Raw genomic sequence first — 72,089 nt, forward strand, 5'->3', positions numbered from 1 at the left:
TAGATCTAATCTTTTTGGCTTACGTTAAACACGCTAATACCGATATTGACTCATAAGCCAATACCATACGACCAGTGCTTAGTGCTACTGCTGATCTTGACTGATAAGTCACAGCTTCAAAATCAATACTGACACTAATCTGATCCCTGACTAATAAGTCAATGCTTCCTCAATGAGGTAATGCAAATAGACATATATCATATGTTAAATATTCAGATATAAGCATTTAGCATGCTTAATCAATAATCAGAAGCATAATTATAATCATGCACAAAGACAGAGACTCAAGCTATGATCAATCTCATATTCAACATTCATGCCATGCCCTAATCTCATGTATCTTATGCATCGCATGCATCACATACTGGGTGCAGTTTTCTTACCTTTGGTCCAAGCACAGGTTACTAATGAACGACCCCAAGCACGATCCTGATTCCAAGCCCCTAGGGATAACCTAGTCACAACCATAAATGGTGTTTCAATGAGTTCAAGTTCCAAAACCCAATCCCGGGACCAATCCTGCGCTCTCGGGACCTCCAATTCCACCAAACAAGGTGGTGGAATCATCCCCCGAGCCCTCGGGTCAAAACCCCAAAAAGTACCAAAAAACCACATTCTGAAGACTATGTAGCACTACAGCGCTACCTTTGGGCGGTACAATGCTACAAATAGAATCAAAATCCCCCAAGACAGAGCACCTAGCGTTGTAGCGCTACCACCCTAGCGTTACAACGCCCAAACCAGAAATTCTGGGTTCCAGCTTCGTGTTCTTCGAGCTTCAAAGCTCCAAATCCGACCCCAACGGGTCCTTAGCCCCTCAAATCAACATTTTGATCCCCCAAACATTCACCCAATAGCTTAGAAACATTATTACAACATCAAATACTCAAAATCGCCATAAGAACTCATAAACCAAGTCTTGAGTTTGTAAAACTCAAGAACACCAAGAACATCGAATAAACTCGAAATTCAAAGCTTAAATTACCTATGATTATGTCGTTCCTCGCTAAATCCTCCGGCTAATAAGCTTGTAATCTTCCCTAGAATCTCTATGCCTCATCCTTGCTTGAATCCGAGTCCTAAAACTCAAGTTTCCTTCGAAAATGCAATTGGTGTCAAAAATGGAACTTTGAGGGAGAGAGAACGTTCTAAACGTTCTTTTATAATTTTAACAGGTTACTTCAAGCTTAAGTAACCTCAAGCAAATCCTAATGCTCGGGAGCCCGAAAACGCCCCCGGGGGTAAAATAGTCAAAATTTCCATAATTTCCCCCTGATCTCACTAACTCCCAATTTATCATCAAATATGTATTCCCATTACCCAATAACCCGGTATTGTACTAAATACCCAAAATGCCCCTTGACTCACTCTGAGTCAAGTATAAATCCCGTTGTGACTTTCCCACTAGATTGCCTCCAAGGATCATCTCGTGCTGAGTAACCCTAGCATAACCAAATAATAATGAAGCACCACACACATGCCACATATATGCCAAATATACTCGAATTGGCCAAAATATGAAAATCACCCAATTAATCATAAATGGGTTCACATGCATATTTAATACACCTAAACATGTATATCAAGTCATATTATGATATAACTCAGATAATCACGTAATGATATACATAAATATCACATAATTCCAAGATTTGCCATCCTGGCCCCCTAATCAAGGCCTTAAGCCTTATTAGGAAATTTAGGTCATTACATGGCTGGTCTAGCTTCCCTTTCCCCTTACCTACACCACATAACACCCATGGGCCAAGGCCCAGCAAGAAAACTTAAACACGCTCATAAGCAGTTAATAACACATTACCAAATCATAATAAGCATGCCAAGCAGTAATAACCCTACTCATGGATGCATACCATTTATATAAATGACTACAGTGTCATATGGGGCCAGCTACCTAATTAAATGATTAATGAATCATACCAGGGTCCATTGCCCAAAATACATAATTAATGAATCATATTAAGGCTCAGCGCCCTAGGATATGGGACTAATAATTCACCCCGGGGCCCATTCCCCTATCCTCTGTGTAACCAGCCTTGGAGCTGGCCCAGCGTACCTGGTGCTGAATTTTCTATGACCATTGGGTCGGACAAGCATATGATGCGCTTCTGATTAGGTCTAACCATATCGACCAGTGCTCAGCGCGCTATTTCCGCCCTTGGCTTATAAGTCAATGTTTTTCAACCAACGATCAGCGCTATTACCATCCTTAACTCTTAAGTCAATGCTTTTCGGCCAACGCTCAGCATTATTTCCGTCCTTGACTCATAAGTCAATGCTTTTCGACCAGCGCTTAGCACTATTGTTGTCCTTGACTTATAAGTCAATCCTTTTCTCAATCAGACAAAACGAACAGGCATTCATTATATAACAAATGTCCAGATACAGAAAATTTACCATACTTAGTCAATCAATCACAACCATAATCATAATCATGTGCATTTACGGGGGCCGAAGCCCTAATCAATTCTATATTAGACATCGGGCCACACCCTAATCATGTATATCACGTATTGGGTGTAGTTTTCTAACCTCAAGTCCGAGTGCAATTTAAAATAAGAACGACCCTCAAGCACGATCTTGATTTTGAAACCCTAGTGATAACCTAGTCACAACCAAGTATAGAATCCTGACAATAACAAGTAAATAGAGGCTTTTGGACTGAGTCCTAGCCTCCGAGACATCAAATTCTACTAAACAGGGTAGTGGGATCGATCCCGAGCCCTTAGGTTTGAGTTCCCGCACTCAAAACCTCCCCAAGGCCCAAAACTCTATAAATTTCTGCGGCCCTAAGCATTTGAGCTGCGGCCTGCCCAAGTCAGAGGCCCATCCTCACCTTTCACTAAACACGGGCTGTGACGCAGCCTAACAGGCGCCATGGCACAACCCTGCTTCAGGGAAATCGTCCAGTCTTCTGGGTTCAGGAAGGTCGTGGTGCCCCAAGAACAGGGCGCCGGTGCGACCCCACGAACCCAGATTTCTCATATCTAAAACCTCTAGAAACTCACCCCAAATCTATACCAAACCCCCAATTTAATGTCACAACATCTCTAGAATGTCCTAGGCAACAAAACCCACCATTCAAATGGATCAAAAACTCATCGAACCATAAAATCCCAATCAAAACTCAAGAAACTTAAGGAAACAGAAACTCAAAAATTCAAAGCTTAAATACCTCTGATTAAGTTGCTTTCCAGTTAAATCCTCTGACTATCAAGTTCTCAATCTTCCCTAGAATCGTTATGACTCTAACCTTGCTTGAATCTGAGCCCTAAAACTTGAGTTTCCTTCGAAAATGGTAACGAACGTCAAGTGAGAGAACGAGAGAGTTTCAATGTGTTTTCTATTTCTGTCAGGTTACTTCGAGCTCAAGTAACCTTAAGCATATCCCAAGGCTCAGGGTACCCAAAAATGCCCCTGAGGGTAAAATAGCCAAAATCCCCAGAACTCCCTCCTAATCTTACTAACTTCAAATATATCCTTGATTATTCATTCTCATTACCCAATTTCCCGGTAATGTACTAAATATCCAAAATGCCTATTGACTCACCCCGAGCCAAGTATCGTTGTGACTTTCCCGCTAACTTGCTCTCTAAGATCACCTCGTGCCGAGTAACCCAAATATATCCACATAATAATGTGTTCCTACACATATATCACATATATGCCAAATATACCCATAACGGGCCAAATTACAAAAATTTCCCTTCTGATAAGAAATAGGCCCACCTGCATATTTAATAAACCTAAACATGCATACTAAGTCATATTATAATATAACTCACATAATCATATAACGATACACATATATATCACATAAACACATAATTTTCCATCCGGGCCTCCTAATCAAGGCCCTAAGCCTTATTAGGTACATTTGAGACGTTACAACATTGGTTCACGAAGCTACGCATTCTCGAAACGGAATGGTTTGTGGTATTGTATAGAAACCTTCTCTCTTGGCTCCAACCAAATAGGATAATGATCTGAAGTAGACACTTCCAAATTAGTTAAAGTAGCAGAAGGTGTTGAGGTTGGTTAAATATAATGGTTAAGATGTTTACACGTTGAGGTGCAAAACACTTAATGGTTTTCACTTAAAGAGAAGTGAAAACATGATATTGTGTAGAAGGCATCTAAAAGTGACTTTTATGGGTCTAAAGTGATACAAGGAGGTATCCAAACATTCCCAAAAATTTTGGTAGCATTTGGAGCAATTTTAGGACCATTGGAGAGGTCCAAAGTTAGAGAGGGTGGCAATACGTCGCCCCCTAAGTGGCGTAGCATCGCCAAAATACGAAGGGCTTCAAAAACCATAGCAAGTGATGCATCATCTGCTTGTAGGCGAAGTATCGCCTGATACGTACGTCAGGCGATCCATCGCCTGAATGTAGGCGATGCATCGCCCGGGCAGTCTTTTAGGGTCGTATAGTTTACGTAAAATGCTCCAAATAATGTGTTTTAAATGCTCTAATCCTATTGGTTAGACTAATGATGATGCCTACACTATATATATGGGTTATTAGAGTTGAAAAGCCTTGATCACACTTTCCAACTCTCTCTCTAGCTCTCTAAGACCAAAGTTTTCTCTAAGAAACTCATCAAGCTTGCTTGACTTGCATGAGTTTCAAGACTTGTTCAATCCCAAATCTCATTCTACTTAGTTGAAGCTTCAAGCAATTGGGAAGACTTGGAATAGAGATTTTGGACAACAATATTCATATTGTGTATAAGTCTTAGAAGTTCTCCAAGTTTGAAGATTCAAGTTGCTCAATACAAATGTTGTATCTCTCTAACCCTAATCTTGTATTTTGTTATTCTATTATGTTTTTTTTATTGTTGGTATAGATGATTAAATGTATCTAAGTTTATCTTATCATCATTTAATCGTTTAGTTTCTTATATACAAGTTTAACATTCATATCATGAACATGTTTCTTTGATTATCAAGAATTGCACTTATACTTTAAATTTGAATCTTGATTAACATCTAGGGTTTGGAATATTGCATAATTATCATTATTCATTGTTGATTTGCAAAAAGTAAAGCCATATATTCCCAACAAAAAGGAATAAAGATAGCCAAGAATTAGTCACCAATGCTCTATCTAGTATGATTTCTATCCACCAAACCTACCATCTACCTCTTTCCCAAGTGAACAGGTGCCCAATGATATCCAAATAAATCAGATTGCAGTCGAACACCAATTTTTGAAATCCTTCAATCAGCCTATTAGGATAAGGCTTCCCTCCTTTTTGTCATCTTGACTGAGAACATTGTTAATGTCTCCAACAAGACACCACGGTAAAGGGGAATTAGTAACAAGAGTCTTCAAAAGGCACCAATTATTCTCCCTCAAAGCTCTATTATACTTTCCATGCACTCCTATGAGCCTCCATTCCCCCATACCTTCCACCTTATTAGCTAAATCAATATGGTTCTTAGAGAAACTCAGCATATTAGCATCCTCTTGATTACTCGAAAGCTTGGCTAGACCACCACTTTTTCCAATGGGTTCCACTACAAACAAACCTTCAAACCCAATTGAACATCTAACACACTCCATATGCTCCTTACAGCTGAATATTTCACACAAGAACACAAAAGTGGGTTTCTTTTGAGCAATAAGCTCTTTAAGGAATTGAATACTCCAAGGGTTCCCAAGCCCTTGGCAATTCCAGCTCAACGTACTCATAGCTCTAGGCGGGTCTGGAACCCCAAACCCGCCCCTTGCACATTTTTTGACTACTCATTTTCCTTTATAGCATCGTCATGCTCATCCTCCTTTGTCTCTTCCAAGACACCTTTGCTACTAGTGCACCTTCTCTTGCTGTCAACTATGATCATATGAGCTTCACTTTTGTCTAACTCGGTTCCCATCACAGATTGATTTTGGAAACTCACTCCAAAACTTGGAGATCTTAAGACATCACTATGGTAATTATGACCTCCAAACAGTCCTCTGTTCAAATCTACATGTGAAGAATATGGGTCCCTTTGGTTTATGTTTCTACAGTCCGAGAATTGAGCTGATGGCCAAGAAATAGACTCCTCAGCACTCCTACTTGTAAACTGGTGAGAGCTTTCCATTTCTCCTAGTTACTCGGATCTTAACCATTTTTCCCCAATGAACACATTGTCCTTCTCAGAGGTGCCCGAATCCAATCTCCATAAGGTTTCCCAATCAATTCCACCGGCTGATCAAACAATTTATCACAAAATTTCTCTGAATGACCTATTATTCCACAGACGAAACAAAAAATAAAGACACATTCATACTTAAAGTAAACCCAACACCAATCTCCATCAGTCTTGTGAATCTGCATCGTTTGCTTCAGAGGTACTTCGGTATCTATAGATACCCGGGCTCTCAAGAAATCCCTTCAAACACCATTAAAATTGAGCGAATCATATTCTATAAAATTTCCGACATAGTTTCCAATGTCTCGGACCACCTTCTTGTTGGTAACTAGTTTACCATGTGCGCAACAGAAAGCACGGGGTGTTGGGCCAATAGATTTCAAATTTTTTTATTTAAACAAACTTTAAATAACCAGTTCCATTAACATGCAATACATTATTCATAGAGAAATAAAAGATGAGGATTTACCAATTTAAGAACTATCAAGAATCCTCGCTATCTTTTTGTATCTCCAACAAACATCCAATCCAAAGCAGTTCTTCAAATACTCAGACCAAGAGCTTCCACGATGTATCTCTACACCTCAAGACGTGTGTGGGCACGTAGAGTAATGGTAGGGAAAATTTTCGGATTCACAAGATATTCTCAACACGTGAGATCTTAGAATATTAGGTCTGAGATAGTTTTCAGGGATAGAGAAAAATAATACGATCTATTTTTCTCTCTATGAAGAGTTTATTATGAATTATTATGAAATTGTTCTCATTTGATAGATTTATAAAAGAATGAATTAAATTTTTGAAATTCAAAATATAAATCAATTATTAAATAATTAAATAAATAAATGAAATATCAAAGACCCATTCTTGGACCTTGTTACACGCCAACTACAGTGCATGCACTGTAGTTGGCGTGTAACACATCCCTGATTTCAGGGATGTGTTCAAACTATTTTCTTTTAATTATTATTTAACAATTATTTATTCAAAAATATATATACCTGATAACATTAATTAAAGAATAAATATAATTTCAAATTCAACTCCAATTTGAATTATCATAAATATATTTTTCATATTATTTGAATAAATAAAGCTAATTAATTCAATTTAAATATCCTAATTATTTAGATGCTGTTTTTGAAAATACCAAAATAATTTTCGAACAATATAATTAATTAATTTATTAATTTCGAAAATTAATTTGTCTCAATTACATATTTGACCGTGAAGAACAAATTTCTTCCAAATATGCATTTTTTTTATTTTTCCCAATTTCAACTCTTACCTTGAATAGTGTCGATAAAGTCATCTTGGGGACCTATGGACCTATAATTTCCAGCTCCAATAAATTTAGATTATTAATTAAAACTCTTTAATATAATAACCTTAATTAATTAATCTCAATATTATTCCACTAAAAATATGAGATTGCACTCTTGTAATTATAGACATTTATTAATTGAGTACTTTTAAACAAATAAAAAATGTCCATCGATTTAATCACTACATACAATTCATCCTCTATTAATGGTTCATAATTAAAATAGGAATTAATCATCGTTTAACCTCTTTAATTATATCTTGTTTCCTTAAGTACCATTAACTTTACTAGTGAAGGTTAATTCATAAACTGATTTATTAATTTGAGCTCAATAACCTTTCAGTTCCTAAAGTCGACCCTTAAGAGAACCATTATTCAATTCCTCTCGGAAAGGTATACATTTTTAGGTAAACTTATACAGGATCTTTATTTATTTTCATGTAGATCTAATATTAAACAAGTTAATATGAGACAACCTAGAACATGTTTCTAAAATTGAATTCAAAGAGAAATAATGATAAGAATACTTACATTATACGCAGCAGAATGAATGAGTCATTCCTTCACTTTCTCTAACCCTTGTATCCTTTCTATCGCTGAGTATTATCAAGAAACTGAACCGATCTTCAATTTTCTTCACAGCCTTCCAAAGTATCTTTAGGATCACCTAGACTAGAGTGGGCAATTCTCAACACATGAGATAGATACAGAGAGTAGAAGAGAAAAAACAAACCATGAGGCTTAGAAAAGGACTTATGTTTAGAGAGAATCTAAACCCTATTAGAAAACCAGTGTCTATCATCTTTTTTCAACTCTCACTTAACATTCATTTTATAGACTTATTTAGGTCATTTATTTAATTAAAAAATCAATAAAATAATAGCCAATTAACAGCCCTAGGTCAAAATTATCATGGGTTTTAGGCCCGTGAAATTTCTCATTTGATTATAAGCTTGTTGGACTTAAACTCAAGGCCTGTATTATTTTCTATTGATTTAATTATTAAATAATTATTTAAATGTTTTATCAAATTAATTATTTGTAATTTGAACCTTGATTTAAACTTATTTATTAATTTAGATATCAATTTATCTTAATTAATAAATCTGCCCTAATTTCTCTTTTATTCTCAAAATTACATAACTCTGTGAAACTATTCAAAATTGACCTGGTCAACTTTGATAATTCTATTTGATAATTAAATCAATTAATTGAGACTATCTAGATGATTTTATCCAAGGTACAGTGGGGACCATGGGCCTATGAAATCAAGCTCCAATAAGTTATCATAAATCTAACAAATAAATTTACTAACTTATTAATTCCTCATGACTCTACTAAAGACTCAGAATTGCACTCTTTAATTCATAGAATGCTCTATAACAAATATAGATGTGTTATTAATTATCCATTTTTACAACCATAATTGTCACTCAATCCTCTATAGACTGTCTACAATGAGATGGGACTAAAATATTGTTTTACCCATCGTTGTATTTTATCCTTAAAACACTTAGTTCCTTGTAAATGATATTTTAGTAAACTAATATTAATTACTGAAATGAGATCTCTATCATTTAACACCTTGAACCAAACTAAAAGAAAACCATCATTTCACTTCTTCATTAGAAGCTATAGATGTTCATATCTATGATTAACACTCCCACTCAATTATACTACCGAGTTCCCAAGATGTAAGTATGGGCTAGTCCGTAGGGTAAGCTGGTAACGAACAAGTCAAAGAACTCATATAGTACAATCAGTTAGACTACTAACCACTCAGAATTAAGATTGAATTGACCTATGGTCAACTATATGATATGACTAGAATAGATAATAAGGGTATGTTTACTTATCCTATCAACTGTCAATATCGGTCCAGTTCGATGTAGCAAATACATCCGATCTTATCTACTTTTCTATTGTTCTAGAAAGAACATAACACTACAATGTGTAAGTAGATCATATCGTAGATTGGCAAGTCAGTGTAAATCATTTTGCACCTTACTAATCTTGGGACTAACTTATTTTTGAACATATAATCATATTTATATTCCACTGTGATTACGTCACTATAAATACGATTAGCTATATGCTTGGGATTTAATAGAAGTTTATATTAAACAAATAATCATGAAAATAAAACATGTGAGCAAAGTGATTGACCAAGTCAAAAAAATTATTTGTATTCTTTTATTGATAATAAATGAGATTACAAATATATTAGGTTTTAATTAGGATATAAAACCCTAGCATAGATTCCATATCTGTATATTATGTCATTAACCATTTACATCAATAAGTTTCCAAACACAAAAGTTTTCTTCCTGATCATTCTGACAAACCATAATGAGTGAATCCAAGAACTCGTATGACATAAACATGAGTTCATAATAACTTCATGATTAAGATCAATTTGTATATGATCATCTTATTGATATGTTTAATTAATACTTATAAAGTAAATGATATTAATGAGTATTAATAACATATTGAATCTCGTTCATATATAACCACTTTATACAAAGTACCCCCACTATGATGTCCTACTACATCAGTTTTCTGGGTCTAAATTACATGTATTCATAATACTAGTGAACCGTTACTACAACAATTTTGACATTCAATGACTCCCTACAATATCTTACACCATTGGCGTAAGACATTAAAAATTAGGAGGGATTTTAAAAGTCTTATGTTGGGAGACATTGAAATTTTTATTAATTACTAAAATTTTAAGATATTAAAAGTCTAGGAAGACGTTGAAAATTTTGGATCTAAACATGTGTCCGGGGGGACATCCAACGTCTCCCACTGGGAAACGTTGGAAATCATGGACATCCAACGTCTCTCACTGGGAGACATGCCACGTCTCCCACTGGTAGACACGGGACACGTGGCACGTCTCCCACTGGGAGACGTTGGATGTCCCCACTGATATAATTTACTCCTTCCTCATCCTTCCCTCTCAAACGCACAAACTGAGGCCTATTCAGCTGTGAATTGGAGTTATTTTCTGTGATTTCTAGGGCTAAAAAAGGTAAGGTTTCTCTCCATTTTCATGGTTTTAGTTCATTGTTTTTTGGAAAAAAAAAATCATAGGTTATGCATAAAGATGAATAGTAAATGCAATTTTGTGTTTGTTTTACATTATTATGAGTTTTTTTCCATAGATTGTGGGATTTTCCATAGTGGGTTTCTAAGAAATTTTTTACTTTGTTGATAATGTAGAAATTTTTTTAATTTTACATATCACATTGTGTAGATTTCATTAAATATACATATTTATGATTTTTTTAAAATTTTATTATTATTTATTTCAAAATTTAGCTATATTTATATATATTTAAAAAAATTATTAAAATTCTAGCTATTTTTATTATATATAGTTATGTTAAAATAAATTTATTAAATAATTTTAAAAATATAAATTTATGAAAAGTTTTATGTTTTTGTTGATTATTTAGTTTTTAGATTATGAAAATTTTTATTGATTTTGTGTTTAGGTTAATTAGTGGCTCATTGGAATTTATTTATTTTTTTAGCATTCATTTATTTATTAGATATTTAGTGATATTTGTTTAGTAATCTTTTATATATTAATTAATTTAATTTTGCAGGTTGTGATTTTGTTTGTGAGATTTTAGGGTATTTTTTTATATCAAAATTTCTATTTCAATCACACATTTGAGGTAATTAAGTTTCTAAAATTACAATAATAAGTTATATATTGCTAGATTTTTAGTGATATTTATTTATTAATTATTAATGGATTTAATAGCAAATTCGATTGCTATGTGAAGTAATTTTGCTAGCTTTTGGATTATTAATTGCAAGAGGTACATATACATTCTCTTACTTCTACTTTTAATAATATTAAACAAATGTTAGAGAAGTTTGGATATCTTAAATATTCATCCATAGTGAAGTAGGTTCTGAGATTAAAATTGTGTGCTGCGGTGATAATGAAAGGTTGAGAACTTGTGTGTTTTAGTGAAATAGATTATGAGAAATTTGATTGTGTGCTGCGGAGCTATAAGGAAGAAATTTATTGTATGTTGTTTGAATTGTTTGTTTTGCTATTCACATGCAGATGGTTGGGTCACTATTATAGGGGAGATGCTGCCCGATTTTATCTAGGATTATAAACAATTAGCTTTATATAGACATCCAACTATATCATGTGCTTATTTAGTGTCGTTTCTTTTATTTTTCATAGACATATGAGAAGATATGGATAGAAAGTGGATGTCAACAAATAGGTTATTTGTGGAATATAGGAACATGATCGATTTGTTCTTAAGGTTTTGTTCGGAATATGTGAAAGACCCAAATTTTACTTATTGTTCATGTCTTAAGTGTGGAAATGTTAAAAAGATGAATCTTAAAAAGATTAAAGAGCACTTATATTTCAATGGGATCGACAAGAGTTACACAATTTGGTATTACCATGGGGAGAAAGCTCTTATTGCTCCAACTCTGCCAAGTAGACAAAAAAGGAGTGAGGAGATATATAGTAGAGGAGAACTGTGATCTATTAGATGAAATGATTGACGACGCGCATTATGGATCAGGAATAGACCCAAATAAGTTTGAGACACTCCTTAGTGATGCTGAGAAACCGATTTACCCAAATAGCCGATTTACAAAATTATTTGCACTTCTTATGTTGTACAATCTAAAAGCTAAACATGGCTGGAGTGATAAAAGTATTACTGATTTATTTAGTTTTTTGAAGGAGTTATTGCCCGAAGATAATGAAATACCGATTTCATTTTATGAGGCAAAGAATGCATTATGCTCATTAGGCATGCAGTATGAAAAAATTCATGCATGCCTAATGATTGCCCAGCCCATATCAATACTTTCTTTGTTTGACATTTGAGTTATAGTTTTTTTGTTTTTCTTATGCAGTGAGCATTGGATGATGCTTATTTTGGCACCATATGCATATCATGCTTATTGTTGTGATCCGGTGAACTCCGATCTGAATAACCGTGAGGAGATTGTATCAGTGATCGTCAACGCTTTCAATATTTTTTTCTCTATGAATCGTCCTGATGTCGAGATCCCAGATAATCTACGCATTAAGCAACCTCACGTAAATAATTGCAACTTAAAATTTTGAACTTTTATAATTATTAAGTAGAATAATATGTATGCATTTTTAACAAGTGTCAATTTAATAATGAATTGCTCATACTTTTAAATAATTAGTGTCCACACCAATCGGACAATGTGGCATGTGGATACTACATAATGAGGATATTGAAGGATTTGATTGAACATGCGAGTCCAGCACATTACTTGAGAACGATATTATTAATTAAAATTTAAAAATTATTTTTGAAACCATATATATAAATGTAATAAAATAATTAATTAATATATTTTACTTTATATTTTTTGCAGCTAACAAGTAAGCTATATACAGAGGCACAAATTGATGAGTTGTGACAAGAATGAACGACATATGTGTTACCGATAATCCAAAGTTACCGACCCCGTTGTTATATTTTCTTACTTTTTACTGCTTTCTTCATATACAGTGCAATATTTGTTAATTTTGCATATGTCTAACAAATATTTCTTATCTTGACAAACAATCTATAAATTTTCATTAATGAAGATTTACAATTTCATTTTATTAATTATATCAATTTAAATTTATTAATTATATCAATTTCAATTTAATTAATTATTAAATCAATTTAAATTTATTTACTAAATCAATTTTATTTTAATCAATTATTAAATCAAATTAAAATAATATCAATTATAAATTATTTTAATTTTTTTTAAATGAGGGACTTTTCAATGTCTCTCACTGGGAGACGTGGGATGTCTCTCACGTCTCCCAGTGGGAGACAATGAAAAGTCTCTCAGGGACTTTCAATGTCTTCTACTAGAAGAGGTGAGAGACATCCCACATCTCCTAGTGAGAGACATTGAAAGTCCACGTTTTTTGACACCTTTCCCATTGGAAGACGTGGGATGTCTCTCACCTCTTCCATTGAGAGACGTGAGATGTGCACTTACAACTTTTAATGTCTCCCAAATAAAGTCATAAAACTTTTAGATTATTGTAGTGCGTACTTACAATATTTAATCCAAAGATTCCACATAACCTTGTTTTACTGTGAACTGTTTAAATTCGTTCCCTACAATCTTAATCTTCTCATACCAATACAAGATTGTAGTCACAATAACGAATTTTAGAATTTTATGATATTCATATAATAACAATAATAATAATAATAATAATAATAAACAAACAATATATGCAAAAATCCATTTCAATTCTTTATTTCATAAAACACTGTTCAAAGCATATGTTTTCAAGGGCACTAATCCCAACACTTCTCTACCATAAACTCAGGTTGCATTTCATGTAGTTGAACCCAAATGTCTAACCGATTGAGCATCGCCAATCTTGGATTCTCCTCTGGCAACAATCTTTTGAAAATTAGTTGGGCTCTATTGCAAGTCCACAGACTCTCTTCAATCACTCTTTTAATGTCTATTTCATGGTAGAATTGAAAGAGATACAAGTTAGTTTCCAATTATTTAACATATAAACCCCTACTTGGTCTCCAAAGAGCAGCCATCATATGCCTCATAACTTGAAAATATAGAAGCTTATCTACCAAGAAATGTCCCACAAGGCACCAGCGTGCATCGATTCTAGAAATTGCTTCATCCCTAATATCGAACGACAACCCTCCCTGTTCTTCCTCTTCCAAGCAGAGTCGTGCGCAATGTTCTTCGAGAGAAGACATGTTCGCGTTTTCCATGGCCATCGCACCAGGATCACCCATAGAGATAATCGAGAAGAAACCCTAAACCAGAACCCTCACAAGGAACCCACACATGAAAACCACACATGAACCAAACCCCTTACGAAACCCTCGCACAAACAACAAACCCTCTTACGAAACCCTCTCACGAACCAACCAGGTTAACAGACCAGAGTTTTTTTTTCTAGTTAATATTTATACGGTGCCATATCAGTTGGTGTAATATTTTGATGCATAATTTTAGTGCACATATCATTATTGATAATAATAACAAAAAGTAGTTAAAAATAACATAAACTTTGCTCCATTAATATACGTTTAGATACCGTCAATTTTCTCTAAAAATAAGGGGTTCTAACTTTTTCTCCAATATTGTCAAGTCCATCGCTACACGGGCCTGATATAGAAACGATCAAGTTCTTTGCAAGAAATTAAGGTAAAATCAGTTTTAGAAAATTGGCATATCAATAATACAGTTCCAATTAGTAAGCTGTTTTAAGAAGAGAAAGAGAAGCATAGCAGCGGAGCCCAAATTCTGCCAATTTGCAGTGGCCTGTTTTCTGTTCATGTCGCCCACTAGAGTTCTTTCCCTTTGGGCTGCAAATAAAATTAAAAGCCAAGCCCAAGAAATTCTAACATGATTTGTTTTGGAGAAATTAGATTCAAGTCAATAGTAGCAACACATTTCTAAAAGAAACCACGTTATTCCCTATAATACTAATAACAAGTATCACTTTCAGGAGATCAGTGATTTTTGGCTACAGTATTGTGCCACTACAATTTTGAGTACAACCTCTTCGTTATCTTCCCTTATTATTTCTTGTCCCCCCAAAATTCCAATAGCATGCTGATAGGCCACCGATCACCTATGTTTACTCTAGGAAGTATAAGGGTAAACGTGAGGGTGAGCAGTAGAGAATAACTGTGAGCGGAGTTAGTTATGAGGGAAAGGTTATTGTAAGGGAGGGTGTACCTACTGTGATGGGGTAGGGATATAAAAGGGGGACTTGTCTTAGTTAAAGGGTGAAAAAGTGTATTCAGGAAGTGGGAGGGACTAGGCTCTCGGACACCTAGATTTCAATTGATATCATTCCATTTTTCTCTGTTCTGTGTTGCATTTCTCTGGTTTGTTTGTTGTTTGGTTATCTGAAATTGCAGGGAAGTCTATCAAAGTGGTATCAGAGCAATCCGACTTCCATGGGACCTAAGAGGGATTCACAGTTTGACAATTTGGAGGAGAGGCTGGAAGAAATTCAGACGGGAGTTCAAAGGGAACTGCACGACGTCAGAACTGAATTTCAGCAATTCCCTAAGGAATTGGAGTCGTTGAAGCAAGAAGTGCAGAGGTTGTCGGCTATGGAGAAGAAGATGGATTATCTGGTTGCACATCTGACTATGTTGTTGCAAGCTCAGGGGAATCAGCAAGCCGATCTCACAGGGGGAAGTCGAGATCGATCGTCTCGGGCAGGGGATGAAGGGCCCTTGCGAGATCCTGTTCCGCGTCCTACGGGACTGCACAGCCCACCACCGCATCTGGAATCATCGCCGCCGCCGCCACCAGTGACCACCATGGACGCCGGCCAATCCGAGGTGAATATGGGCCCAGATTTTCGCCCCCTTCGCATGGAGTTGCCCTTATTTTCGGGGGAGAATCCGAATGGGTGGGTTTATCGCATTGAGCGTTATTTTTTACTCACTCGCATGACTGAAGCTATGATGTTGGAGACGGCCATAGTCAGTTTAGATGGAGATGCACTGACTTGGTGTCAGTGGGAGAATCAGAGGCGTCCTATTACTTCTTGGGCAACTCTGCGGAGGTTGCTCATCCTTCGATTTAGAGCTGCTCCGATCGGGTCTCTGTCGGAAGAGTTCCTTTCTGTGACCCAGCAGTCGACGGTGAAGGAGTACCGTACGAAGTGGGAGATCCTAGCTTCACGTGTTCCTGACGTTCTAGAACACATCTTGGAGGGAAGCTTCATGCGAGGGCTGAAGGATGACATCAAGGCTGTTCTCCATATTTTACAGCCTATAGGCCTGGCCCAAATAATGGAAACAGCCCAGAGAGTTGAGGAGGGGCAACAATTGTTTATGGCAGGCCCACAACCGAAGCCCAGTTTGCAAAAATCAGGCCCAAATTTTAATCAGAATTTTCGACAAACCCTAACTGGTTTGTCTACACGATCTATGCCGCCATCCACTCAGGGAGGACATCACCAATCGTTTCCAGCAGCCACCAACACCAGGTCGACCACCACGCCGCCGTCGAGATCGCCGCCACCATTCCGCCGTCTCACGGAGGCCGAGTATCAAGAGAAGAAAGCTAGAGGAATCTGTTTCAAGTGTGACAAGAAATTCTATAGGGGGCATGAGTGTGACCAATGAGCATTACAGATATTGTTGATTACAGACGAGGAAGATGGCGTGGGCACAGAAGAGTCACTGCCACAATCACTGGATTCCGGCGAAACAGAGGTGGTGGAGGAGACTTTGGCAACGCTATCTCTTAATTCTTTGGTGGGCATTTCATCCGCCCATACCTTAAAATTGGCGGGCCACATTGGGCAGCGACCAGTGACGGTGTTAGTCGACAGCGGCGCCACTCACAACTTCATCTCCATGGATGTGGTGTCTCAAGTGGGCATTCCGATTATAGCTACAACCTGCTATGGTGTATTGCTGGGTATTGGGGGAAAGGTGCGAACCGAAGGTGTGTGTGCTCAGGTGGAATTGGATTTGGGCGCAGTACGGGTGGTGACTGATTTCTTGCCTTTGGAGTTGGGAGGGGCAGACGTGATCTTGGGCATCAAGTGGCTGGAAACCTTGGGAAATATGCAGGTTAATTGGAAAACAATGGTTATTCGTTTTGAAATGGCAGGAGTGTGGGTGACGCTACAAGGAGATCCGAGTTTGTGCAAATCCCCTATTTCCCTTAAGGCGATGATACTGTCGGCAGAGAAGGAAACTCATGGGTTCTGGGTTCATTTTAGGCACGTGGCCGTGGGACAGGAGGTGGAAACTCAGCAGTTGCCACCGATGATTACAGATTTGTTGGATCAGTTTCGTCAAGTTTTTTGCACACCAGTAGGGTTGCCTCCTAGCCGTGGGCGTGAGCACACTATCACCCTTAAGGCAGGGTCGGGACCGATTTCCGTTAGACCCTATCGTTATGCACAAATTCAGAAGGATGAAATTGAGAAGTTAGTGCGCGAAATGCTCAATGTCGGCATCATACGCCCAAGTACCATCCCATTTTCTAGCCCGGTTTTGTTAGTGAAAAAGAAGGACGGGAGTTGGCGTTTCTGCGTTGATTATCGGGCCTTGAACAGAGAAACGGTGGCTGATAAATTCCCTATTCCGGTGATCGATGAGCTCTTGGATGAGCTTTATGGTGCCACGGTCTTTACCAAGTTAGATCTCAAGTCGGGCTATCACCAAATTCGAGTCACCTCCAAGGACGTGGAGAAGACAGCTTTTTGAACTCATGAAGGTCACTATGAGTTCTTAGTTATGCCTTTTGGGTTGACAAACGCGCCGGCCACGTTTCAAGCCCTCATGAATGACGTTTTTCGGGAGTACTTAAGGAAATTTGTTCTTGTGTTCTTTGATGATATTTTGATCTATAGTACGTCCTTGGAAGAGCATACCCACCATCTTCACTTGGTCCTAGCACGCCTACAACAACATCAACTCTATGCCAATCAAAAGAAATGCCTATTTGCTTAAGAAAAGGTGGAGTACTTAGGCCATATTATCTCAGCCCAAGGAGTTTCAGCGGATCCCAGCAAGATTTCAGCCATGGAAACGTGGCCAACACCCAAGAATATACGAGCATTGAGAGGATTCTTGGGCTTGACGGGGTACTACCGCAAGTTTGTGAAGGGTTATGGTGGGATAGCAAGACCTTTGACGGACCAATTGAGAAAGGATGCCTTTGGATGGACACAAGAGGCAGAGGAAGCATTTGGTTGTTTGAAGGCAGCGATGTGTTCGGCACCGGTTTTGGCACTTCCCAACTTTTCCGCACCATTTGTAGTAGAGGCGGATGCCTCGGGAGGAGGTTTAGGGGCGGTTCTTATGCAAGACAGCCGCCCTATAGCTTATTTCAGCCATGCTTTATCACCAAGAGCTAAGGCCAAATCGGCCTATGAACGGGAGTTGATGGCGATTGTGCTTGCTATTAAAAAATAGAGGCCTTATTTGTTGGGTCGGAAATTTTTAGTGCGCACGGATCAAAAGAGTTTGAAGTTCTTGTTGGAACAAAGGTTGGTGGCAATGGAACATCAAAGGTGGCTTACTAAGCTCTTGGGTTATGATTTTGACATTCAATACCAGCCCGGCTTGGAAAACAAAGCTACTGATGCTTTGTCTAGAGTGTGCAATGACGCTGCCTTCGCTGTCATTTCAGCACCTAACTTGATCTCCATTCCCGATTTGCAAGCACATGTGGCGATGGACCCTTCCTTAGCGAAGATACTTCAAGAACTGTCCCTAGGGAGGCCGTGTGGGGGTTTTTCACTGGTGCAAGGGTGTTTGAAGTTTAAAGGCAGATTGGTTCTTCCTTCATCATCTCCTTTCATCCCTCTCCTTTTACAAGAGTATCATGGCAGCAAGATAGGGGTCATTCGGGGGTTTTTAAAACGTTTCAGCGGACTTATATTGGAAAGGAATGCGTCGGGATGTTCAGAAATTTGTCACAGAATGTTCGATTTGTCAACAACACAAGTACCTTGCTCAGTCCCCAGCGGGTTTGCTACAACCGCTGCCTATTCCGGAACAAATTTGGGAGGATGTTTCTATGGATTTTATAGAAGGATTACCGCTATCCAACGGGTTTGATTCAATCTTAGTAGTGGTGGACCGTTTAAGCAAGTATGCCCATTTTATTTCCTTGCGTCACCCATATTTCGCAACTACTATAGCCGCTGTTTTTGTTAGAGAGGTGGTGAAATTACATGGGATTCCAAGATCTATTGTCTCCGATAGAGACAAAATATTCCTCAGTCTTTTTTGGAAGGAATTTTTCAGGTTGCAGGGCACGGCTTATCATCCTCAATCGGATGGGCAAACGGAAGTGGTTAATCGCTGCCTAGAGACGTATTTGCGCTGTACAATACATCTTTTCACTCCTCCGCTGGCATGACTCCCTTCAAGGCGGTATACCACAAAGATCCACCTCCTTTGCTGCGATTTGAGCCTGCTAGTACGCGTGTTTCAGAGGTAGAACAGACTTTGCAAGCACGGGATGATATTCTGTCTTTGCTGAAACAAAACCTCCAGCGAGCTCAGCAGAAAATGAAGCATTAGGCAAATAAGAAACGGCGGGATCTTCAATTTGCAGTTGGCGACATGGTTTATGTGAAGCTCAGACCGTTTAGGCAGCGAAGTTTAGCGAAGCGTAAGAATGAGAAGCTGGCGCCCAAGTATTTTGGTCCGTACCCAGTAATTTCCAAGGTTGGGGCAGCAGCGTATAAATTGCAACTTCCTCCAGTAGCAACTATCCATCCCGTTTTTCATGTTTCTCTTCTTCGCCCAGCCTTGGGACCAAACCAGACAGCAACACCAATGCCCGCTGCAATGACTGAAGAGCTCGAATGGCTGTTGGAACCAGCGGCTGTTTTGGAGGTCAGACCCGGCACCAACAAGGAACAGCCACAAGCTCTCATTCAATGGCGTAACCTCCTAGTTTTTGAAGCAACATGGGAAGACTTTGACGTCATCCAACACCAGTTTCCTCATTTTCACCTTGAGGACAAGGTGAAGCTTTTAGGGGGCGGTATTGATAGGCCACCGATCACCTATGTTTACTCTAGGAAGTATAAGGGTAAACGTGAGGGTGAGCAGTAGAGAATAACTGTGAGCGGAGTTAGTTATGAGGGAAAGGTTATTGTAAGGGAGGGTGTACCTACTGTGATGGGGTAGGGATATAAAAGGGGGACTTGTCTTAGTTAAAGGGTGAAAAGTGGGAGGGACTAGGCTCTCGGACACCTAGATTTCAATTGATATCATTCCATTTTTCTCTGTTCTGTGTTGCATTTCTCTGGTTTGTTTGTTGTTTGGTTATCTGAAATTGCAGGGAAGTCTATCACATGCATTTGTTATTTGTGCTGCATTCATGTAAGAAAATACTAAAAACTGAAAGCCCATCACTTAATAGAAAAGCAAAACAGCTTATTTATTAACATAAGTATTCTCACCATTCTTGTGATTATTTGTTTTAGAGAGAAAGAGTAAATATAACTCACCAACAAATACTTTAACTAGAGACTACAAGTCTGAACAAGCTATATAGATGATGATACTAGCACACAGCCAAATAGTTGTGACAGCTTGCTAGAGACACTGATCCGGGACTCTTCTTCTATTCCAGGGCTACCATATTCATCTGGCTCATCCATGATGCCAATGCTGATCTTACTCTTCCCCACAACGCAGGCCCTTTCTCTTGCTCTTTGTAGCTCACAAGATGGCTTGGCTTTGCTTCTTCCACATCCAAAGTTTTTAGCGATAACTCACTGCAAGACATCGGCAACGCTGGGCCCTTATAGGCCTTGCAGATGTAGCTCAGGAAGTTTTCATAGTCCTACAGCAATGGTAGTAGTAGTAGTACTGTTATTTTATGAAGGTTCAATCAATGAGTCTTTTGAGAACCTATGAATCTTTAGAGAATTACAAATTAATTAGACTATGGCATTTAAAAATCATACTGAGACAACTATGTGTAGCACATCAAAATGTTTGATTTATTTAAATTGTTATGGCCTGTTGGCAAGATAAAGATAGGAATAACAAGAAGAATGTGACAAACAAACCTCATAGAGTGGCTGACCATCAATGACTACCCAAGGCACATATCTATGAGGAGGTTGAAGGGCATCTGTTTCAGTTCCGTATTGCAATTCAAGCTGCATGAAGATAATAGAACCAAATTATTTATTTCAGAAACAAAATCCTTAACTTCACTTTTAGGCAGCAGAAATAACCAAAAGCAGAACACACACACCATGGTGCCTAGCATTGTGTAAGTCAACAGAGAAAAAACATCCTGGTAAAATGATTTTCAGGATAATATCATGACAAATGATCCATAAAGATGTCAAACATGGTGTTCCATAGTTGCCAAACAGTTGCCGCATATCATTCCAAAAAATTATCTTATGAAGCATGCTTTTACAAGGTAAGAATACATTAACCAGATGCTAAGCTATATAAAAAGGATTAAAAAAACTAACCTCTTGTCCAGCCTCGCTCTTGTAGCAATCATCTACAGGTTTTGGATCCAGGCCCAATTTCTCATAACAAGTTTCCCACTGAAGGTACTTGCGCTCTTGCACCAAAGCCTCAATGCAATAGATAAAAGGAAAATGCTTGTTCTGTATAAATGTAAGATTCCAAATAAAGGGTGAGCATTCTTGTTTAAAGAGCTACTACTTCCCATTAGACCAATCAAAAGAACATCACAAAATGAAGGTCCTATAGTTGTTTTAGCAGCATTGTTGAATTACTGATAGTGTGAAAATGAATATGTATATATGTAGGGTTTACTCAACTCACCAACTCAGGCCAGGCATCAATTGCACAGGCTTCCACGGTGTTTAATAAGCATTCATAGGGACCGTGCTGCAAGAATAAAAGAACCACTTAGTTTTTTTACACTTAAAAATTCTGAAGTCTCAAATATTAATGCAATTACAAAAGACATTTTGAAGAACATAGCTATTTTTTGCAATGAAATGAAAACTTCCAAAAATTTATTGAGAAACAAATAGGAGAATAGAAAAGTAGAGGTGAAACAACTAATCTTTGAAGACATCTATAACCCAGTTGCTAATTACCATAAATTTCAAACTGAATTATAACCATTTCTTGTAAATAATATGAGCATGAGCTTTGATTCCCACAAACCATATAATTTTTGCAAATACAAACAAGGATTAATGGAATGAAAACATGGGGATGATCAGACCTGACAAACGACGGTACTGTTGCCTCTGATCTTGGCGTTACCCCAAGGAACGAGTTTAAGATCAACGATAGAGAGAAGGTCATCTTCAAAGATCTTGACCAGGTAATTCACTATGAAATTAGCACTATAAGGACAAAGTGACTCGTAGTACAATCCCAACGAAACTTTCTCAGAATCTGAAGGCAAAACTCTAGCTTTGGAAGCCAAAGTCGAAGTGGGATAGAGCGAAACGAACAAGAAGAGGTAAACAGAGATAAGAGGCAGAAGAGCAATTGTTCTTCGAGAAAACGCCATGGAAGAAACAAAAAAAGCTGGGAAAGTAATCTCTCTCACTCTCTTATGGGTGAATTATGAATGTACCCTTTATTCTGATCAAGGTGAAGAAGAAGCTCTGTGGACCAAAAAGCAAAAAGAAATTCTGAATCTTTAAAAGCTACAAGTGTTAGCATCCATATCTCAACACAAAGTCAAGACTATCCCTTTATATAAATATACATTATAATATAGTGGTTGAATTGAATAATACCTGGCAAGAGATGGTGTGGTTGGATCCGAGCCTGGCGTTGCCGTAAGGGACTAAATTGAGATGAACCAGAGAGATGAGCTGGGTGTGGAAGAGTTTAACCAGATGGTTGAGTATGAAATCTACACTGTCAGGACAAAGGGTCTCATAGTATAGGTCCACTGACTGTTAGTGAGACCCAAGAGGTTGGCCCAATAACTTTAGAACCCAAAATGATGCAAGACCAGATGAGGAGCTGGGAGATAGAATCGGCCCAAGATGTTGAGGTGCCTTTGGTCTGTGAAAAGGAGAACAACACCGAAAATGCAGAAGGAATGACCAGCAGCAAAGCAGGGGAGAATCAAGCGTGTACCAAGAGGGAACGTGTGAAGCCACGCTGGATGAGGGACTACATGATGATGCTGGAACGTTGAGAATGAATGAGGTCATGTAACTAATTTCGGTTAGCTTGTATTTGGCTAATGAGTATAAATTGTTTTCTGTAAAAACAAACTGGGGTTATGTCTGGAATGAAATAGCAAATTCAATTTGCCTTGGAGATTTGCTCTGTCTCAAAGAGAGCTATATACTAACATTGGTGCTTTCATTGATTTCTTCCTCCTTCATCATGAAGAACGAAGAGATTGCAGCACTTTTGCAGGCATTGGACCTCAAATGGGAGCAGCGTGCGGAGTCCCAACTGGAGCATCTCAAATCATTGTTGGATGAACGTCTGGCCCAGGTATCGCCGCCACCGTCTCCGAGCACGGGGGGTGAGGCCAGTGCCATCCGTGAGCAGGTTCGAGAGAAGGGACGGAGATCTGATGCGGAGACCGATTTCCGTGACTTGAATTTCATTCTCAAGACTTTGCGAGTTAAGGTTCCACGTTTTGATGGTTTGAACGTTGATGACTGGATTTACAAGATTCAGAAGTTTTTTGATCTACATAGAGTTGATCCAGCTATGCGACTTGCTGTCGTCGCCTTTCACTTGGATGGAGCTCCATCTACTTGGTTTCAATGGATGGAAAAAGGAGGCTCCATTACCGATTGGGACTCTTTTCTTACGGCGTTGCAACAACGTTTTGGGACATCAATCTATGATGATCCACTGGGAAGAATTTCGAAGCTCACTCAGACGGGTCGTGTATCTCAGTATCGTGAGGAATTCGAATCTCTCATGCCTCGCATCACCGGTGTGGCGGAATCGATGTTCTTGAATTTTTTTATTTGGGGACTCAAATTGGAAATTCGACGGGAATTGTTGCTGGCTAAACCCATGGACTTGGCTGATGCTATGGCCAAGGCACAGTTGTTTGAAGACAGGAATGAGGATTTAGTGGCTCGGCAGAAACAGGAATTCACCCGCTCAAGTTGGTCGCCGCGGACAGCGAGCCCGACTCAGGTTATCGCACCATCGTCCTTTACTGCGTATAACCCAGTCAGGTATCCCAATTCTAATGTCCCTTCCAACCAGTCCACTATAACCCAGTCAGGTATCACCCATCTTCCTGTGAAGAAACTGACTCCTACTGAAATGAAAGACCGTAGAGATAGAGGCCTTTGTTATACCTGTGATGAAAAATTCAATTATGGTCATAAATGCAAGAACAAGATGCTTATTATGTGTGTACAAGGGGACGAAGATGTTGAGTCAGGGACCGAAAATGGGGTACCGGAGTTCGAAACCACAGAGGAGGAAGTGAGTCTCAACTCCCTTTCCAATTCGATGAACCCTCGAATTTTTCGTATTATGGCCAAACACGGAAAAGAGTCTCTGGAGGTGCTAGTGGACACGGGCAGCAACAACAACTTTATCCAGGAATCCTTGGTTTATCAGCTGCAACTTTCTTCCGAGGAGACCAAGAGGTTTAAAGTCTATATGGGTAATGGAAATTTCCTCTTATGTTCAAAAATTTGCAAAGGTGTTGAACTGGTTTTACAAGGACACAAGTTTGTTGTTGATCTCTATGTGCTTCCGATTTCTGGTCTAGAGGTGGTACTCGGGATGCAATGGTTACAAACTTTAGGCCCTTGTGTGCATGACCATAAGGAACTTACTATGGAGTTTTCGTGGCAAGGTAGTGTGGTGAAACTGAAGGGGTCTACTGACATTTCGGCACATCAGCTCTCTTACACTCAATTTAATACGCTGTTACAAGAGGGGGAAGTGAAATCTTTGTACCGCTTGTCAGCTATCATGGAAGAACGAAGCAATACAGTGGCTGCACTACCTGATTTAGAAGCTAATCTTCCAGCTCATAGTAGGGACATTCTTACTCAATATGCCGATGTTTTTAAGGAGCCCAAGGAGCTGCCCCCTCACAGAAATGTGGACCATCGAATCTTCTTGCAACCAGGTTCACCGCCTGTAAACGTGAGACCTTATCGGTACCCCTACTTTCAGAAGGACGTCATTGAGAAGTTGGTACAAGAAATGACGGCAATGGGATTTATCCGACCAAGCACCAGCCCTTATTCTTCTCCAGTTTTGCTTGTTAAAAAAAAGGACGGAACGTGGCGCTTTTGTGTGGACTATCGGGCTCTTAATGGGATTACAGTCAAGGATCGATTTCCTATTCCCACTATCGACGAGTTGCTAGATGAACTAGGCAAGGCAACGGTGTTTTCTAAGTTGGATTTGCGGGCGGGATATCATCAAATTCGTATGGATAGAAGAGATGTTCACAAAACAGCCTTCCGAACTCACGAAGGACACTATGAATTTGTGGTCATGCCGTTTGGGCTTACTAATGCCCCGTCTACTTTTCAGGCTGCTATGAATCAGGTTTTTCGACCATTTTTGCGTCACTTCGTCATCGTTTTCTTTGATGACATTTTAATATATAGTAGCAATGAAGAGGAGCATGTTATTCATTTAGGGAAAGTACTCCAGCTGCTTCGGGAACACACTTTCTTTGCTAAGATCAGCAAGTGCCAATTTTTTCAGCGGACTATTGAGTATTTGGGCCACTTAGTTTCTGCCCAAGGGGTACAAGCTGATCCTTCTAAGGTAGCAGCCCATGGTAAATTGGCCGGCACCGCGAACATTAAAACAGTTGAGAGGTTTTCTAGGCCTTACGGGGTATTATCGTCGATTTGTCGCTCAGTACGCCACGATTGCAGCACCACTTACTGAGTTACTAAAGCGAGACCAATTTTCTTGGACCACCGTGACAGCCACGGCATTCGACCAACTCAAGCAAGCGATGTCTAACACACCCGTTCTTAAGCTGCCAGATTTTTCGAAGGAATTTATTTTAGAGACAGATGCATCCAATGTGGGCATTGGCGGGGTGCTTATGCAGGACGGCCATCCTTTGGCTTATTTCAGCAAGAAATTGGGTCCGCGCTTTGCTGGTGCATCGGCATATATCCGAGAAATGAGAGCCATAGTGGAAGCTGTTGCAAAATGGCGCCAATACTTGTTGGGTAGGCATTTCGTCATTCGTACGGATCATAAGAGCCTTCGCGAGCTACTTACACAGGTTATTCAAACTCCGGAACAGCAACACTTCATAAGGAAATTGCTGGGATTCCACTTTTCTATCGAGTACAAAGCGGGAAAATACAATTCGGTGGCTGATGCTCTTTCCAGGCAGCATGAGGGATCGCTTTCCTCCCTTCACTTAGCCATTAGTGCTGGGCGTTTTGACTTTTTAGAGGAATTACGCCAAGAGAACATTGCTTGTCCCGACCTTAGGCTTTTACATGAACAATTACAGCAAGGGAAATTGGATGATACACAGTACACGGTCAGAGATGGGCTGCTTTATTATCAACAGAAATTGTTTGTCAGTCAACACTCCAACTTAAAGCAACAATTACTTCAAGAGTTTCATGCTTCTCCTTTAGGGGGACACGCCGGGGCTGACCGTACATTTATACGACTGAGAACAAATTTTTTTTGGCAGGGTATGCGCAGGGATGTGCGCCAATTCGTGCTAGCATGTTTGGTTTGCCAAACGATCAAATATTCCCCAACGGCCCCCTACGGATTACTTCAGCCATTGCAAATTCCGGAGCGAGCTTGGGAAGACTTGGCTATGGATTTTATTGTTGGCTTGCCTAATTCACATGGAGTGACTAACATCTTGGTGGTAGTGGATAGGTTCACAAAGTATGCCCACTTTGGAGCACTTCCGAGTCATTATTCAGCTACTAAAGTCGCTGACCTTTTCTCTAACATGGTGATTCGCCTTCATGGCATGCCGCGAACTATCATATCGGACAGGGACCCAATATTCACTAGTGCTTTTTGGAAGAAATTGTTTGAACTGATGGGTACAACATTGAAGATGAGCACTTCTTACCACCCTCAAACGGATGGTCAAACCGAGGTAACCAATCGCTATTTAGAGCAATATTTGCGCGCATTTACAGCAGACCGTCCAAAGCAATGGAGTAAATTCTTGTCATGGGCTGAATACCACTATAACACCAGCCACCACTCAGCTATTGGCATGACCCCTTTCCAGGCAGTTTATGGACGCACTCCTCCTTCCATACCAGCGTATACTCGGGGTACCACTTCGATTCAGGCAGTGGAAGTTGATTTACTCACACGTGACGAGATTCTACAACACTTGAAGCATCACTTACAGCAGGCACAACATTGGATGCGGCAGCAAGCAAATAAGAAGCGCAGAGATATCGAATTCAAGATCGGAGATTTGGTTCTTGTCAAGCTTCAGCCTTACAGGCAAACGACAGTGGCTCACCGCCTCAATTCCAAGTTGTGTCGTCGTTACTTTGGCCCCTTTGAGGTCATGGCTCGCGCTGGCCCAGTTGCTTACACACTGAAGCTTCCACAGGGGAGTCACATCCATCCTACATTCCATGTCTCTTTGCTGAAACCATACCATGGCATGAAGTCAACAACTTGTTATCCGCTGCCAGACTTCAGCATTGCAAACAAACCTGTTATGGTTCCCTTGGCCATCATAGCTACTCGGATCCGCATGAGGAATGACATGCCTCTTCGGCAGGTACTGGTTCAGTGGTCGATAAGCTCACCTGAGGACGCCACTTGGGAGGATTTTGACACCCTTGTTCAGATATACAAGCTGTCCAACCTTGAGGACAAGGTTGATTTCGGGGAGGGGAGTAGTGTTAGTGAGACCCAAGAGGTTGGCCCAATAACTTTAGAACCCAAAATGATGCAAGACCAGATGAGGAGCTGGGAGATAGAATCGGCCCAAGATGTTGAGGTGCCTTTGGTCTGTGAAAAGGAGAACAACACCGAAAATGCAGAAGGAATGACCAGCAGCAAAGCAGGGGAGAATCAAGCGTGTACCAAGAGGGAACGTGTGAAGCCACGCTGGATGAGGGACTACATGATGATGCTGGAACGTTGAGAATGAATGAGGTCATGTAACTAATTTCGGTTAGCTTGTATTTGGCTAATGAGTATAAATTGTTTTCTGTAAAAACAAACTGGGGTTATGTCTGGAATGAAATAGCAAATTCAATTTGCCTTGGAGATTTGCTCTGTCTCAAAGAGAGCTATATACTAACACTGACACTACGTCATTATAATTCAAATTGGAAGAGGCTGATATTGGGATCGAACAGCTTGTGAATACTAGGATGATCTTTAATAAGACTAGTAAACTAGTTTTAGATTTAGAATCCATCGAGTTTTGATTTTGTTTTTTTGATGTCAATTAAGTAACTCGTGGATTATCCATCCACCACTCAATTTCCCAGCTTGAGATTAACTTTCAAGGTATAAATGCACTTGTCCAGGAAATTTGCCAAGATTCAGAGTATGCAAACGTGTCTAGTGTTCAAAAATGATAATATCTCTGTCCATATCATCTTTAACATCGTCTAGAGAAATAATAATTTGCTAAAATAAATGAAGGAAAATACTTGTATTAATTAAATTAACTATTATTAGTAATCGACTGATCGGTAACAATGAAATTTAATTTATAAGGTAAATAGTACGCTTACGAGAAAAGGAAGGGAATTTACTAAAATATAAATAAAGCGTGGTTGTTGATTTTGATCTATTCCAACAAGTTACATATATTAACTCATTTTGGTATATTGATTTTTTATATCTATTACGGTCAAAACCTCCTATCTATACCTTTCTATACACTTAACCCCAATTTTTTTTTTCACCGGTAAAACTTTCCGATCCATTGTTTCGTTAGTAAATCTAAAATCTACTCTCTTTTGTGGTTATTAACTGCCAACAAAGATACATGTGTCCATAATTTATTGGGCCACATATTAAATAGCAATATCATGTCATAATTTTTTTAATTATCTTAAATTAAAAAAAAATCATTTTAATTTAAAAAAGATTAATTAATATTAAAAAATTACTTAAAAACTTTAAAAAATTAAAAATATATATTAATATTAAAAACAAGGGGGCTTCTGGAGTCCCTCACTTAGTATTGAAGAACTTAGTCCTTCAATGTATTTGGATCGTCCGATGTATATACTTTTTGAGTTTAATGACTAGATTTCAATTAAAGGCTAGTGGTACAAAAAGACAAAAATACCCTAACATTTTACTCTTTAACTAGCTACCATTTCTTTACACCTATTCGTGGGTTCTTCATATTTTTTTAATAATTTCCTCATCAGCTAAGCCACCAAATATGGTGTGCACTTTAACTCACATATCTCACTATGCATTTCAGCTGAACCAAAAAGAGTGCATTAGTTATTATTTTTACAACCATTATCTCTTCAAATGTTATCACTATTCTCTGTTTCCAATAAAAAAAACACAAGCAAAGTGCTATAGTACTAGTATTATTTTCTTTAAATATTGTCACACATAATTAGACGTCGATTATGAAGTCATCCAATACTAGAAGAGAAAGGACTTCAAAAAAAAAAAACCAAAGCATTGAAACTTAATTGAAAAAAAAAAACTATACAAACTTACACTAAAATATATGTTCTCGTTATGTTGTACTTTAATTTTCTCACTTAACAAACCCTCAAAAGTCACTTAGCATAATGAAACTTCTTATGTAGCTAATACCTATACTAATATGCTTAATATTCATGCAAAATAAAAAGTTCATGCAAAAATTAACTACTAAATGGTAATGTAGTGTGTCATTCAGTAATCTCTACATTTAAAAAGTTATTATTAATATTAAAAATTTTCCACCACATTTTATTCATTTCATATATCGCATTAAAAAAATAAAAAAGCTTCAGTTTTTGTTACGTTATTTTATTATACATTTATGTAAGTCAATTATAATAGTTACTTAGCTGCAGTCAAATATTTACGTGTCCACAATCGTAAATAAGTCCCAACTCCTATCTAAATTTACTATAAAACCCTCAACTATACAGTTTATTAGACCTAAAGTTATGCTTCTACCTCTCATTTATTTAAGCTGCGTCAGCTCAAAAAACACAGTCGGTTGACACAACCGGTTACACCAAGTAAAAAGTTAAAAAGTCAACATTTTAACACCAATCCAATATTGACACTTGGCAAAAATCTGGGCCCCACATGAAGGACTAAGTCATGTGAGGGACGCTAGAATTCTCCTAAAAACAAAACCCTAAATAATATTTCTATATGTCTTCCTTGCTTCCTCTTCTTCTTCTTTCCTTCCTCTTCTTCGCCTTTGCCTCGACGTTTCCAAGCCTAGCGCGACTCGCGATCCATGGTTGAGCCTCCATCTCCGCCTTTGCCTTGACGTTTCCGAGCCCAACAACCCGCGATCCATAGCTAGGCCTCCATCTCCACCTTTGCCTCATCGTTTCTGAGCCCAACAACTCTCGATTCATGGATGGGTTGGGGTTTTGAAGGGTCGGGGGTTGGGGTTTTGAAGGGTCGGGGGCTGAAGCTCAGGTGCTCGGGTTTGGTGATTCAACAAAAAATTTGGGCTTTGGGTGGGGCAAAGCTTGTTGGGCGAGAGGATGGGAAATTGGGCAACATAATGTGAGGCAACGAAATTTGAGTTTCATTTCATGGGTCTAGGTTCTCATTGAAATCTAGGTTTTATGGGCATTTAGGAGTTAAAATCTGAGTTTTTGGTGTTAATCTATTGTAATAATTAATGTCTGATTGTAAATTTTGGATTAATCTGTTGTTTATTGATGTGAGATTTGTACAATTTTGGGTTTCAATTTGGGTGTTCATCTCAAATTTCAGCTAGGAGAACAAGAAAAGGAGTTTAATGTTAATTTTTTTTTATATTTTAAATAAAAATGAATTTTTTTATTTTTACATATATATTTTTTTATAATTTTTATTAATTTAAATTAATTTTCTATAACGTGACATTAGTATTTAATATGTGATTCAATAAATTATAGACATGTATCTTCATTGGCCATTAACAACCACAACAAAAAGATATCTTAGATTTATTAACGAAATTATAAATTGGGAGCTTTCTCTGCCAAAAAAAAAATTAGAAATTAAGTATATTAGAAGATAAAGATGAGAGGATTTTGTCACTAATTACTCATTCTATTATTAAGATTTACATAAAACAATGCGTAAACACTTGTCTAAACTCCCCAAATTAGAATGAGTACAAGTACAACAATAGAAGAAAAAACAGTGACATTGAAACCGGCCAAAATCAATACTGAAAAGTTGGATGGAGGGAGCCCAAGTTTGCAATCTTTTTTAGTTTTAGTGTTGAACATTGCTTGGTAAGTCTTCACGTGGTATGAAATATGTAGTACGTGGTATGAAATATGCAGTTGATACAAGTCTACCGGTGCTCGTATAAAAACAAGTTCAGACCAGAAAGAATTTTGTACTAACTAATCATACAGTCTATTCATACCAACTTAAAAAACCATGTGCAAAATTATACATAACTCAAAAAAGTAAAGACACTCTTCCTGTGGAAGGAACAGAAAGCAAAATGTCCCTGCAGCAAGTCCTCAGACCAGACCAACTTTTATTTAGATTACATCAACTCATCACTTCTATAATGCAAATAGATTTGTGATGGTTCTGAAGGCCAACGCCCAGCAGAAGCTTGGTTTAAGAAAGAAATTCCCTGCTCTTTAAACTCTCTACAGAATCCTTGATAATTTGCTCCATTGGAATGAACTGCAGTCCCAAGTCAATCAGCTTCTTTGCTGCATTCTCTGCCCTCAACACCCCAGGTTGAGTATCCCTGGGCAAACTACAAAAAGAATGAAGATAAAATAGCTTCATTAAGCAACTTCTGAACATTAAATCATTTACACCGTACTCAGGATTCATGAAGTTCCATCAAGACAACACAATTCACGCCAATTCATAAGTGAGGGTAACAGGTTGAAATTCGAAGCCAGCATGCGAGGGCAGATATTAAAAGAAGATATAATTGCTGCTAATAGCTGGCATAGTTGAAATTTGTTCCTGGGGTGGAACGCTAGCCGTATACAAAATGCAGTGTCTCCTGAATATTGTCTCTGTCATAGAGTTGTAAATTCATTTTTTGGGTCTTTAAAACTTGTTACCTGGGCAACTTATACTCAGGGCAAAGCTCAGCAACCTTAGCTGCGAAGTCACCGTAATGTGATATGGCTTCTAAACACAGGTGCCTTCCACTTGCTGACTTGTTCTCATACACCAAAATATGTGCCAAAGCTACATCTTTAAAATGTACAGACCCAACAAAGAAGTCCATATAAGTTTCGGTGCAGCCTGCAAAGGAGCAAAAATTGTTATTATTTGCAACTTCATTATTTAGAAGAGCTTTAAATAAAGATACATATCCATACAACTTTACTGTTTCTGGTAAAAGTATAACCTTATAAAACATAGCAATTTATAATTGATATCATATAATTAATAAATGGAAAGCGGGGGTTGCCTCCTTATTGACCTGTAAGTGGCATGAGTCATGAATCATGACCATGCTAATGGACAGGCAGCATACGATAAAAACAGAGATATATATTCCATTTATCGAATCTTATACCAAAATTTATTGCTGCTACTTGTTAGTTCTTTATATACAGTATATTGGCACTAGTTGTTTTCCAATTGTGTATCACTGTAATATAATGAATGAAAAAGAAAACACTCACCCACCTTATTCCTTGTCTATCACAGTTCCTTACAGATTAGTAGCAATGTAGCATAATCCCAATAACAAAGCTTAATGGAAACTAAATTCCTATTCATAAAAGTTACCAACATTGTCTGTCTCTATATTTAGGTCGGCAGGCAAAAAGAGCTGGAAAACAATGAATTTTTCAAACAAGACACAGTTTTATCTCCATTATTAGATTCAATTCAATATAAGCATATAACAGAACATCGAACTGGTTCAAAATTAAAGAAAGTCTAAGTCAAATGTGTCAAAGAGCACATTACCCTGGAGAAGGCGTAAGAGCATGATCATGCTAGCATTAAGCTTTGGTGAAATAATAGGCCCCATCACCGTACCGGGGTTCACCACAACCACATCTAATCCTTTCTCCTTGGCAAATTCCCACGCAGCTTTCTCAGCCAGGGTTTTCGACATCGGATACCACAGCTAAAACCCGCCCAAGAAATCAATCAGTAAAGCAGAATTGTTGGCATTGTAAATTTTAGGCTCAAGTAAAAGAAAAAACCCACTTTTTTATGCTTGCAGTAGTCAAGGTCGGTCCAAGACTCCTCATTCATTACAACGTCGGAGGGCCAGTTAGGGTTAGGAACGATGGCGGAGATGGAGGAAGTGACCACCACGCGCCCCACTCCAGCCTCCTTGGCCGCGGTCAGAACGTTAATCGTTCCTTTAATCGCTGGGTCCAAGAGCTCTTTCTGCACCAGAAACTCGTCAATAAAAGGACATGTATACTTGTTGAAAAAAATTTGAAAAGTTGAGAGTGACCAACCTCGGGTTCATGAACTTCATCGACAATGCAGGGGGAAGCGAGATGGAAGACGCCGGAGCAGCCATGGACGGCGGCGGCAATGGAGCCGTAGTCGAGGAGATCAAGCTCGAAGAGGCGAAGACGGGTCTGAGCTCCCTCTAAAACTTGTAGATGCTTGGTCTCAGTTTCGTCCTCTGCCATGAAAATGATTGAGGGAGATACTTGTCAGGTGAAAATTGATTGGTAAAAGAAAAGAGTAATATTTGACGGAGATGTTAACTTAGATCTTTGACGGCGGCGTTAATGGAGTAACCACGGTCGAGGAGAAGACTGACGAGCCATGAGCCAATGCAGCCACTGGCTCCGGTGACGCAGACTAGCTCACCCTCGTTAGCCATAGTTTTCGTTTAGTTTGGCGTAGTGAAATTGGAGGAATTTGCCAAAATGACTTTATCAGATATTGATATTTGCAAATGGCTTTTTTATTTTAATTAACTTTTATAGTTATTACTTTTTTCTTTTTAAGATTGATGTGTTTTTATAGATGGTATATTGTTTCATTATTTGTTTGGACAGTGTGTTTTGACAAATTATTTTTTGGACCTTGTGTTTTTTAAAATAGTTCAAATAAACCTCTAAACCCGATTTCGATTAAATTTTTTTTAACTAAAATCACAAATAATTTATCAAACTAACAACTCAAAAAAAAAAATACAGTTATTCTGCCTAATAACTGTGTTGTTATATTCAATTTTCTGTTCATCAAAATCAGGTTTAGGGGCCTACTTGAATCATTTTACAAAACACAGGGTCTAAAAAGTAATTTGTCAAAATACAGGGTCCAAATAGGTAATGATGCAAAATACATGGTTTAAAAATGTTAAACCATTTTTTTAATCTGATGATGTAGCAAGATTTGTAAACAAAATACGCCTAATACATATGACAAAACCCTAAGCAATAGTCCATCGTCTTCCTCCCTTCTCTTTCACATACATCTCTCTCTTCTTCTCCATTGAAGACAGTAACTTCATTCTACTGTGAAAAGTTTGTCGGCGACGAGCTCCGGCCACCCTCAACGGCGACAAGATTTTGGTTGGTATTTATTTTCTTTTACTTATTTCCACAATAGTTTCACTTTCACTCATTCCCTTACTCTCTTATGATCTTTATTTTGAAGAAAATATAATGGAAGCAACAATGAAGGAATCAACTACATTTTGTCAGTTGTCATCAAATGAACAAGTAAGATTATGATTATAGTTTAATGAATTAGAATGATTAAGATTATGAGTTTAATGGATTAGAATAATTTTCATTTTGAGTAAATTGATGTACAATTTTAAAAAAGTGAAAATTCTATAATTTTAAGTTTATTTTCATTGTTAGAGTTCATCACTGTTCTGAAAAGTATATGAATATTGAGTTGAAAATTACACTAAAAGACCATATGTAACTCATAGAGTTGCCTAGTGCAATTAAGGGTCTTTTAGGGTCGCTTAGTGTATTTTAACATAAAGAATAAAATTGAACTAAGGAATTCTCTAGCTATTTCAAGAAGTGGTGGGAGACGGCTAAAGTGCATGGTTGGTCGGGTTGTCACTTTATGTCTAAGCTTGCAATGGTTCGAGATAAAATAAAGAAGTGGAGTCGGGAGGTCTTTGAGGCTAGGAAAGTGCAAAAATTTGCGCTCGAAAGAAGGTTGCTTGATTTAGACAGATTAGAGGAGGGGGGATCGTGGAACGACCATTTTTGAAAGGAGCGTTCTAAGGTAAAGGAAGAATGGCAGCAGATTGTCTTTGAGGAGGAAAGGAGTGTTTGGTTTAAAGTGAAGTGTCAATGGGCCAAGGAAGGGGATGCTAATTCCAAACTTTTCCATAGCATCCTCAATGTGTGGAAAGCGAGGAACTTTATCTCTAGGATTGAGGAAGAAGATGGTACTGTTTGGGTTGAAGATGAGGATATTGAAAAGGCTATTTTGGGTTTCTATTCTGCTTTGTATTCAGCGGTCCCCAGAGAATGGATTGGAGTGGAGGGCATTTCGTGGTCACCGATCTCAGCAGTTATGGCTTCCTTTTTAGAGCGGCCATTCGAGGAAGATGAAATCAAACAAGCGGTTTTCGCTTGTGATGGATCTAAGTCCCCGGGGCCGGATGGTTTCTCCATGGCTGTGTATCAGAATAATTGGGATGTTGTCAAAAATGATATTCTCGCAGTCTTTCAAGGTTTTTTCAACGATGGAATCATTCATGGAAGGACCAATGAAACGTTCATTTGTCTTATTCCTAAGAAATTAAATAGCTGCCGCGTGAGGGATAATAGGCCTATTAGCCTGGTGACTAGTCTTTACAAAGTAATATCAAAGGTGTTGGCTTATAGACTTAGGGGGGTTCTTTCGGACACAATTGCGGAATCGCAAGGAGCTTTTGTAGAAGGTAGGCAAATTCTGGATACAGTTTTGATAGCAAATGAGGCAGTAGAGGAGTACAAGAGCAAGGGTAGGAAGGGTTGGGTTTTCAAAATTGATTTCACTAAGGCTTATGATTGCGTGGATTAGGGATTCCTGGATTTAGTTATGAAAATAAAAGGGTTTGGCGATCTCTAGAGAAGGTGGATTCGTGGTTGTCTCTCCTCCACTTCTTTTTCAATATTTTTAAATGGTCGTCCAAGGGGTAAGTTCAAAGGTTCAAGGGGTCTGCAGCAAGGGGATTCCTTATCCCCGTTCTTGTTCACTCTGGTAGCAGATGTTCTGGGAAGAATGATTGATACGGCTAAAAGTAATTCAGCTTTTAGAGGTTTTTCAGTAGGAAAGGATAATGTGGATGTCAGTCATCTTCAGTTTTTCAATGATACGATATTTTTTGTGAACGATGAGGAGTCTTTGGTTGTACTTTTGGATATTCTCAAGGTGTTCAGTGTGGTGTCTGGTTTATCTATCAATCTGCAGAAATGTCAATTGTTGGGAATCAATTTGAATGAGGAGATCGTGGAACGACAAGCTAAAGAGATAGGTTGTGAGGTAGGTCAATGGCCAATTCAGTTTTTGGGTCTTCCTTTGGGGGATTCTCCTCGTTCGAAGGGTTTTTGGGAGCCTGTTATTTCGAAATGTGCTAATCGTTTGGATTCTTGGAGCGCTTTTTTGTCTAGAGGTGGCAGATTGACTCTTATTCAATCGGTTTTGTCTTCAATCCCCATTTATTATTTGTCTTTGTTCTGTATCCCTAAGAGTGTGGTGGGGATTATTGAAAAGCTGATGCGGGATTTCTTGTGGGAAGGGGCGGAACATTCAGGGGCTGACCACTTGGTATCTTGGAATGAATTTTGTAAATCACGTAGTCACGGGGGCTTGGGTATTGGAAATTTAGCGTTGCGGAACAAGGCTTTTCTTTTCAAGTGGTTGTGGTGGTTTCCTATGGAGAGTACTTCTTTGTGGCATAGGGTGGTCAGAAGCAGATATGGGAGTGATGGGGGCCATTGGGACACTAATGTTGGAGGAAGATTTTCGACTCGTGGCCCTTGGAAAGACATCTCGTCTTTGTATGAAGAGTATAGAAGCTTGGTTTATTTTAAAGTAGGAAGGGGAGACAGAATTCGTTTTTGGGAGGATGTTTGGATTGGCGATTCATCTTTCAAACTGAAATACCCAGATTTGTTCAGGGTTTCGGAGGCCAAGAATTATTTGATTAAGGACGTGGTAGTGGGGGAGGAGATCAACAGTTCGGAAGGCCTTTGCTTGGACTTTAGATTCAGAAGGAATCTTTTTGATTGGGAGATTCCAAGTTTGGTTGAGTTGTTTAATTTGATTAAGTTTGTAGATTTACCCCAGATTTTGGAGGATAAGAGGATTTGGATTCCAGATACTAGTGGAGTTTTCAATTGCAAGACTGCATTTCAATCTTTGTCCTGTGCTAATTTAGGTCCAGAGTTACCTTGGGCTAAGAGGTTATGGAAGATTGTGGTCCCTTACAAAGTCAAAGTGTTTGGCTGGCTATTATTTTCGAATAAATTAAGTGTCTTCGACATTTTGCAGAGAAGAAGACCTTTTCAATATTTGTCACCAAGTTGGTGTGTTTGCTGTAAAATCAATGGTGAATCAATTACCCATCTTTTCCTTGAATGCTCTTTCTCCACGGCTTTGTGGAGTAAAGTGTTAAAAGAGTTTGGGGTATCTTGGTGTATGCCTTCTTCGTGTTCGCAACTGTTCTTATGTCAACTAGAGGGAGAGAAAAGAATGGCTCGTCTTTGGCAAAGTACTGTCATGGCAGCTTTCTGGGTTATTTGGTTGGAAAGAAATAGCAAGATCTTTGATGAGTCCTCTTGTTCTGTTGATTCCCTTTGGGATAAAATTAGATTCTGGGTGGCTACCTGGGTTTATAGGTCGAAAGGATTTGAGGATGTTTTCTTTTTGGATCTTTGTAGGGAATGGATGTATTTGTGGTCTTAATCTTTTTGTTCTAGTTTTTTCTAGGGCTTTGTTTTTGTCTTATTTTTGTTTCCACGGTATTCCTTCGCCAAAAGTGAGGGTTATAATTGATTTTGAGAGGAGGTCTTTTTGACCTCTGACTCATCTTTTAAAAAAAAAACTAAGATACCCTCAGGGTCACTTATGGTCGCTTAGGGTCGCTTTGGGTTGCTTAGTTCAATTTTATTTTTTTATGTTAAAATACCCTAAGCGACCCTGAGGGTCGCTTAGTTCAATTTGATTCTTTATGTTAAAATACACTAAGTGACCCTGAGAGTCGCTTAGTTCAATTTTATTCTTTATGTTAAAATACACTAAGCGACCATAAGCTAGCAGTTCAATTTTCTTCTTAGTTGTTAAATACACTAAGCGACCCTCTGGGTCTCTTAGGGTCGCTCAGTTTAATTTTGTTCTTGATGTTAAAATACAATAAGCGACCTTTGTGACTCAGAGGGTCGCTTAAAGTCACTTAGTTCAATTTTCTTCTTAGATGTTAAAATACACTAAGCGACCTTTGCGACCATTTGGGTCTCTTAGGGTCGCTTAGTTCAATTTTCTTGTTGATGTAAATATACACTAAGAGACCTAACTCAACTTAGGGTCGCTTATTTCAATTTTGTAATAAATTTTTGCACTTATTATTTACATTAATTTACATTGTATTTTGTTTGTTTGGCAAATTTCAGATTTCTAGAACTATTTTGACAACAGAGCTTCCTTATGTCCTGAGTGTTATTATGAATGAAAATGTTCAAACGAAAACTAAAGTTACCATTAGGTCTTCGATGCAAATATTTGAAAAAATAAATTCTTGGTTATAAAAAACTGACAAGATTGTTTTTAGAAAATATGGTCAGTTGGGTCATTTGTTGAACCTCCCTCGGAAAGGGAAGTTTTGGGGGACCTTATCACATCAGATAATTGCAAGGAGGATAAATTGTCAAAAAAACATGAGTTGTGGTTTTTGATAAATGGAAAACCTGTGAGATTCTCTATCCAAGAGTTTGCAATAGTATCTGGATTATACACTGGTGGCGAATTAACACCAGAAGAACTAAATGTGGTTTCATCAAACAACAATTTAAAGAATAAGTACTTCAAGGATAGGTCTATAAAAATAGAGGATGTAGCAAATGTGCTAGATAATATACCAAAAGAGGAGAGAATGAAAGACAGAGTGAAGTTGTGCTTTATCTACCTACTAAGTGCGTTTCTGTTAAATTCAAGTGCCGGTACTACAATAGATTTATCTTGGCTACGACTAGTGGACAATTTGGAAATATTTGATCAATATCCTTGGGGGAGGCTGGTATATGAGAAGATTATAGATCAAATCACTCGTGTAAAGTTCCGGAAAGATCATAATAAAGATATTATCAGGTGGAACTTCATATGTTGTCCTTGGATATTTCAGGTAAAAAATCTAAAATTTTGATCAGTTTGGCTTATCATATGTTTTTCATGCTTATAATTTTTGTTTTGATTCTTATAGATATGGATCTGTGAAGCAATGCCAAAATTGGGAGAAATGATTGGACAAAGAATTCCAGGAAATCATATTCCACGATGGATTGGTTGGAAAATAAATGTTAAGGTCCAAAATATCACAGTTGCAAGAATATCCAAATTAATATAAGAAGATGATGAGGTATTTATCCACTTATAAAAATTGCTTATGAATTTTTTAAAATGCAAATATATTTGGTTATGTTAACTTATTTGACTTTTCTTTATTTGCTTTTTCAGTTCTTTGTGCGACCTACTCTAGTTCCAAGTGCAGAAGAGAAGGTACAACTGTTCTATGAAAGGCTTCATAGCTATGTAGACAATGCAGATGACATTATAGATCAGATTTCTTCATTTTTAGGCGGCAATGTCATCCAGCATAATAATCCTTGTATTGTTGTGGGAGAAGAGGCCCACAATAATACGAGTTATTCTACGCCAGATTCCTCACCTCCATCTCCTCTTCATCCAGCATCCTCAGAGGGTCCTTCAAACCAGATCTTTGTAGATTCTTCTTTGCCACCTCCTCAGTTTACTCCAGTTCGTCCTGTGCCATCCTCACAATTTTCCCCAACTGATCATGTTTATAGTGAATTATTTGAATCACTAAAATGTTTCATGGCTGACCAAGAAAAACTGCACATAGCGAGATATGAGGAGATGGAACATTTGAATAAAGAGAGGTATGAGGAGATGGAACGTTTGAATAAAGAGAGCCATGACGCAATCACGGCAGCCAACTCTGAGAGTGAGTTTCTGAATAGAAAGAGAAATGTGGCATTAATGGAAAAGTTGGATGTTTTGATTGACATCCTTCGACCTGTGAATGCACATTTTTCTGGGTGTGAAGACCCACAGGTAACTTTTCAAGTACTTTAGCTTCTGATTATTCTTTATTTCTTAATTATAAGTTAAATGCTTTGTTACTCCATGGTTGTAGGATACACCTTCCAATGCGCATGCAAACGTTGTAGATGGATTCACCACACCTCAAGGAGAGCATAATATAGATAGTGACCCTAAGGTAACTAACATGGCTGCACAACCTTCCAGAGACGCAATCACCACACCATCTCATTCACCTACACATACCTATGAGACACCACCATCAATTATTTATGAAGGGGTTGGTAACGAAGAACCTGGTGATGAGGTAGAACAGGTAGTTCGAGATGGCCGACCATTGAGATTAAGAAAACATGCTCAAAACTTGTTATCACATTTCATATCATAGCCAAAGAAACGTCGATACTCAAAGTTAGAACCTCCTACTTTCGACCCTTTTAGGCTGCCTATTGAAGAGGATGTGCAAGCTTTTTATAGGTGGTACAATGGGGATACATGTGGTAGACCCATCATTCGTTGTGGCCTATTATTTCAAGAAAGAAGTTTTTTTGAGACTTTGTTGGCAAAGCAACAATATATTGATAGCAAGGTAAGCTTTATCATTCAATTATTTCATATTAATTAGTTAATACTAGTTTTATTTTCCAACTTAACTAATATTGAATAATTGATGCTTTTGGGCAGCATGTGGATGAAATAACCTATATATTTAGAAAACAAATGGACAAATTTCAAGACATCTTTCCACAAGATAGTTGCATTTAGACTGACGAGTTTGGGAAATATGTTCGTGAGTTATATTGCAAGTCTCGAGAGACTAGTACCACAGTATACAAAAAGTCTTCACAGCTAATGTCATTTGTTGATGCAATCAGACCCATTAGAGGAAGAGCTTGGTCCAAAGTGAACTACTTCTATGTGCCATGGAACAATAATAACAAACATTGGATGGCATTGGTAGTAGACATTAGAATGTGGACAATATGGATTTATAACTCCAATCCAGACTATTAGATCTCCATAGAAGCAATGGAAAGATCAATGCAACCACTTGCAGAATATTTTCCGCTATTACTTCGTGATAGTGGTCATTTTAATGAATTTCGTGCTCAGTGTATGTACTTCATGAAGATAGAAGTTGCCCTCGCAGATACTGTTCCTCAAAGCAATAGAATGTAAGTTTCATTTAAATTTACATGTATGAGTCAACTTTTACACCCCAATGCTAATATAGTTAACCTTGTCTTTCATAGAGGAGATTGTGGTATATTCATGCTGAAAACAATAGAAATGCACATTCCTCGTAAGTGCAACGAGCAGCTAGAATGTTGCTAAACGACGACAACATAGAAACTTTTAGATAGGCATATGCAGTTCAATTATATGAAGGTAGTGCAGATCCCTTATTAGATATGTTGTTTTTTTTGTTACGAACATCCACTTTTGGTGTTATGTATTTCTTACTATATTGAAGGACTTATGCATTTACACCTAATTTATAAGAGACTCTAAGGGTCGCATTGAAACATTTACACATAATTTATAAGAGACCCTCAAATTGCACTAAGAGACCCTAAGGGTCGCATTGAAGCATTTACACCTAATTTAAAAGAGACCTTACAAATGCACTAAGAGACCCTAAAATTGCACTAAGAGACCCTCAGGGTCGCATTGAAGCATTTACACCTACTTTATAAGAGACCTTACAAATGCACTAAGAGACCCTAAGAGTCGCATTGAAGCATTTACACCTAATTTATAAGAGACCTTAAAATTGCACTAAGAGACCCTAAGAGTCACATTGAAGCATTTACACCTAATTTATAAGAGACCTTAAAATTGCACTAAGAGACCCTATGGGTCGCATTGAAGCATTTACACCTAATTTATAAGAAACCTTAAAATTGCACTAAGAGAACCAATAATTGCACTAAGAGACCCTAAGGGTCACATTGAAGCATTTACACCTAATTTATAAGAGACCTTAAAATTGCACTAAGAGACCCTAAAATTGTACTAAGAGACACTAAGGGTCGCATTGAAGCATTTACACCTAATTTATAAGAGACCATAAAATTTCACTAAGAGACCCTAAGGGTCGCATTGAAGCATTTACACCTAATTTATAAGAGACCTTAAAATTGCACTAAGAGACCCTAAGGGTCGCATTGAAGCAATTACACCTGATTTATAAGAGACCTTACAAATGCACTAAGAGACCTTAAAATTGCACTAAGAGACCCTAAGAGTCACATTGAAGCAATTACACCAAATTTATAAGAGACCCTAAAATTGCACTAAGAGACCCAAAAATTGCACTAAGAGACCCTAAGGGTCGCATTGAAGCATTTACACCTAATTTATAAGAGATCTTAAAATTGCACTAAGAGACCCTAAAATTGCACTAAGAGACCCTAAGGGTTGCACTGAAGCATTTACACCTAATTTATAAGAGACCTTACAAATGCACTAAGAGACCCTAAGGGTTGCATTGAAGCATTTACACCTAATTTATATGAGACCTTAAAATTGCACAAAGAGACCCTAAGGATCGCATTGAAGCCTTTACACCTAATTTATAAGAGACCATAAAATTGCACTAAGAGACCCTAAACTTGCGCTAAGAGACCCTAAGGGTCGCATTGAATCATTTACACCTAATTTATAAGAGACCTTACAAATGCACTAAGAGACCCAAAAGTTGCACTAAGAAACCCTAAGGGTTGCATTGAAGCATTTACACCTAATTTATAAGAGACCTTACAAATGCATTAAGAGACCCTAAAATTTCACTAAGAGACCCTAAGGGTCACATTGAAGCAATTACACCTAATTTATAAGAGACCTTACAAATGCACTAAGAGACCCTGAAATTGTACTAAGAGACCATAAGGGTCGCATTGAAGCATTTACACCTAATTTATAAGAGACCTTAAAATTTCACTAAGAGACCCTAAGGGCCGCATTGAAGCATTTATACCTAATTTATAAGAGACCTTAAAATTGCACTAAAAGACCCTAAGGGTCGCATTGAAGCATTTACACCTAATTTATAAAAGACCTTAAAATTGCACTAAGAGACCATAAGGGTCGCATTGAACCATTTACACCTAATTTCTAAGAGACCTTAAAATTGCACTAAGACACCCAAAAGTTGCACTAAGAGACCCTAAGGGTCGCATGGAAGCATTTACACCTAATTTATAAGAGGCCTTACAAATGCATTAAGAGACCCTAAAATTGCACTAAGAGACCCTAAGGGTCGCATTGAAGCATTTACACCTAATTTATAAGAGACCTTACAAATGCACTAGGAGACCCTAAAATTGCACTAAGAGACCCTATGGGTCGCATTGAAGCATTTACACCTAATTTATAAGAGACCTTAAAATTGCACTAAGAGACCCTAAGGGTCGCATTGTAGCATTTACACCTAATTTATAAGAGACCTTAAAATTGCACTAAGAGACCCTAAAATTGCACTAAGAGACCCTAAGGGTCGCATTGAAGCATTTACACCTAATTTATAAGAGACCTTAAAATTGCACTAAGAGACCCTAAGGGTCGCATTGAAGCATTTACACCTAATTTATAAGAGACCTTACAAATGCACTAAGAGACCCTAAAATTGCACTAAGAGACCCTAAAAGTCATATTGAAGCATTTACACCTAATTTATAAGAGACCCTAAAATTGCACTAAGAGACCGTAAGGGTCGCATTGAAGCATTTACACCTAATTTATAAGAGACCTTAAAATTGCACTAAGAGACCCTAAAATTGCACTAAGAGACCCTAAGGATCGCATTGAATCATTTACACCTAATTTATAAGAGACCTTACAAATGCACTAAGAGACCCTAAAATTGCACTAAGAGACCCTAAGGGTCGCATTGAAGCATTTACACCTAATTTATAAGAGACCTTAAAATTGCACTAACAGACCCTAAAATTGCACTAAGAGACCCTAAAATTGCACTAAGAGACCCTAAGGATCGCATTGACACATTTACACCTAATTTATAAGAGACCCTAAAATTGCACTAAGAGACCCTAAGGGTCGCATTGAAGCATTTACACCTAATTTATAAGAGACGTTACAAATGCACTAAGAGACCCAAAAGTTGCACTAAGAAACCCTAAGGGTCGCGTTGAAGCATTTACATCTAATTTATAAGAGACCTTACAAATGCACTAAGAGACCCTTAAATTGCACTAAGAGACCCTAAGGGTCGCATTGAAGCATTTACACCTAATTTATAAGAGACCTTACTAATGCACTAAGAGACCCTGAAATTGTACTAAGAGACCATAAGGGTCGCATTGAAGCATTTACACCTAATTTATAAGAGACCTTAAAATTGCACTAAGAGACCCTAAGGGTCGCATTGAAGCATTTACACCTAATTTATAAGAGACCTTAAAATTGCACTAAGAAACCCTAAGGGTCGCATTGAAGCATTTACACCTAATTTATAAGAGACCTTAAAATTGCACTAAGAGACCCTAAGGGTCGCATTGAAGCATTTACACCTAATTTATAAGAGACCTTAAAATTGCACTAAGAGACCCAAAAGTTGCACTAAGAGACCCTAAGGGTCGCATTGAAGCATTTACACCTAATTTATAAGAGACCTTACAAATGCACTAAGAGACCCTGAAATTGTACTAAAAGACCATAAGGGTCGCATTGAAGCATTTACACCTAATTTATAATAGACCTTAAAATTGCACTAAGAGACCCTAAGGGTCGCATTGAAGCATTTACACCTAATTTATAAGAGACCTTAAAATTGCACTAAGAGACCCTAAGGGTCGCATTGAAGCATTTACACCTAATTTATAAGAGACCTTAAAATTGCACTAAGAGACCCAAAAGTTGCACTAAGAGACCCTAAGGGTCGCATTGAAGCATTTACACCTAATTTATAAGAGACCTTACAAATGCACTAAGAGACCCTGAAATTGTACTAAAAGACCATAAGGGTCGCATTGAAGCATTTACACCTAATTTATAATAGACCTTAAAATTGCACTAAGAGACCCTAAGGGTCGCATTGAAGCATTTGCACCTAATTTATAAGAGACCTTAAAATTGCACTAAGAAACCCTAAGGGTCGCATTGAAGCATTTACACCTAATTTATAAGAGACCTTAAAATTGCACTAAGAGACCCTAAGGGTCGCATTGAAGCATTTACACCTAATTTATAAGAGACCTTAAAATTGCACTAAGAGACCCAAAAGTTGCACTAAGAGACCCTAAGGGTCGCATTGAAGCATTTACACCTAATTTATAAGAGACCTTACAAATGCACTAAGAGACCCTAAAATTGGACTAAGAGACCCTAAGGGTCGCATTGAAGCATTTACACCTAATTTATAAGAGACCTTAGAAATGCACTAAGAGACCCTAAAATTGCACTAAGAGACCCTAAGGGTCACATTGAAGCATTTACACCTAATTTATAAGAGACCTTACAAATGCACTAAGAGACCCTAAAATTGCACTAAGAGAACCTATGGGTCGCATTGAAGCATTTACACCTAATTTATAAGAGACCTTAAAATTGCACTAAGAGACCCTAAGGGTCGCATTGAAGCATTTACACCTAATTTATAAGAAACCTTAAAATTGCACTAAGAGACCCTAAAATTGCACTAAGAGACCCTAAGGGTCGCATTGAAGCATTTACACATAATTTCTAAGAGACCCTAAAATTGCACTAAGAGACCAAAAAGTTGCACTAAGAGACCCTAAGGGTCGCATTGAAGCATTTACACCTAATTTATAAGAGACCTAACAAATGCATTAAGAGACCCTAAAATTGCACTAAGAGACCCTAAGGGTCGCATTGAAGTATTTACACCTAATTTATAAAAGACCTTACAATTGCACTAAGAGACCCTAAGGGTCGCATTGAAGCATTTACACCTAATTTATTAGAGACCTTAAAATTGCACTAAGAGACCCAAAGGGCTGCATTAGATTATATAGATTAATAGAAAGATAAATCTCAACAGAGTTTACATAGATTGATAGAAGAAACTGTGAACATAGTGTTTACAAAACTATATAATAATAATAAATCACATATTAGTTGTGCTTCTAACATCTGATGGCGCATGATGAGTTGGACACTTCTGCGCATTATGTTCTGATTGCCCACATTCCCCACAATTATATTGTCTCTTAGAAACTTCACCTTGGGAAGGTATGCGGTTGATTTTTGGTCACCCTTTAGTGATGTCTTCAGGTGGTGCTATCACTTGTATTGCAGTAACATCTTTAGGAATGTTGGTCCACTGTGAGTTTGGAGGAACATGATATATAGTTTCAGCATATGCTAACAACCAATATTCTGAAGTGTAGAATTTTGAACACAACAAATATATAAGTTCCCCAGTATTTTGAGGTTGGGACTTTCCTGCTGCTGCTATGGCATGAATACATGGAAGCTTCTCAATATAAAAATTTTTCCACGTACAACTTTTTGACCTTAAATTCACTATTGCATCGAATTCTCCACACATTACATTGTACTCATTCTCATTTAATTGGAGTGTTATCAATGAACCAACTTCATCCCATCTTTTTCTTAAGGTTTCCTCTCTCTTCGATGTCAATGGAGTTGTCACAGCATATGCTTCTCGACGATGAGTAAGGAACCACTGTCCCATGGTGCTTATGATAAAATCGATCATGGCAATAATTGGATACTCTCTTGCCTTTCGCATCAAATTATTCACAGTCTCAACTATGTTAGTGGTCATAACTTCATACCGATTACCACCAAAATGTGCTCTTGACCACTTTTTGAACTTGACACCATTCTCAAGATACTTAGCAACACGTGGATATATTTTGCGAATATGGTCAAAATGTTTATTAAAATCTTCGATACGGTATGCAATTGCAGCTTTCTTGTACAATTTAGTCGAAGCAGCGCTTTTGAAACGACGTTTTATATTCTGCTTTACGTGCCAATAACATGCCCCATGAGAAGCCATAACATAAACATGACGCACTGCATGTTCGATACTTTGATGTCTATCAGAAATAAAACACAAGTCTAAGCTATCAAGTATCAACTCCTTCAACTTCTCTAAGAACCATGTCTAAGAAGCGTTATTCTCACTATCAACCAAACCCCATGCAATGGGGTAAGTATGAGATTCACTATCTTGTGTAGTTCTACTAATAACACACCTTTATGCTTAGTTTTGATCCAAGTTGCATCTATACCAATTACTTTCCTCATGTAGGTGAACCCTCTTATAGCCACTCCCAAAGCCATAAAAAAGTACTTGAACATATTTTCTGAATCAAGTTCAATGTGGGTAACTGTGCCTAGATTTACCTGCTTCAAAATATGACAATACGTAGGGAGCAAGGAAAATTTTTCTTTTGTTGTTCCTCTGATCAAATTTTGAGCCCATTGTTTTCCTTTCCAAGCCTTCCAATAACTGACTTGAACTTTCATTTCCTCACGCATGAATCCCGCGAGGCTTCTCGGGTTGAGTGGATCCTTACTGTTCTTGAAGTGTCCCTGTACACGAGCACCAATAACACGGCTGGATGCTTGTCTATGATTGGTATTTCGATTCATCAATGAGCAAGTGTGAATATCATGGTATTGTCGAATGACAAAGAATTCTGAATCTTTCATCTTTGTAGCACGCACTTGCCATAAGAAATTTTCACTAATACAACGAACTTCCTTCAATGACTTGTTTGATCTTATTGTTCTCATTTCAAATCTCCCATTAATGGCGATGATACTAAGATAATAACTCAATTCATCCTTACTTGCAAAGTGTCGACCCACATTTAAATCAGATCCATCATGCTCCCACTATTTTGACTTGCTTCTCTGGTAAATTCTCCAATATCAAAATTTCGATAAGGGATGATCTAACTGCTCTCGACTACATTGTCACCTCCCTCAGTTACATTGTTATTTTCTTCAACTAATGTATCACATTCCTCGAGTACATTGTCACCTCCCTCGTGTACTATATCATTTGATGTTGGATTGGAACCAATGATGTCTCCATTGTTCTGCACTATATCTTCATTTGAAACTTGTTCGATTATATGACAACCAAAATAGTTATCATAAAAGCTTCCACTATCAAAATCATTATCATCACAACCAACTCATCATCATCACCAACACTAACAAGATTCGTCTTTCCTTTATCTTTATTCTTTTTTACGCACACATATAGAGGAATCGCGTCTTTATCTTTGTAGAATATCATAAGATCCTCAACATCAGAATCATTACAAACCTGACTTGGTGCCATTTTACTAAATGTTTCACTAACTAACTTATGAGTAATTTCAATTTCATACAAATTTCGATCAACACCTATTTTTTCGTAGACTTTATCCACTAATTGATGAAACTTTATACTTCTATCAACCAAAAATCCCTTGTTGCAACGAGTACCAAACCATTCCCAAATGCGTTTATCTACAATCTTCCACTCACCATTATAGTCCATGCAAGTAAAGGCATAATCCATATATGTCATAAAGTTAAATATTTAAATTAACGAGTATAAAATAAAAATAACATATCAATTAGCTTATAATTACTTTAAAGTCATACAAGCTTATTTTAAAACATACACAATGACCCTAAGAGACCCCATGCGACCCTATGAATCAAATAGGGCCGCTTAGTGCAATTTGGTCACTGCTGAAAATTGCAATAAGAGACCTTGTGAGAAGTGCAATTTGGTCACTGCTGAAAATTGCATTAAGAGACCCTGTGAGACCCATATGGGTCACATAGGGTCGCTTAGTGCAATTTGGTCACTGCTAAAAATTGCACTAAGCAACCCTATGTGACCCATGAGTCTCACATGGTCGCTTAGTGCAATTTGGTCACTATTGAAAATTGCACTAAGAGACTCTGTGAGACCCACGTGGGTTGCATATTGCCAGGTCGTCTTCAACCTCGAGTTTGACCTATTTTTACACTAGAATTTCATTTTTTTTCACCAGAAAAAGGTATATTTGTGCTAAATACTATTATATAACTTGAAATAATGAATACCCAATTGTAAAAACTGAGATTCAAGTAAAGTACTAACCTTTACAATAAATGAGGAAAGGAGAATCAGACCACTCACGTTCAAGAGTGCATGAGGATTTCTATTTCCTAGGGTTTCCTTTTTATTTTCAATCTAATTCAGTCAAAAAATATACATTAATGTTAATTAAATGAATTTTAATTAAGATTTTTTGTTAATTAAAAAGAAAGGCCATTTTGCTAATAAAAGTTTTTGAAAAGCTATTTTCCTAATAAAAGTTTCCATTTAGGTCATTTTTACAAAACACTCGTGAAATTGTAGGAGAAATTGGCAGGAATAGCCTAATAAAAATCTGAAATTTTCCAAATGGCTTTTTTTTTTAATAAAATTTAAAAGAAAGTTGATGTGGCAGTGATTAACAATAGGGTGTACAAAAAATTAATCCACCCAACCCATCCAATCCATCAAAATCTGTCCATTTTGAACCCACCCATTGAAAATAGGTTAGATTAAACCCAACATGTTATAAGATGGATTGGATACGAGTTGCAATAATATAAGGAGTGTCCAACCCCCAGCAGCTACTTTATTTTTTTATATACATTTTTAGTAATAATTTAAATCTAAAGGGAAATTTCACTATTTATGCATAATAGTGTGTATAATTACTAAATAATACCAGAACTATTTAATTTTTCAAATTTGTGCTAAACTTTCAGCAAGTACCGAAAATACCCCTCTCATTTTTTCCCACCCAAAATTTTTCCTACACAAACTCTCTCACACTCTCTCTATCCAAACCCCAAAAAGCAAAGGGAACCCACGACGTCGATCTCACCCTCTCTCTTTCTCTTCTCCGAAGTCGGCCACCCAGAACCCGTCGAACCTGTCAAGCCAACGGTGACAACGAAGCTCGAATCCCACGAAGTCGAACCCGTCAATCGAACCCATATTCTCATTAAGGTAAATTCTTGAACCCTCGTGATGATTATTGTTGTTTTGATCCCTTTGAATCTGGTGGTGTGGAATGGGTATGGTAGTTCTTAGGTCTGAGTTTTTCTGTGGTTTTTTCTGGGTTTGAACCAGTAGCTTGATAGGTTCAATGAAGGTTCGATAGAAGCTTGATGTTATCTATGGTAATATATGAAACTAGCTCGATAGACTCGATTATGGTTCGATAGTAGACTCAATAGGGTAGTTTGAATGGTTCAATGGTGGATCGATAGGGGCTCGATGGATCTGTGGTATTAGAATAAAAGGACTCGATAGGTTCGATAATTACTCGATAGTAGGCTCGATGGATATGTGGTATTAGATTTAAAGGGCTCGATAGGTTTGATAATTTTTTGATATTAGGCTCGATGGTTATTTATGTAGACAGGTTTTGCTTAGCTCGATAGGCTCTACACTAGCTCGATAGTCTTGATAAGGTACCTAATGACCCAAGGTGGGTAGCTAGTGCCATCAACAGCATATTTGTTCTTGATAAGGTGCCCAATGACCCAAGGTTGAACATATTGGAACATTCCTTGTATAGTTATATTCTGTTCCACCAGGACGACTAGAGTTGGTGCCAGGTGTTCGAAGTCCTTGACTTGGTGGATTCGCCAGTGCAATAGGAGGTATTGGTTGTTCTTGTGCTTGTTCTACTTGCAAATCATCAGACATGTCAATCGACACTTCTACACTATAATATGCCTCTGAATTGTATCCTAAGTCCTCATTATGTTCAGCTACTGGATCGTCATTCACATAGGGGTTGTACTCATACTAGTTGTCCCTTAGGTCACCAATAGGACATCCTAAAGTATTGGCTGCTCCCTCAGGTCCTGGAGTGGAATATGGATCTGCAATGACAATCTTTTTTACAGGAGTGACACACAAGGCTAACCTTTCTTTAGATGTTACTCCTAAGAATGCACGGACACCAAGATCACTTTCAACATGAACGGATGTAAACGGTTGGTCGTCGCATGTGTAAGGAACCTCCAATTTTAACCCATACATATGTTTATCAACTTTAAGTTCCTTGTGCAATATGTCAAGAAGTTTCAAGTACGTTATAGTATCCTCCATCGGTATGACCATGCATTGAAGGTCCTTGAAAATCCACTTATTCCCTTGTAATTCCCAAACACCATTGTAGGATACAAAAACGTAGACAATGGAACCTGTGTTGGAAAAAAAACATTGAAATTGTCAAGAAAACTATCAATTTTTCATAAATTCATGAAAAAAGAACGTTATTGAGCTTTATCGAGCTATAATCGATGCTATTGAGTCCATAGTCGAGCTCTTATCGAGTTAGTATTGTAACGACCCACTACTCTAGACTATTTGGACCATTAACAAAACTATACATAAAACTTACATTTTTACGAAAATACCATAATTTATTGAGTAACTTGCAAAATAAGAGTTATTTACAAATAAACAGAATACTAAGAAGGATTATGGGATCCCATTGTCTTTAAAAACAAAACATGATTAAAAATAAAAGACATTACATAATAATGCGGAAAATACATGTAAAACCATAAAAACATAAAATGAGACTACATCCTCGAATCGAATAACGCTCGGCCCCTTGACTCCATTCACCATCGATACACATCCTCCAAGCGTCACGAATCTTACCGTCTCTAAAGCTTATTTTCCTGCACATAAAACAAAAAGGAATGAGCCTAATGCCCAGCAAGGAAAAATCTAACACATAGTCATATACATAATTTCATAAGAAAACATAAAGACTTAACATAATACATATAACATACACTTATTATAATGGCCATTATTACTTGGGGTCCCATAGACTAAACAAGCATATGCCCATGGGATTAGTGGGGTCCTACTAGCTAAGTAGGTCATATGCCCATAACCCATTTGGGGTCTTGTTAGTCATATGGGTCATATGCCCAAGCCTAGAAACATATATACATATCATAACACATTTAATAACATAAAACATATAGATAACATAAGCACATTACATATTGATTCTAGCCTATTTTCCTTACCAAAGTTACCGGGTATAATGGACTGAGTTGGGACTTTTTGGAACACTCCTAAAACCATAATGATCAAGAGTGAGTTGAAAGAAGAAAGAAAAATGAAAAGGATGGAAAGACTAAACCATAAAAAACATACTTACCGACTTATATGCTTAAGAACTTGGATTCCCTAACCAAAATAAGAATGAGGTTAGGGGACTGAGTAGAAGGTTTTGAGAAAGGAAATAACATGAAATAAATGAAGTAGAGTTTCGGGTTTACCTCAAAGATTTGCAAGATCAATCTAACCTCCACCGAAATACTATAGAACTCCCTTCCCAAAGTGTTTGATAAGCTTATGATGTTTAAGCTTATAGTTTTTCCCCAAACCAGGTGTTTACACTCTCACACTCACTTAACACTAGCAGCTTCTGAACTTAGAGCAAATGGTGAATAATGGCTGGGTACTAGGTCCTATTTATAGAGTTTGGGAATGAAAATATCTTGATTTTACTTGAATAAAAATAATGGCTTTTTAGGTGAAAATCATTTGAATAATCGTTCAGCAGAGGCTGAAGACTCGTTCAAAAGATGCTGGACTGTTGAAGGAGTTTGAATGGCTGAAAGGAAATGAATTCAAAAGAGTTTGAATTCATGCTGAAGGAGGCGATATATCGCCCCCTGTAGGCGATATATCGCCTGGGCCAGTATGCCCGAGGCGACCGTGCATCGTCTCGTGTTTTCCGTATCTACGTGCTGCGATATATTGCCCCCTATAGCTGCGATATATTGGCACACACTGAATATTTAAACACGAAATTACACATTTTTAGCTAAGTTTGAATGGAGTAAACAGCCTTGACTAAGCCTTCAACGTAGTCAAAGCTGCTGACTGACCCTATATCATTCAAACTTTACCCTTATTTAATTTAATCCTCAAAAATCTTTAATCCTTAATCACCATTCATAACATGTGCTTAAAATCCTATTGGTTGATGTCTAAACCTTATAATATAATAAATATAATCCTTAATATCAGTCACATTAATCAAACCTTAGGTTATACTTAATATTCTTAAACTATAGATTAAACTTAGAAAATCTATAAGTACTACTATGAGTGTCCAAATAATTCCCGGTCTGAACCAAAAATCCATGGTAACAAAGATAACACTAAACATACTATAATACTACTAACAATTAGCTAAGTAAAGTTCTTGGACTCTACAAGTATCGAGCTAAAATTTCTTAAACCGAACATAAAACCTAACCAAAACCTTCATCAAACCCTATCGAGCTCTTATCGAGCACATATTGAGAAAACAACTACACTAAATATTCTAGGGTCCAATCGAACCCTTATCGAGTTGTCATAGAGCATAATCGAGCAACAAAACCTAAAACTATCAAGCTATAATCGAATTATATCGAGCAACATCGAGCTCATAAAAGAACCTTCTTCTACATACCATCGAGCCCATATCGAACCGTTATTGAGCTCATATTGAGCAAAAAAATTGCAGAAAACCCAAAAAACACACCAATATAGGCTCAAATCTGTTCAAAATAGCCAAAAAAATGTAAACAAATAATACCCAACACATAAAATGAACAATCTTATTACCCATGGTTTTTCTCCTCCAAAAACCCTCAAAATGGATGTTGCCTTTGATATTGGCGACTTCACAGAGACAATACATAGACAATGGAGATGGCTTACAACGATTTCGACAAGAAAATCATACAAATCTGTAGGTTTTAGGGAGGATTTCGTGAGAATGAAAGAGAGAGAGAGAGAGAGGGAAGAGAGAGGAAGAGAAGGTTTTAGGATTCTTGATATAATGGGAGGGGGTATTTTGGGTATGAGAGGAATGTTTAGCATCAAATTGAAAAGATTAATAATGCTAGGATTTTTTTGGTAATATTAGGCATTGTTAGGTATGAATAGTGAATTTTTCCATCTAAAAATACAACCCATAATAGATTCATTAAATATATATATATATATATTTATGGTAGTCCAAAGATTTAACTTTTTAAAATGAAAGCTTTCGTTGGTATGAGATTAATGGTGTTAACTTAGGAATTGTATTTAAAAAATTGTTTAGGAAAAATAGATGAAAAAAGAAATAGTGTTACTTGTATTGATGGTTTAATATTAGTGAAATTTTTCATAATAAAACTCAAATTGTTGAAATTATTAATGTGTGGATTGATGAGTTCAATACCATTTATAATTTGTATAATTTAGATAATTATTATACTAATTATTATAATTTTTTTTGAAAAAGTTTTAGGTTCAAGTTTGAGACACTATAATATTTTATCAAGTTATTATTTATGATGATATTGATGAGTAAAGATGATATAAGTTTGAACTTTATAGTCTACAATTTTTTATTTTTTTAAATATCATAAGTTGATAATTTTGACATTTAAATTAACCCAACCCGCCCATAAAACTGCATAATCTGCCCATAAAAAAAACCGCCCAAATCACACTTGTTGGGCAATTATGGGTTGCATTTTTCTAAAACCACCTGATATTGCCCAATAAACTCCTAAGCGGTCGCAGTAGTTAACGGGCTATGTCGTATCCACAGAGAGACAAACAAAACTAAATATTAGATTAGTAAAGTTAAAGATAAAAATAAAGTAGAATTAAAGATATGAGTTTTGTGAAATTAAAATGATAGATTAGAGAAAGTGATCAGATAAAGAGCATGGCAAGGTAGAGATGCAGTGCTGTAAATCCTATTCTAATATTGATATTAATTTAAAATATAGTTGAAATTCTACACCATTAATTGCAACTAGAAGATGTATATGTTAAAAGCACGAATTAATTAATCTAGATTAAATTAAATCTAACTCCTAATTTCATAGCATATCATATTATATATCCAAGAGTGACAAAACACCACTTGTAAAATGCAGTAAAAGACATACAATATAACAAATAACAGCAAGAAGAAGACTCACTCCAGTAATGCTCTACTTTTTTTGTTTGAAAGAAATCAACAATGGAGGACTCAACAATATTTCCTCATTTCTAATCAAATGAACAAGAAAGGATTTTGAGTTTAATGGATTAGAATACTTTTTATTTTGAGTTTATTGATATACAATTTCTAAAAGAGAAATTACTATAGTTTTAAGTTTATTTGTGTTGTCAGATTTAATCACTGACTTGAAAATTATATGAATACACATTTAAAAATTAAAAATAGAGCCTATTGATTTTAGAATAAATCCTTAAAGATCTCTTGTTCAGAATATCAAACTACACTGAGAGAACCCCTGAGTTGTGTGTACCGATAGTAGAGACCCTCAAAATACACTGAGATCAGGATTGCTTGCATCAATCTTTGAAAGACCTTTAAAATGCACTGAGAGACCATGAGTCGCATGTACCAATCTTAGTAGAGACCCTAAAAAAATGCATTGAGAAACCATGAGTCGCGTATACCAATTTTAGTAGAGACCCTCAAAATACACTGAAAGACCCCTGAGTCTCTCAGGATTGCTTGTACCAATCTTTGAAAGACCCTTAAAATACACTGAGAGACCCTCCATATCTTATGGTCTTTCTTTCAATTGTCTATTTAATGTTTATACTTATGATTTGTATTAATTTGCATTGTTTTCATTTGTTTTACAAAATATTTCAAATTTGTAGAATTGTTTTAACAACATATATTCCTTGTGTACCGTGTGCTATAACAGATGAATATAAACATAGAAGATCAAAAGTTACTTCTATGTGCCATGGAATTATGAAAAAAAATATTGGACATTAGCTGTGATTGACATCAGATTGTGGACAATATGGATCTATGAGTCGAACTGGGATTATTGGAGGTCCATGGAGGCAATGGAGACATCGATGCAACCACTTGCATAATATTTTCCGTTATCACTCCATGGCAGTGGTCATTTCAATGAATTTATTTCTCAATGTGCGTACTTCATGAAGATAGAAGTGCCACCATGAATGTTCAGCCAGAGAATGTAAGTTTTTATTAAAATTTTACATGTATGTCCCGATAGCATATAAAAATGATACTAATATAGTTACATTGTCTTTAACAGTGGAGATTGTGGTATATTCGTACTTCAGACAATAGAAATGCACATTGTCGGTCAGTGCAACGAGTGTGCTACAACATTGCTCAATGACGACAACATAGATACTTTCAGACATGCATATGCAATTCAATTATATGTTGGTACTGCAGATCCTGAGTTAGATAACTTTTTTTGGGATGAACTTCCGCTTTTGGATATGTGTAGTGCGGATTTAACGTACTATATTTAATTTTATGTTTATGGAATTGTATTTGTTTTCTATTTGTGTTTATGAATTTTAATAGTTTTCTTAGGGTTATTTTTACTAATCTCTATGAGACCCTCTAAATGCACTGAGAAACCTCAGGGTTATTTTGTACCAATCTTGGAGAGACCCTCAAAATGCACTAAGAGATCCAGGTCTCTCAGTGTTATTTGTACCAACCTCGGAGAGACCCTCAAAATGCACTGAGAGACCTGAGTCTCTCAGTGTTATTTTTACCAATCTCGGAGAGACCCTCAAAATGCACTGAGAGACCTAGTGTTATAATGTAATTAAATAGTGAAATTATATATTTAACGTACTTATATAATGAAATTTAATAATAAAATCACTTATAGTGTAATTAGACAGTCAAATTATAAATAAAATGACTTATATAATGTGATTAGATGATAAAATTACTAATGTAGTGTAATTAAATAGTGAAATTATATAGTTAACGTACTTGTATGGTGAAATATTATAATAAAATCACTTATACTGTAATTAAAAGGTCAAATTATAAATAATATTACTTGTATAATGTGATTAGATGATAAAATTGTTGGGATTAGTGACTTTTAAAGCATATGTATTGAACAATGTTTTATGAAATAAATAATTGAAATGAATTTTAGTGTATATTTATTGTTTATTATTATTAGAATAATATTATATGAATATCAAAAAATTCTCAAATTCGTTATTGTGATTACAATCTTGTATTGGTACGTGTTAATGTCATTTTTCGTCAATTTAATTATATAGAGCAATTAAACAATCAAATAAGAAGAAAGGGAAAGAAAGAGATTTTTTACGTGGGTCAGCAGTTAAAATCTACCTATGTCCATGAGTCACTTTTATTAAAATCTATGTTAAAGCTTCAAGAAAGAGCAATTTCACAGAATGTGTTTTCAGTACCAAATTGTGTGTGAGTACAAATGGCCAGATCCAGACTATTTATAGACCTGGTTACAAAAATATCTTCCCACAAGTTTAGGGAAGTTACAACATATATTCAAATCTAAATTTAAATAAATATTTGAATAATAATAATAATAATACAACTTAAATGCATTATTTAAATAAAGATCCCATAAAAATAGGGATTCAATACACGGTTTAACTTAATCCTAAAGAAATAGGGACTTCCTAACAACTTTTCTGTGTGTAGGTTTAACGCATCTTCGAGCTTGAACAATGATTCAACATGCTTTCGAGATCACGTAATTTCGAGCTCAGTATTCCGATTGTCGCCACCTCTTTACTCGACTAGTTCTTCGAACTCATCCTTTTGGAGGAGACTTCCGCCTTCGAGCCTGCAACTCATGCTCGAGTGTTGATGACGTGTCACTAGAACATCATGTTTTTTTGTGCAAGTATAATATCAATACTTGTTAACTTCGAGCTTACACTTTACAAACCTACATTTCAAGTATAATCCCTTGCATGTTCTCTAAGCCAAAGAAGCAAAGCAACCGTGGTTCTCTCGGTTCCATCGCCTCATTCCTGCTCCCAATCTTCCAATCTATGATCTCTACATTCCCAGGATCAACTTTGTGTAAGTTCTTAATCCTTGCTTCTTTTTTTTTTTGTACATCGTACTTTTCCTTTTCATGCACGAGAAAGAAAGAAAAACTTTTCTTGGTTCTTGATGTGTTCTTGAGATTTTCATTGTAAAAGGGAGTTTTTGATTTATATGAGTGAACATTTTTTGTGAATAAAGATTTGTTTAGGCAAAAAATATGGCAAAAATACCATCTTCTTTAGGTTATGGAGTAATAGGTTATGGGTTTTGTGTAGTGCAAGTAATAGGGTTTTTAATTAGGGTTTTGATACACATAACTCGATGACATCTCCCTTTTGGGTAACTGCCCATTCCTCCCTAGAAATTCATGATACCCCAAATTGGAAGTAACCGTCCCACTCTTGTATGAACTTACTCTCGGTGCCTCGAGCTTATAACAGCTTGGTCATGGCACTTGAGCAGTCTCGCTATTCTGAGTCTTTGAGCTCGATTTATTCTATCTCGTTATCTCGAACTTGCAAACTTGAGTTATCAAGATTTTTTTTCTATTTTTCTAAGAAATGGGCCCTCACCTTCTTCTTTCTTGTTAGATAATGTAGTCTTCAGAGAATCAGTGGGGGCCTGAGCTTGCCATCCCTTACCACCCACTTTCTCCTTGAGTTGAATCTCCATTCACCTGAAACCAGTGGTTAATTTAGGAGCACGAACGACACCTTGAACGGGAAAACATACAAGCCCACTTCTGAAGTCAGATTAATGAGGTCGAATAGGGGAAAAGAAGGAGACTACGGTTTACCGTGTATCCTGACCTAGATCCTGAGATCCGATCAATCCCACTAGATCCCAAGTGTAAGGTCATAGTAGCATTTCCCCCAGGTGAACTCTCCTTCGAATTCATGGAAAATGTATCAAATCAACCAACTAAACAACCTGCTTCCAAAGTTCCTTCTGCCTTGGCCTTGGAGAGCTCTTTCTTCGAGGCTAAACATTATCAGAGTTCCATCACATCCACGAGACAGATTTTAGACATTCTGTCTTGTCATGGACTAAAGACGTCTGGCAAGTTGGTATGTCGGCCTGCCAGCTCCAACGAAAGGAGCTGGTTTGCTCAGAGTGAAGAAAACCCAGAGAAAAATATCAAGCTCGCGGTCTAGAGTCGCGAGCACATGCGAGCTGGAGCACTACTGCCCTTAAAAGAGTATTTTAGGAATTTTACCGACTACGTCTGTATTGCCCCCTTCCAGCTCTAGTCCAACTCGTACAGGGTCTTAATGACACTGAGGTCACTATATAATGAAAAAAATGGAATGGAGCCTCAGCACGTGAGATTTTGTATCTCTTTTGCCTGAAAAGCAAACCTTCCCAAACTCATTGTGGGGATGGCTTCTACTACCTGTCGAGCTATCTGAAGGAGATGATGTTGTTTGAGGACATACCTAATGACCCTTCAAACTTCAAAAGTATTTTTTGTGTGGACAGACAGTCTTGATCCGTCCAGATTCTACTCATTTCAACGGATCCGTAAGTATTCTTTCGTAGCTTTCTTCTTGACTTTTCCATTTCGAGCTCGAAATTCTCATCCAAGTTAACAGTGCAGTCGATTACAACTGCCCACAACCCATTAAGTGTTGGAAATGTGCCCTGAAAGCATATGTAGTAGACATTGTTTTATGAAATAAATAAATAAATTGAATTTGTTATGCATATATTTTATGGACTATATTATTCTATGATAATATTATGTAAATATCAGGAAAATTCCTAAGTTCATATATGTGATCTCAAACACGTATTGGTATGGGAGGATTGTGTTTGAGATAAATGAACTTGAATAGTTCGCAGTAAAATAAAGTTATGGAATCTTTAGATTAATTACAACAAGTACGGTCCACTAGTATTATGAATACATGTGATCTAGATCCGGATTACTAGTGTGGTAGGACACTTTAGTGGAGGTGCTTTATATATTAGAGAATATATAGAACTAGACCAGATATGTTTATTAATACTTAGTTAAATATTGTTTCGAAGTATTAATTAAATATATAAACTGATGATCATATACAAATAGATCTTAATCCTGAAGTTACTATGAACTCCTGTTTATGTTATATGAGTTCTTTGATTCACTTGTTAGGGTCTGTCAGAATGATCAGGCTAGAAACTTTTGTTTTGGGAACTCATTAATATAGATGGCTGGGGACATAGTATACAGATATGGAATCTATACCTTATCGCAAGAGATTGAATGATGGTTCTCTTAAGGGTTGACTTTTGGGACTGAAAGATTATTGAGCTCAAATTCATAATTTAGTTATGAATTAACCTTCACTAGTAGAGTCAATGATACTTAAAGAAACAAGAGATAATTAAAAGGGTAAAACGGTAATTTAATTCCCGATTAATTATGAACCATTATTAGAGGGTCAAGTTGTATGCAATGATTATATCAATGGACGTTTTATGATTATAAAGTACTCAGTAAATGAAATGTCTATAATTACAAGAGTGCAGTCTCATATTTATAGTGGAATAATCATGAGATTAATAAATTAAGATTATTTAATTAAAGAATTTAATTAATAATCTCAAATTTATTGGAGCTTGGAATTATAGGTCCATAGGTCCCCATAGCGGCTCTATCAACACTGTTCAAGGTAAGAGTTGATATGAAGGGAAAATAGTTTAAAGACATATTTAAGAAGAAATTTGTTCTTCAGGCCAAATATGCAATTATATGATAATAGTGATTAATTAATTAATTACAAATTAGTTGTAGTTAACAAAATTAATTAATATTTAATTATTGTATAATTTTCGAAATTATATTAAATAATTAAATTAATTTCGAAATTTAATTATAATTTTTGAAATTATAATAAATTAAATATTTATTTTCGAAAATTTTGGATTTAATTAATTGGTAGAATTAATTAAATATCTTTATTTGAGTGGGAGATAATAATCTAATAAGTTCAAATTGGATTTGAATTTAAAAGATTAATATTTATTCAAATAATTAATTATATTTGATAATTAATTAAAAAGATAATTAATTTGAATTCAAATTTGAATTAGTTATCAGGTTGTTAGATCTTATCTGACAAAACAGTTTGAATAAATAATTAAATAAAAATTGAAAAAACAACATCCCTAAAATTAGGGAGGCTACACGTGCACACACAGTCCATGGACTGTGTGTGGCGTGTAGGGCATTTTCAGGGATGAGATTTTCATTTGTATTTAATTAATTAATTAATTAATGGATAATTCAAAAATTAGTTTTTGGATTTTTTCATTAATAGAATAATTAATTAATTTAAAAGTAAATTGTAAAATGGTTACAGATTTTTTTTTTTTAAAATTTGAATATTTTCTTTTAAGTATGACTAATCAGAAAAATATTAAGATATGTGTGTGTGAGACAACTCTGAACATTCGCTCTGTGAAAAATAGAACGATAGTTTTCTCTCCCTGAAAATAAAGAACCGATTCTCAGGCCTATTCTCTTGATCTCATGAGTTGAGTACATCAAGTAGAATCACAAATAAACTATCATTCATTCTCTAAGTGCCCACACATTTCTTGAGGTGTAGAGAGCGCTTTGAAAGATCTTGGTGTGAGTACGTGGGAGTGGCTTGGATAGGAAGATCGTTCTAAATACGAAAAGATAGCAAGGATACTTGATAGGCTTCAAGAGGTATGAATTCTATCCTTATCTTGTTTATGATTAATGTATGTATATTAATGGATCCGCATATTTAAAGATAGTTTAAATATGTTACAAAATTTTTGTTGTACACTGGGCCAACCACACCACCATTCCACTGCGTATTAGGAAACTCGTTCCTAACATTAAGGCCATGAAAGATCACTGGGGAGAAATTATGAAGCTTCCGTATGTTCAACGGTCCCTTAACTACCTCCTTCATGAGGACAAGCTCCGACAATGCGGTCTCCTCGACGAAGGTGAGTCTACAGATGATGTTGGGATTCGTAAGTATGCGAGATGGGAAGGAATCCATGTCCCGACTACCAAGCTTCCCTCAAATAAGAAGCACTCGAGCTCATATTCTCGGGCCTCCATCCTTCGGCTAGCTGAACCTTCATGCTCAGGAACCGAAGCACAGGATGAGGCCTCTCTAAGCTCGTCTAATGAAGGTAAAGTTTTGTTAGACCTATCCATGTGGTCTCCAACCCTTCTAAAACAAGAGCCTAACGTCGTATTCCTTTTGAATGATCCTTGGAACAATTTTATGACCTGCTTGGGGGTAGATCTTAAGGTGCATAGGGACGACAGTTGGCTAGGAGAATACTAAACCATGTATAGCATAAACGAAGCTTGGGAAGAGATAGCAGTCCAGTGCGAGACTAAAGATTATAGGGATTTATCGAGAATGTCCCCTATTTACCAAGAGGGAACCCCTTATAATTATCTGAAGATAGAGGGATTTCTCGGTCCCCGAGCAGAGCGAGGAGGATCTTCCAGTTAGGATTCTTTTACTTAGAAGTTTTAATAACTTTCCTCAAATATGATCAAGTACTAATGCTTATTTTCCCTTTTTTTAGGCAATATGGATTCAAACATTGACAACATCCTTAGACAGCCCACCGTGTCCAAGGGGTCCAAGCGTAATCGAGTTTCCTCGAAGGGAGCCCATCTTTCAAAAGTCTCCAAAACGACCGAGGCTACCCTGACAGTCTCGAAGCAGGCTAAAATTGGGCCTTGTCATTATTCTTCTGGTGCACCCAAAGGTTATTTTTCTTCCTCCCTCAAGCCTAGCAAAGAAAACTCGTCCTTCACACTCTCCAATCCAAGATCGCAAACTCACTGTCGCGACCTACATTCCTGAGTTCGTGGTCGACAATGTTGTTGGAGCCCCCAAAATTCAACTAGGTTCAGATGCCTTGACTCTCATGGGCCAATGCCTCAGCAACCTCGGGGCTCCCCAATGGGAATTCTTAATAGGCTGCGAGAGTGTGAACATCCTTTTTGACAAGAGCAGAGAGTTGCTTTCTTTGGTAAGTTTTTCCTTAATAATTGATAAACTCCATGTTTAACGCCAACTCTTTGTTTATTTACTCTTATGTAGAGTCCGAGAACTTTACTTAGCTAGTTAGATAGTAGTATTATAGTAATTATAGTATTATCTTTATGACTGTGGATTTTTGGTTCAGACCGGGATTTATTTGGACACTCATAATAGTACTTGTAGATTTTCTAAGTTTAAACTATAGTTTAAGAATATTAATCTTAAACCTAAGGTTTGATTAATATGACTGATATTGAGGATAATATTTATTATACTATAAGGTTTAGATAAGAACCAATAGGATTTTAGCACATGTTATGTATGGGTTTAATAATGATTAAGTATTTTGAGGATTTAATTTATTAAGGGTAAAATTTGAATGCTCTAAGGTCAGTCAACAGCTTTGAAAATGTTTAAGGGCTTAGTCAAGGCTGTTTACTCAATTCAAATTAAGCTAAAAATGTGTAATTTCGTGTTTAAATAATCAGCGTATGCCGATATATCGCAGCACGTAGATACGGAAAACACGAAACGATGCACGTTTGCCTCGGGCATAATGGTCCAGGCGATATATCACCTATAGGGGGCGATATATCGCCTCCTTCAGCATATTTTGAATGTTTTCAAAATCGTTTCCCATTCAAACCTTCAACCTCTTGATAAGTCCAGCACCTTTTTGAACGAGTCTTCAGCCTCTGCTGAACAATAATTCAAATTATTTTCACTTAAAAAGCTATTATTTTTATTCAAGTTAAATTAAGATCCTTTCATTCCTAAACTCTATAAATAGGACCTAGTACCCAGCCATTATTCATCTTTTACTCTAAGTTCAGAGGCTGCAAGTTGCTAGGAGAGTGAGAGTGTAAACACTTGGGTTGGGAATCATAAGCTTAATCATCATAAGCTTATCAATCACTTGGGAAGTAAGATTTTATAGCATTTCGGTTCAAGGTTTAGATCGGTCTTATAAGTCTTCAAGGTATCCCAAACTCTAGTTCGTTTCTGTACTTTTCTTTAAAAGTTCTCATAGTCTTCTACCCATTCTAACCTTATTCTTATTTTGGTTAGGAAATCTAAGTTCTTGAGCACAAGGTTTTGGTAAGTATATTTTAATAGTATAATTCCTTCATCTCTTTCATCTCTTCTTCTTCAATAGACTCACCCTTTCATAAATGGTTCTTAGGAGTGTTCTAAAGTCCCAACTCTGTCCTCTTATCCCGGTAATTATGGTAAGGAAAATAGGATAGAATTCATATGTTATATGTTTTATATGTTATCTTATGTTGTTATGTTATGAAATGTGTTATGTTATGTATGTATGTAGGCTTGGGCATATGACCCATATGACTAACAAGCCCCAAATGGATTATGGGCATATGACCTGCTTAGCTAGTAGGACCCCACTAATCTAATGGGCATATGACTTGTTTAGTCTATGGGACCCCAAGTAATAATGGCCATTATAGTATGTGTATGATATAAGTGTTATGTTATGTTTTATGTTTCTTATGAAATTTATGTATATGAACTATGTGTTAGATTTTCCTTGCTGGGCATTAAGCTCATTCCTTTTTGTTTATATGTGCATGAAAATAGTCTTAGTGGCGGGAAAGGTTCTTGGAAGCTTGGAGAATGTGTATTGAGGTCGAATGGATTCAAGAGCTGAGCGTTACGATTCGAGGATGCAGTTTTGTTTTTATGGTTTTTACATGTATTTTTCCGCACTTATTATGTAATCCCTTTTTATTTTAATTATGATATGTTTTGTTTTTAAAACAATGGGATCCCATATCCTACTTGATATTTTATGTAAGTTTAACTCTTATTTTTACAAGTTTCTTAATAAAGTTATGGTATTTTCATAATGTAAGTTTTATTAAGGATTAGTATGTATAGTTTTCGTTAATGGTCCAAAAGTCTAGAGTAGTTGGGTCATTACATCTTAATATATGTTTTTAATTGTAGGCCTTTCTGGCCTTCATCCAGCATAACTACATCCTGAACCGCGAGGTCGCAATGAGCAATGTGCATGCTCAAAGTGCCAAGGAGGCACAGATCAAGGCTGAAGACGATCTTAAGAAGGCATGAAAAGAGCTGGAAGCAAAAGACATGGAGCTTAAGAGGGTCAAAGAGCTAAATTTCAAGCTTGAGGAGGACAAGAAGACAACCTACGAGCTCATTGAGAATGAGAAAGCTCGTCTTCTTGAGGAATTTAAGACCAAGAAGGATAACGCGTCGACATGGCGGTGTATCGTATCAGGGCCACAAATCCTGACCTCAATACTAGTTTCCTGTCTATCAAGGAGACCGAGTATGTCAATAGGTGGTAGGCTCATTTAGAAGAGGAAGAATCTAGGATCGAGGCTCAAGAGGCTGCAAAGGCCATGGAACAAGCTAGATCAGTGGATGCCGGAGCTGCCAATCCATGAAGATCAAAACATGGGCTGTGACCCATGGTGCTTTTTTTCTCTTTTTTTGTTTTGTTTTTGTAATTATAATTTTTGATGCCCTTAGGGAAAAGACAATTTACAACTCAAGCTTGAATTATTTTTATTATCTTGTGAATGCTATAATTTTAATGGTAGTTTTTATGCTCTGAAAGTTTTCAGCTTGAAAACCTTTTTGCACATTATCTACCTTCAGCTTTTTTTTTTAATATTATACATCACATTTCTAGTTCGAGATATTTCGAGCATGTTACTAAGGACTTGCTTTTGTATTTGTTTATTTATACAAATACATTGTCATGCTTAGGTTCAAACTTCTATATATTCATACATAGTTCATTCGATTGCACAATTTCAACCTCGTTATACCCAAGGAAGAACTCTACTTATACCGTGCCTTTTTTCAACTTATTGGCATGTAGTCTCATTAGTCTAGTTATTTCTTGTTTGGTAATAGTTATGTTTCCTCGTCCTCAAGTATAGTCTCGAAGTTAAGAGGTTGAAACTATTTTGCAACAAATTCCAACTCTGTCTCGATTTATGAACATTGTTGGTTTATCTGAGACTTGTTAAGTTAGGTTCATGCCTGGTTTTCGTCCAAGGTTTTAAATTCATGCTTGGTTAATAGTGATCCATGCATTGTAACTAATTTTATTGATGCTATATTTTTTCGAGCCTATGGTATGATTGTATACCACTTATGCCCCCTTAATATCCTATGATTGTGAAATCTTAGGTTATTGAATTTTGAGAGCTTGCAAAAAATATAACAATAAAAAATAAAATTTGAACAAGAAATAGTGCTTTATTAATGATAAAAGAAAAAAGTAAATACAAGCTTGATTACAACTAAATAAACATCATTCCTACATTACTGATAATAAGGTCGTAGATGTTCACCGTTTCAAGCTCCTGGAACCAACTCTCCATTCAATCTTGCTAGTTTGTACACCCCAGGTCAAATGATGGATTCGATTTGGTAAGGTCCTTTCTAATTAGGCCCAAGCACACCTACAGAGGGGTCTCGCGTGGCCAAAAATACGTGTCTAAGCACCAGGTCCTCCAATCCAAAGTTTTTGTCTCGAACCCTTTTATTGAAGTATCTTGTTGCCCTTCGCCAGTATGCGATGTTCTTAAGCTGTGCTTCTTCTAGATTTTCTTCAATTGAATCTAGGGCTTCTTCGAGTTGAGGTTGGTTTGATTCTGGGTTGTATACTTCGTGTATGATGGTAGGAACTTCGACCTCAATGGGAAACATTGCTTCGCAGCCATAGGCTAGGGAAAATGGTGTATGTCCAGTTGAGGTTCGACCTGTTGTTCTGTAAGCCCATAGGACTTGTGGTAATTCTTCTGGCCACTTGCCTTTATCCTCTTCGAGCCTTTTCTTAATGGAGATCTTTAGAGTCTTTTTTACAGCTTTGACCTAGCCATTTTCTTGTGGATGGGCTACCGAGGAGAAACTCTTAATTATTCCATTTTTCTTGCAGAGCATGTGAACGGCTCGCTGTCGAACTGGGTTCCATTATTTGATACAATCTTCCTTGGTATCCCATATCTGTAAATTATGTTCTTTACCACAAAATCCAAGATTTTTTTTGAAGTGATTGTGGCCACAGGTTCCACCTCGGTCCATTTGATGAAGTAGTCCACAGCCACCACAGTATATCTGACTCCACCTTTCATGTTGGTAAAGATTCTATGAGGTCGATTCCCCATACGGTGAATGGCCATGGGGAACTCATCATAGTGAGCTCGGATGGTGGAGCTTGAGGTATTAAGGCAAACTGTTGACATTTATCGCAGTGTTTAACATATTCAAACGATTCTGCTTATACTATGGGCAAGACATGTCCTTGCCTAATTATTTTCTTTGAGAGGCTATCCCCCCCCCCCCCCCCCCCCCCCATGTGATATTCGCAAAATTCCTCATGAATTTCTTCTAGGATCTTTTTAGCCTCGAGTGGAGTTACACATCTTAGTGATGGCATGGAATATCATCTTCTGTACAATCTCCCTTCCAAGATAGTATATCTTGGTATTTTGTACATAAGTTTTCTAGCCTCTTTTCGGTTTGTTGGGAGTCTCCTGGTTTCGAGGTAGTCAATTATGGGCGTCATCCAAGTAGATTGTGAGTCTATCATATCGACCTCAACTTCGTCATGCTTAATTTTGGAAAAAATTATACAATACCACATTAAGTGTATCAACGTCCATGATCGTTGCGAGTCAAGCTAGAGTGTCCACATTCGAATTCTGTTCTCGTGGAACTTGCTCAATCACATAGAACTCGAATTGTCCAAATGATACGTTGACTTTTTCCAAGTATGTTGCCATTTTAGTGCCCCGAGCCTGGTATTCTCCTAAGACTTGGTTGGCAACCAACTGAGAGTCACTATAGCAGTGGATGCCTTTTTCCTTTACCTCGGAAGCTATTCGGAGCCCTGCTAATATTGCCTCATTATTGGAGGCCTCGAAACCAAAACTTAAAGCTAAATGAAACTTGTTTCCTGATGGGGTTATTAGGATAATGCCTGCCCTGATCCCTTCTTGTTTGAGGATCCATTGACGTATAGTCTCCACAGCTCGCGAGCTGGGGTTACGAATTCTTCGTTGGTTATTCCAGCACACTTGACTATGAATTCAACTAAGGCTTGTTCCTTTATTGCCATTCTCGAGTGATACATTATCTCAAACTGTCCAAGCTCGACTTCCCATTTCAATATTCTTCCGGATACTTCAGGTTTCGATAATATTTGTGCCAACTACTAATCAGTCAGCACATGTATGGGGTGTGTGATGGACCCAAAACGGGTATGTTTTAAATATTTATAAATCGCAAGCGCACGAATCGTTCATATAGAATAGTGATTGTGTAAGCAAGGATGTCGAACCCAAAGGAGTTGTCTAAAATCGAAAAGAAAACTATTTTAAATCAAAATTAATAAATTCTAACCTAGCCCCAAAGATTGATGATTTTTTTGTATAATGAAAATAAAATAAAAGATAATAATAAAGATATTAAAGACAATATATATAACTAAATTAATAATTTTAAACAAGATAGTAAAAGAAAGATTATTAAGATAATAGAATCCACAAAATATAAGTTCAATAATATTTAAAAGTACATTGATTCCCAAGTTCTAGTAATAATAGAAATTAATCAAACCATCACTTATTCAAATTAGATATTCTATTTAAGCACAAGTTCTTATAAAAATATAGGATTTATCTTCACTTTTAAAATTATAATTTCAAAGCATTTAGTGTATATCAATCTAATGAAATAACAAATAAATCAATGAACATTATTTATAAGGCAAAACATAATATTTTTGTTCTAAGCATGGATGTGTACAATTTAATGACACATCTTACACAAAGAATATCATGTTTTTGCAAAATGAAGAACAAAGTGCAATATTATCTAACAATCCAAAATATGAGATATTGAAGATGAAAGACATATATGAAGAAGAAAAATCCATAAACTTTGTTGCACAAAATAGGAAATCAACATACAAAATAAACACTATCTAGTTACATATTGTTTCATCATCACCTTAATAATCTTAAAAAGATTAGAAACTCATAACTAGAATAGAAAATACAAACAAAAAAATTACAAACATAGCTTAGGAAAATTTGGAGGAAAACCCCCAAATTGTTCCTCTAAAAATACATAGAAAATTAACCATAAAGAAGAAGAAGATGAAGAGAAGAAGATAAAGAAAATTGAGTGGTCTTGAAAATGGGTAAGTGTGTAGTGTAAAAACCCTTCCCCTAAAATGGTCTTCCAATCCCCTATTTATAGAAAAAAATGATGAATTAAATTAATCAATTTTAAATAAATAAATTGATTAAAATATTTTTTGTGTAAGGAATATTATGGTAAATAGGGATTAAAAAGAGTAAAAGGAAACAAAAATGATAGAGGAGTGGGGAAAATATGAGATTAATGGGGAAATGTGGTGCATTTGTGTGGAAAAAATGGGGTACTTTCGAATTTAAATTGGTATAGCATAGTGTGGGACCAACTGGCATTTTCCTCACCATTTCCGGATTAAAAAGGGGTAGGTGGGGAGCTCTAGTTGGCTGAGAAAATGCCTAATATTGTGCTTGCAGGTGCACGAGACTAGAGCTGTAAATGTGGGCCGCCCGGCCCGGCCCACGTTTTTCGTGCCTCCGGTAAATTCGGGCTGGGCCGGGCCCGGCCCATATTCAATTCGTGCCGTGCTCGTGCCGGCCCATTTTTGAAAGAGTAGGCCCAGCACGGCCCATGGGCCCGGCCCATGTCGTGCCGTGTCGGGCCCAAGTCGGGCCGGCCCACTTTCCTTATTCGGGCCAGCCCACTTTCTATATTCGGGCCCACTTTTAGGCCCACTTTCTATATTCGGGCCCAAATTTGGGCCCACTTTTAGGCCCACTTTTTTTTTGCTAAAAAATGTGAGGATGGAGAATTGAACCCTCCACCTCCTCTTTAACCATCAATGGACTTACCACCAAACCAAATACATTTCTTTGTTTAAATTATAATTTTAGATGTTTTTATATACTTTTTAACAATATTTTACAAAAAATTATATCAAAGATAATTATTAGAATTTTAATACCTACTAATAAATGCTAAAAATTTAACTAACAAATCTTAAAATAAATTAATATAATTATAAAAATATAAACATTGAAAAAAATAAGACATATATTATCATTTTAATTTATTAATTATTGACAAATAAAAATTTATTATGATTATTAATGTCAAAATATCGGGTTTTTTATCGTGTCGTGCTTTCGGGCTAGTTTGTTCGTGCTTTCGTGTCGTGCCTTCGGGCTTGTCGTGCCGTGCCGTGCTAAGCCCGTGTCGTGCCGTGCCTAGCCCAAGCCCATATTTTTTCGTGCCGTGTCGTGCTCGTGCCTCCCGGGCTCGTGCCGGTTTCGTGCCGTGCTCAAAAGCCCGGCCCGTATTTACAGCTCTACATGGGACCCATTAGGAGAAAGCTGCTGGAGCTGCCCGACAAGGGCCACGTGTCGGGCTCCTATTCACTGGAAGACTGCAGGTGGCTGTAGGCACTTGACTCCAGGTGTGCAGGTGGCTCGGATCGGGGAAGCTTCTCATGGCGATGCGTGGAGCTTTGGGAGAGGCTCGGGAGACAAGCTGTGCAGATGGGACCCACGGCTTCAACTGCCTCGTCAGGTGGCCTGGCGCACACGCTTCGCTGTCGGGAGTGGTCTGCACGCGCCTACCTTGGACCGTAGGATGAGTTGTTTCAACGGCTCGGATGGAGAGTTCTTCTACTCGCGAATGGGCTTCTTCAATTAGATTAAAATATAACTTTGATTAATTCTACGTTTGGCCCCATTTCTCAAGTTTTTCTTCATTTTAATCCTCTCTTTTGTTCAACAAAATACACCTAAAAATAGAGAAAGTGAATTATAAATTAAACACAAAATTAAAATACAACATATTATAACAAAATGACTCTAAAAACAAAAAAAAATCTATAAAATTAAAATAAACCTTCTAAATTCAAAATTACATAAAAGCTCAACAAATTCATCAAAAACTTGAGAACTTATCAATAATTAGCTTATAAATAGTGGTAAAATAACTCTATTTTGTAGAGTTATCAGTGTGCTTGGAAGTAAGGTCAAAGTTTTCAGGATGCATGTATTAAGCACAATGTGAGCTTTTCCATCTGTGGATATCTCGATTTTGCCCCCAGTAATCTCTTGCTGACATAATAAACAGATTTTTGTACTTTTTTATCCTCCCAAACTAGTGTTGCACAGATTGCATGCTCTGTTGTAGCAAGGTATAAATATAATATTTCCCCAATAAATGGTTTGGATAAGACAAGTGGCTTAGCGAGATGTTTTTTGAGAGCCTAAAAAAGTGAGCTCACACTCATCTGACCTTTCGAACTTTTTCCCCCTTCTTAGAAGACTAAAGAATGGTAAGCACTTGTCCGTGGATTTCGAGATGAACCTACTCAAAGCCGCCATACGTCCAGTTAGACTCTAGATGTCTTTATGCTTTAGAGGTAATTGCATATCAATTAAGGCCCTTATCTTATCCAGGTTTGCCTCAATGCCTCGAGCGTTTACTATGAATCTGAGAAACTTTCCCGAGGATACCCCGAATGAGCACTTTTGTGGGTTGAGTCTCATGTTGTATTTTTGAAGTATTGTGAAGCACTCTGCGAGGTCATCAACATGGTTACTATTGTGCTTGGACTTGACTAGCATATCATCCACATACACTTCCATGTTTTTTCCTATTTGTTTTGCAAACATTTTATTTACCAGTCTCTGATATGTAGCCCTAGTATTTTTGAGCCTGAAGGGCATC

At 37.1% G+C, this 72,089-nt stretch overlaps 5 protein-coding genes across 6 annotated transcripts; 2 read left to right on the forward strand and 3 right to left on the reverse strand.

Annotated features, from left to right (window-relative positions):
* The first annotated feature begins 15,478 nt into the window (after positions 1–15,478).
* Positions 15,479–17,758, forward strand: LOC133791705 (uncharacterized). Its single transcript, XM_062229624.1, has 2 exons — positions 15,479–16,613; positions 16,689–17,758. The coding sequence occupies exons 1-2, from the start codon at positions 15,479–15,481 to the stop codon at positions 17,756–17,758; spliced, it is 2,205 nt and encodes a 734-aa protein (XP_062085608.1).
* A 2,649-nt stretch (positions 17,759–20,407) lies between these two features.
* On the reverse strand, positions 20,408–22,931 carry LOC133792719 (gamma-interferon-responsive lysosomal thiol protein). Of its 2 annotated transcripts, XM_062230628.1 has the most exons (6): positions 22,771–22,931; positions 22,245–22,635; positions 21,833–21,898; positions 21,511–21,651; positions 21,091–21,183; positions 20,408–20,861 (listed from the first exon to the last, which is right to left on the reverse strand). In XM_062230628.1, exons 2-6 carry the CDS (start codon positions 22,536–22,538, stop codon positions 20,640–20,642), a joined length of 816 nt encoding a protein of 271 aa, XP_062086612.1. In that variant the 5' UTR covers positions 22,539–22,635; positions 22,771–22,931; the 3' UTR covers positions 20,408–20,639. The 2 variants fall into 2 exon arrangements, with proteins under 2 accessions (XP_062086612.1, XP_062086613.1); XM_062230629.1 differs by lacking the exon at positions 22,771–22,931 and having other exon boundaries at positions 22,245–22,653.
* Positions 22,932–31,492: 8,561 nt separating this feature from the next.
* On the reverse strand, positions 31,493–34,012 carry LOC133792720 (phenylacetaldehyde reductase). The gene is made up of 6 exons (XM_062230630.1): positions 33,833–34,012; positions 33,574–33,746; positions 33,314–33,499; positions 33,068–33,230; positions 32,206–32,392; positions 31,493–31,886 (listed from the first exon to the last, which is right to left on the reverse strand). Exons 1-6 carry the CDS (start codon positions 33,948–33,950, stop codon positions 31,742–31,744), a joined length of 972 nt encoding a protein of 323 aa, XP_062086614.1. The 5' UTR covers positions 33,951–34,012; the 3' UTR covers positions 31,493–31,741.
* Positions 34,013–36,310: 2,298 nt separating this feature from the next.
* On the forward strand, positions 36,311–39,650 carry LOC133791706 (uncharacterized). The gene is made up of 5 exons (XM_062229625.1): positions 36,311–37,494; positions 37,583–37,640; positions 38,701–38,763; positions 38,859–39,428; positions 39,507–39,650. Exons 1-5 carry the CDS (start codon positions 36,311–36,313, stop codon positions 39,648–39,650), a joined length of 2,019 nt encoding a protein of 672 aa, XP_062085609.1.
* Positions 39,651–46,598: 6,948 nt separating this feature from the next.
* LOC133791707 (uncharacterized) lies at positions 46,599–48,118 on the reverse strand. Its single transcript, XM_062229626.1, has 3 exons — positions 47,837–48,118; positions 47,575–47,725; positions 46,599–47,470 (listed from the first exon to the last, which is right to left on the reverse strand). The coding sequence occupies exons 1-3, from the start codon at positions 48,116–48,118 to the stop codon at positions 46,599–46,601; spliced, it is 1,305 nt and encodes a 434-aa protein (XP_062085610.1).
* Between the last annotated feature and the right edge of the window lie 23,971 nt (positions 48,119–72,089).

Source organism: Humulus lupulus, chromosome 7, assembly GCF_963169125.1.
Source record: "Humulus lupulus chromosome 7, drHumLupu1.1, whole genome shotgun sequence".
Lineage (NCBI taxonomy): Eukaryota > Viridiplantae > Streptophyta > Magnoliopsida > Rosales > Cannabaceae > Humulus > Humulus lupulus.

Excerpts from the sequence above, each read along its gene's own strand:
- LOC133791705 (XM_062229624.1), top strand. The coding sequence starts at position 15,479 with ATGGGACCTAAGAGGGATTCACAGTTTGACAATTTGGAGGAGAGGCTG. Across the intron at positions 16,614-16,688 it reads GAAGAAAGCTAGAGGAATCT|ACGAGGAAGATGGCGTGGGC; the intron begins GTTTCAAGTGTG and ends TGTTGATTACAG.
- LOC133792719 (XM_062230628.1), bottom strand. The coding sequence starts at position 22,538 with ATGGCGTTTTCTCGAAGAACAATTGCTCTTCTGCCTCTTATCTCTGTT. Across the intron at positions 21,899-22,244 it reads ACAGTACCGTCGTTTGTCAG|CACGGTCCCTATGAATGCTT; the intron begins GTCTGATCATCC and ends TTATTCTTGCAG. Across the intron at positions 20,862-21,090 it reads ATGGTCAGCCACTCTATGAG|GACTATGAAAACTTCCTGAG; the intron begins GTTTGTTTGTCA and ends CCATTGCTGTAG.
- LOC133792720 (XM_062230630.1), bottom strand. The coding sequence starts at position 33,950 with ATGGCTAACGAGGGTGAGCTAGTCTGCGTCACCGGAGCCAGTGGCTGC. Across the intron at positions 33,747-33,832 it reads CGCCGCCGTCAAAGATCTAA|AGGACGAAACTGAGACCAAG; the intron begins GTTAACATCTCC and ends TTTTCATGGCAG. Across the intron at positions 33,231-33,313 it reads ACTACTGCAAGCATAAAAAA|CTGTGGTATCCGATGTCGAA; the intron begins GTGGGTTTTTTC and ends GGCGGGTTTTAG.
- LOC133791706 (XM_062229625.1), top strand. The coding sequence starts at position 36,311 with ATGATTGATACGGCTAAAAGTAATTCAGCTTTTAGAGGTTTTTCAGTA. Across the intron at positions 37,641-38,700 it reads TGTTTGCTGTAAAATCAATG|ATTTCTAGAACTATTTTGAC; the intron begins GTGAATCAATTA and ends GGCAAATTTCAG. Across the intron at positions 38,764-38,858 it reads GTGTTATTATGAATGAAAAT|AAAATATGGTCAGTTGGGTC; the intron begins GTTCAAACGAAA and ends GATTGTTTTTAG.
- LOC133791707 (XM_062229626.1), bottom strand. The coding sequence starts at position 48,118 with ATGAGAACAATAAGATCAAACAAGTCATTGAAGGAAGTTCGTTGTATT. Across the intron at positions 47,726-47,836 it reads GTGAGGAAATGAAAGTTCAA|GTAAATCTAGGCACAGTTAC; the intron begins GTCAGTTATTGG and ends ATTTTGAAGCAG. Across the intron at positions 47,471-47,574 it reads GATCAAAACTAAGCATAAAG|AGAAGTTGAAGGAGTTGATA; the intron begins GTGTGTTATTAG and ends CATGGTTCTTAG.